Source organism: Helianthus annuus, chromosome 17 (assembly GCF_002127325.2).
Source record: "Helianthus annuus cultivar XRQ/B chromosome 17, HanXRQr2.0-SUNRISE, whole genome shotgun sequence".
NCBI lineage: Eukaryota > Viridiplantae > Streptophyta > Magnoliopsida > Asterales > Asteraceae > Helianthus > Helianthus annuus.
The window spans coordinates 150,396,214-150,468,302 of NC_035449.2; the positions used below are offsets into that span (position 1 = coordinate 150,396,214).

The window sequence follows — 72,089 nt, forward strand, 5'->3', positions numbered from 1 at the left end:
TTTCAAGTAGAGAATGTTTGTCAAATTTTACATATCTTATGATCTCCTTGCAATGGGGATCATTAATCTATGCTCGATTTTCGGTTTGGACTTGATTGGATCCTTCAATTTGAAGATTTTGATGAACTAGGGTTTGCACCCCTTATTCTTTTCTCCTGGTCGATCGACATACACACACCTAGTGTGTGTGTTATGTCAAATTTCCAACTTTAAATCTCAAGTTTCCCTTTTAACATCTTAGGTCCCTCTAGTTTTATCTTTTGTTAAACCCTTATATATTACTTACTAGTAATTAACCAATTCTCATAACTAACTTTAAATGTTCCAAGTTAACTTAGTGGGTTTGGGGTAGTTATAACCCGTTTCATTTTAAGTCCCGTTAACTCAGGCCCTTTTTATACATTTTATTTTCTCAAAGGCATTTGCTCTCCTTTTTATTTATTATTAGGCTTATTTATTTGAATCATAATAATTTCCGGGTTAATCTTTTCTACTAATGGTACCCGTTCTTTAGTATTAACGGGGTTTAATTACCAAACCCGTTTTCGGGGTGTTACAAGTCTACCCCCCTTAAAGAGGTTTCGTCCTCGAAACCTTTCTTACATAGTTTATTGAGTTTAGTCTCAATGCTTTTGATCTCGATAATCAATTGAGCATTGCTCATATTTTAACCAATTGTTAGTATTACCAGAAAAATATGGTAATATCTTTTTAGTTACGAAGCTTATACATATCTCATACGACATAATACAACTCGATCGTTATTTCTACTAATTCAGTTAATTTAGCGAAGTCCACCGCTTTCATTCTAGTGAATTCTTTATGAATCCGTTATTTTGACCCGTTTAAAGGTCTTTAGTGAAATCTTTCACTTTTAGCAACAAACTCTCTTTTGTTTTAAATTTTATCCATTCGATTCTGTTATACGAAATCCACCGCTTATAAGCAAACCAAATTTCTTGATTTGAATTGTTGACCTTAACCGTTCTCACTAACCGACTTATCAGTCCAGTTACTTCATAGCACTCGCCTTGTGATAATGCTATTTTACTTCACATTACATTTCTTGACCGTGATCATGTCACGTCATGTTTAATTTTGTATTAACCTTTCTTTTTCGAAAATATCACTTTTCGACCATATCGTCTTGCACCTAACAGTGTCAAGATTTATATCTTTTATACTTATTATTTAAATTCCTATCGAAATTCATATTTGTAAAAACGTTATTTCTTACTAAAACCGAAGTTTTAGTTTTAGGATCTTTTCTTTAACTTTTGTCAATTATTCATATCAGGATATTGACAGTCCATAATTTATTCTTTTACAGTCTTAGTTTTATGCAGGGAGTCGTAACAAGTTCTCTCATCTTACACTACTGACCCGTAGGTTCCTTCACTTAACCTTGTATACTATTTCTTTAAGCTTTCACCTCTTTAAGGCGAGGCTCTTATGATCTCTTTGCTCCGATTCATGACCCGTGGGTCGTTTTGGCCCCGTAGACCTTAACACTAATTAACATCCCCGTAGGTTGTGATGATTCCATAGATCATCTTTTATTCGAGTCTTTATTCAAATGTATATACGTTTATATACGCATATGGCGTTAAGGCACCCCTTTTTTATGTTTAGAATTACTCACTTTTACTTTTTGGATTTCGTTTGACCTTGACCGTAGTCTAAGGCTACATTGTTTTCTTTCGAATTATCTTTCCGACTTCTTGACTTCTAACGTCAATTACTCGTCGGTTTACTCTACACTTACCGTTACTCGGTTCTTACATATACTTCTTTACGTCCCATTACCCGGGTTCTTTTATTTTAATGTGTTTAACGCCTATAACTCCTTTACATAGGTTTATTAATATTTTGCACTTTTATTTATTTGATCCGTTCGACTTTAAAATAGTTGAACGTAGTTATCAAAATTTCTGTTTGCATATTCTCATCGTCTTTTAGTCATAACCCATATTCCGAGTCCTTTGACTTTCTATTTCGCGTTCCCGTCTCTTAGTTTACGCATTCGTTCACAATCCTACCCATACATCGGGTATCTTTACCGAAATCATTATCAAGTAACCATTCTCATATGGTTTTAGACGTCATTTTAATTTACTTGGTCGTCTTAGCGAAATCCATCGCTTTAGTTCGACCATGTCCTTTATTCTTTAAGTGACCACCATTGGCGGCCTTATTAATTATGAGTGACGTTTATCATCGTTATCCTAGCTTTATTACGACTAAAGTTAACAACCTTGATTATCCTTTTCGTGTGGGCAACACCTTTGTTTTTATGACCCGACGGATCATCTATACTTTGGTTTTACTTGCTCATTTTGTTTACCATGGCCCTTTCGTCCAAGGTGACTTATTTCCATGAATTTTCTTTTGATCATTCATTTGTATCATAATTTACATTAATCCTTGTCCCTTCTCTCGGGCTCATTATCCTAATGTAATACGCTTCCGTCACCCGGCTGTGAGTTTACATTATTATCAACTATTTTGTTCATTTGTTCCATTTGGGTACTTTTTAATTTGTCCCATTCACCCCGTCCCTACTACATCGAATGTAAGTATGTCTATCATAAAAAGTTCATGACATCATGTGTTCACTACTTACTTGGCCAGAGTAAGCGATCAACACATGACACACATGACCTTTTCATAATTTCCGCACTACACCCCATGTAAGTGACGCCTCTAATCTTTCTATATTCTTGACTTTCATTGGCAACCATTTATTCAGTTACCATTTAACAGTTATTTGATTTACATGTTTCATTCATGAACATATACAATGTTTTTCCTTTTATCAAACTAATATATAATCACATTTGTTAATGTGATTGCTACTTTTCTCAATAGCATTAAATTGAGAGTTTTCCACTTGGATAATTACCCCAATCCAAGTTTCCATATGAACAAATCTTGTTATTCATTTGTTATTCATCATCGTGAATAACACATTTTCTATTAAATTTCTCTTGGAAATCAGGTTTTCTAAGTTCTATCATATGTGTATGCGACCGTCATTACTTACGTGTTTGTTGCATATTACTACTTGTGCAATTAAATTTAAAAGTGTGCACCTGATAATGCTTGCCCTAACGGGCTTTCTTGCCATTACTTATTTGCGATCGTTACGCGATTTAGGTCCTTGATGAGTATGCTCTTCTTGTCATATCTCGGACCGTTCCATCATCAAATCCATAATTCGTTCAACTCTCGCCGTCTTCAAACGCGAGTGTCATTCAATTAAAACATTCACAAAAGTTAGTAATGTCAACTTCAATAATTGCCCGTATTATAATACAAGGCTTTTTCTACTATACGCGTCAACGCGCGTATTTTCGTTGATTATATCTATTCTATATTGTTTTTATTGGTATAGCGTGTATTACACGATAACCATATGTGTTGTTCTCAACACTTTAATCATACTAAACCATTGATATACGTGTACTTACCGGATTTGCGATCAAGTCTCGAACCGAACACTTTATTCTTTTAACCTTGAGCTCTGATTACCAACTTGTAACACCCTTGTTATTATTTTAAGGTTTTCGTATTTATAACGAAAATAAACATGTAATTACGATTAAGTATCCTTAGAAAATACGAGTAATTTAAAACTTTTACAACTTAAAGTTTTCAACATAATATAAATAAGTTCGTCGTCTAAAAGTTACGACGAAACGTCGCGCGGAAGCTTGTATTTTATCGTGTTCGGTTCCTCATCAAGCTTGATCTTCATCCGGGCACTCTTGGCGATCACCTATGGTCAAAACCAACTTAAAAGTTAGTTTTGATAGTCAAATATTAAGTTCAAACAAGTACAGGGGTTAAAAGGACAAAATTTAAAAATTTTCCGGAGTTAGGGGGCGTCGCGTGACGCCAAGGGCCTAGGCGTCACGCCTAGCCCTTGTTTTCACAGACTCTTGCCTTCAGTTGTTGCTGTACATTCCCAGCATGACCCGATTTCACGGAAACGAGCATAACTCTCTCGTTTTTAATCCGTTTTACCTGATTCTTTTTCCTACGCGTCCGTAATTTAATTCTCCATCATATGAAGTGAAAACAAAACATCCAACATAATAAATTTTGAGACCTCTAGGCCTTCGACTCGCTCCCTTTTTACCGAATTTTAACCCGTTTACGCATTTTATCAAACAAACATATTTGTTTGACCCCCATTTCTCATGATCCCTTTAATTCCAATATTACCTATCATATTAGGTTCCAATTACGGATTTCTACGCATTATTAACTCGCTTTTACTTAAAATCTTATTTTGACCCGTTAAGGGTATTTATGTCCTTTTAGGCATAAATCTCGCTCATTTACTTTTAGCACCAAAATTTTCACATTAGTTTTTCAAATGGTCTTCCACCACAATTATATTTGTGGTGGATTTGATGTAGTAAACTATTCATGTCACATTATACATCTCGGTTTGTCATTATACGAAAAGACCCATTCTTAGGCATTTGACCCACAAAGGTTAATGCCTACAACCTTGATGCTTACCTAAGGATTACCTGATTATAATACGTGATTCCCAAACCACCCATAAAGGTCGTTTTCCTGATTTACCCAGCAAGGGCATATTTATCAACATTAGTCCCTCATTTACGACGAAGGACTTTCACTACAAAAATGATCAACATCGCGCTCCTATAAATAATTCATTGACAATTACTTATCCAAACCAAGTTCTATTTACGAACTAGTAGATACCCAATTTCACTTGGGCATTACATCGAATACCTTATGGGCGTCTCCTATAAATAATTCATTGACAATCTCATGACTTGTCATATAACCCGAATTTTTCATCATTCAAATTATTTAACACAAATATTTGCCCTTAAAGTTCTGAAATAACTTTGCATATGTTAAATTACACTAGAACAACCCCAAATTTCCTAGTGTTTATCAAGTTCTACTTAACCCACTAGTCTCCTACAATGGTGACTATGGATTTCACTAGAATTTAGCATAATTTCAACATGTACTTGTCTAGGGTTTACTCCTATACATTTTAATGTTCCTTATTCATCTACAATTCATACATGCATAATCAGATTTCAAGTTCTCCAAATTCATGAGAATTTCAAGTAGAGAATTTTTGTCAAATTTTACATACCTTATGATCTCCTTGCAATGGGGATCATTAATCTATGCTCGATTTTCGGTTTGGACTTGATTAGATCCTTCAATTTGAAGATTTTGATGAACTAGGGTTTGCACCCCTTGTTCTCTTCTTCTGGTCGATCGACATACACACACCTAGTGTGTGTGTTATGTCAAATTTCCAACTTTAAATCTCAAGTTTCCCTTTTAACATCTTAGGTCCCTCTAGTTTTAGCTTTTGTTAAACCCTTATATCTTACTTACTTGTAATTAACCAATTCTCATAACAAACTTTAAATGTTCCAAGTTAACTTAGTGGGTTTGGGGTAGTTATAACCCGTTTCATTTTAAGTCCCGTTAACTCAGGCCCTTTTTATACATTTTATTTTCTCAAAGGCATTTGCTCTCCTTTTTATTTATTATTAGGCTTATTTATTTGAATCCTAATAATTTCCGGGTTAATCTTTTCTGCTAATGGTACCCGTTCTTTAGTATTAACGGGGTTTAATTACCAAACCCGTTTTCGGGGTGTTACACGAGCCGAGCCCGAGCTTGACCAGGCTCGAGCTCGATTAACTTATGAGAGCTCTGCTCGACTCGAGCTTTGTTTTCAGAGCTCGAGCTCGGCTCGTTGGTATTTTCTCAAGCTGTAACACCTCGTAAAATCACGACCAATGATGTATCGACACGTGTAATGAACCCTAATGAAGTCAAACATTGAAATTTAGGGACTATTTTTTCGTAAAATTGAAAACTTTGATTATGAAAGGGACTAGAAGTGTTAGCATACCTAAAATAAGTTTCTAAATCACCTCTCACGATGATTATGTTCACAAATGAGCCACTTGTCGATCGAGTGTAGCCGTTTGCGTAATTAATCAAAAGTTTGCGCGATGAAGGGTTAAAAGCGTCAACATGTTAATTCTTACCTCTGAGTGACCTTTTAACAAACCAGGAGCTTCATCATATTTGATTATACTCTCGGGAATGCCAACTATTGGCCGTCTAAGTTTTTATGCCTATAAGTAAAGTTACGCGCAACTTTGCAAGTTAGAGAGACTAAAAATGTCAATATGTTTAATTATACCTCTGAATGACCTTTCTAGCGAACCCGAAGCATTGTGATGTTTAATAATACTTTCAAGAATGCCTAATATGAAGTAGATGAGGCTTCAATGCTATTAGATGATGAGATGCGTAAGTTTGCGCAATAGAGGGACCTAAAGCGTCAAATTTTGAATCTGCGCCTTTCGGTGACCATTTAAGTGAACGGGAGCGTAGTAATATTTAAGTATATGCTTGGGAATGCCCATTATGGGCCATGCAAGGCTTGGATGTCATTAAACGACATTCCGCGCTACTTTGCGCAATTAAAGGACTAATTGCGTCAAACTGCAAAAGTATACCTATTCGTAGGGTATCGAACCTTCCGGAATATGACCATGAGTTAAACATACCCTAATTATCCTTTATATAGCTTAGATATAGGCTTAGAGGTGTTTGGTGCGCAAAAATAAACTTTTATGTCATGCAGGGACTAAAAGTGTCAAAAAGTGCACAAGTTTGCACTTTCGCGCATATCTCGCATTCTGAATATCCCCGGACACCCAAAAATTTATGTAAGCACTAAAATATTTTATTTTAGTGTTTGGCTTGACAAAATTCCATTCGTCACGTAATTTGGATCGTTTTTCGCGTCCGTTCGTGTTTCGTCGTAATTAGACGAATAACGTGACCGTACGACCAAACGAACTGACATCCGACATATTTTTGAGCATGTTTCATATCCCTCATGTTTAGGCTTCATTGTAGAGCCTCGAAAATAGCTTAACGGGCCTTAAACGTACCAAACGTGACCTTAAAAGCTAACAGGGACCAAATCTGCCATTTCTGAAACTTGGTTTGTTGATCAGACATTCAGGCGGGGCGCGTAAGCTCTCTTAGAATCTTACACGGGGCGCGTAAACCTGCCAGATCTGCAAAATGTTGTTTACACCTTGTTCCAGCTGGTTCCAGGGTTTGCAAGTGGTTTTAACAAGTCTATGGGCTTGTTTAAGGGCACCCATAGTATTCTAAATCAGGGGGTGCACTTGTATGACTCAGATCAAAGCTCGTTTATCGAGGAACGATCTTGGAAAAACTATATAAACCCATGATTTCTCATTCTCAACCTGCTCGATCTGCTCTTGCTCTCATTCTAGGAAGATCCTGACCATCTTGGGAACTTCCTTCTGTCCTTTGGACCCTTCGTAAGTGTTCCTTCGTGCTTAGTTCATTAGCTTGGCGTTTATAGCAGAAAAGTCAAACGTTTTCGATAAACGCTTTGACTTTGAAACTGTTAAGCCGTTGTTCGCAACGAACGTGGCTACGTGACCGTAATTAGGTAGGTGTTTAACCCTCAAAAGGGCACCTCCTAATTACCACGTTTACTTAGTTAAATTGTCGGGTCAAGTAAAAGTCAAACGGGTTAGTTTTAAATGAAATTCATAACTATTGATATATGAGCCATAAAATCAGTTTTCTCACTTTAATAACTTGGTAAATATTAGTTGAACATGTCTAAGCATGTTCAACCCGACAATTCTAAGTATAGGCTCGGTTTGGAACCGAAAGTCGCAAAAGTTGACTTTTGCTTTGACTTTCAGTTCTGAACCGATTTAGTTTAGTTTAGATATGCCTTAGGATTCCATTAGGACCATATTATAGGTTAGTATAACCCTCCGAGGTTATACAACTTGGTTCCATAGAAATCCTAGTTCATGCATGTTTCCGTTAAATGCCTAAATGTTGACTGTTATGCCCTCTTGACCCTAAAACGAGAATTTTGAAAATGTGAGAGTACAATGATCTTTATTACTGATTTATAAACTTGTCCCTAAAATTTGACATCAGTTTGAGGTCTAGATTAGGAGTTATGCTCAATTGCGTAAATGAAAAGTTTTTTATTAATTAAACGACATAATTAGCGTATATCCCATCTAAACCCAATTTTTGATACCAAAATTTTTACCTACTGATATAAAATAATATTTTGAGATTTTTGGACATTTTTATTTATTTTTAGGCTGAGCATAACATAGGGTTCTAAGCTTGATTCGGTAGTTGTCGGTTTTGCCCTTTTGGGCTATAAAATGAGTTTTACAAATCCTTTTGATATCAAACCTTTTTATAATGATTTAATATGATAAATAGAATATTTTAAGCCTTCTGGAATAATAAAAATATCGGCGTTCTTATAAAACCCCGAAATCGCTTAAAACCGTCTTTTTACGCGTTTTAAACGCATAGTATGAGTTAAAACTATTTTTAATATATAAGACTCGATGCCTAATGATATTTTTAGTAAATTAATATATTTTAACAGTAAAGAAAAGTTTTAAACTCAGATTCTCTAATTTTGACCTTTAGGCTTATGTGAAATTACCAAAATGCCCCTACGGCGCATAGTTTGGTTATAAATAGTAAATTTCACATATATGCTATACCCTACTATTATAACTTATTAAATTAAGTATTTTTACTGATTATATCAGACCTGAAACTCATATTAATATTTAAACTCTCTTATAACCTTTAAAATGACCAAAATACCCCTACGGGGCATAAATTGGTTTTAAATTCGTTTTGGGCATAATGGAAGGTATCCTACTGATATCGCAACATATTTAAGGCATATTAACTTAGGAAACTTGTTCATGGCTCTTTTGGTTACCTGTTACGCACTTTTCGCGTTCGGATCGGCTTATGTAACTAGTTTGCATAAATTAGCCGAAAGGGGTCAAACCTTATCATTTTTATCTCAAAATCCAGAATGTGTTTAGTTTACCCTTATTACACAAGTATACAAGCTTGTCGGGTCTAAACGACATTCTAATCCGGTTCTCGCTTAATCATGCGTTTTGAACCGTATCATTCTTTAAAACTAACCGGTCTAAGCATAGGCTTAATTAAGACCCGTTAGGAATCTAATAGGCTATTAAAAACCTTCCTTCCAGATTTAGGAGCCCAATAAAAGCTATATGTACTTGCTTGGTGGTATACGGCTGGGATAAATTGTATAAATTTGCTCAAGTAAATACTTTTAACTTATTTCCCGTATACGAGCTTGGGGTACGGTATATAAAAATACCGCTTGGTCGGGCATTGAATTTTTAATCGTATGAAAGTTAATTTATTTGATATAACCTGTTTAAATTATTTTGTTTGCTTAAAACCTTGGGGGGGTTAATGACCATGTCCCGGATATCCTTGGCATCATTCATGAAATGGCCGCGACCTAAGCACGGGGTGTAGGCGTACACCTGACAGCTGCATATGTAAAAACTGGTAATCCACTTAAAGGAATAACCTTGTGGGCATTATACCTGTGGTGTGTCTTTTAATCTTTAACCCGGTATACAGGCCGGGCAACTGAATGTATAAGAAACATGTAATTCTTTTACAAGTATTATATACAAATAATTATCCCAAGTTATAAAATGTTTTGTGCCTTGTGCATTCAAATTAATTTTCTAAACCTTTTTCAAAATAAGTCAGTTAAATTGTATTTACCAGTGTAAACTGACGTATTTTCCCAAAAAGGCTAAGTACAGGTACTAATCGGAATAGACTGGCCACTCCTAGCATCAATAAAGAGTCTCGCAAGCTTAGGTGTTAAAATCTGTTGAACAATTATCTTTTATTTGATCCGCCTGTGGATCAATTACATTCCGTTTGTAATACTTTGATATTACTTTATATCGGATTGTAATATAATTATCTTTTGCTTCCGCTGTGCATTTAAATTGTGTTGTTTGACTATGATAATATCAACTACGTCACGATACTCCCCACCGGGCCCACCGGTAATACGTGGCAATATCGGGGTGTGACACAAGCTCGGCTCGTTTATTATCTATTAATTAATATACTAAATAAAAATAATATAAATAATAGACTTTTTCGGCTTGCGAACTCGATAAGTGAAACTCGGGCTTGGGCTCGTTTACTAAATAAGCTTAGTTTTAGGTTCGAGGTCGGCTTGTAAACAAGTTTAAATAAGCTCTGCTCGACTCGGCTCGTTTACACTAAGGCTTGATAAGGCTTGACAAGGTTCGACGAGTCTAACGAGCTTCACATGTGAGGCGCGAGCTCATGCTCTATAAAAAAACGAGCTTTATTTTAGTCTCAAGCTTGGCTCGGGCTCGATAAGGCTCGGCTTGTTTCGAACTTTTCTCGAGCCGGTCTCGAGTCTCTCGCGAGCCGCTCGGCTCGTTTGCACCACTAAGTTTCAGTGTCCGAATACGTACTAAAATTCGAATATCTGAAATTTCGGATATCCGATCGGATGTCCATATATCCAATTTTTATTTAATTTTTATTTTTTAATATTCATAACCAAATATTTCGGATAGTTTCAGTTATCCGAATATACATTTTTGGATTTTTTCAGATATCTGAAAAAACAAATTTGTTATCCGGAATATCCAAAAATTTTTAAAATCATTATTCGAATTTTCGGATAGTTTAAATTTGGATATCAGATAATTCGGATTGAATATTTGGATACGGATAATTTTGAACACCCTAGCGACCAACCTCATTGATCAAGTGTATGGTCCATACCGTATTGAACAAGATCTTTTAATAAAACATCTCTTGCAAGTGGGAATCCATATACTTTCTCAAAAAATGTATCAACATTAAAATTGTATTTTCTATAGTCTATACTACCAAATCAACTGTACATTTTCTATAGTCTATACTACCAAATCAACTGTTTTAAGCATCTTCACCTGGGTAGTACAATGTTTAATAAAAATGTTTCATTGTAGATACTGTATTATGCATTTTAGGTAGTTTTTATAGTTCATGCATTTTTATAAAGACTCGGTATAAGGCTATACCGTGAAATCAAATCAAAACCAAACTGTTTGTAACTGTTCGGTTTTATTTTTTAATGTTTTGTTTTCGATAATAAAAAACCGTTTCTAACGCTTTGGCTCACGGTTTGACCCAATAACTGTAAAAACCGGACCGTGAACACCCTAGACTAGAAGACATTAGAAACCAAGGACTAAAATTGAGAAAGTTCATATAAAGAAGGGGCCTTTTGAGCATACGTTTTAATTTAGAACATATACCGGGCTCACTCAATACTTTATGGGCCTTCAACATGTACAAAACAAGCCCAATAATCATACGACACCGTTTTGCAACATCTCAGTCTACACTCAACACAGAGTCCTGAATCAACAGGCGACTGAAACCCTCAACTCGAAACCCTACAAACCCTACAATAATGGAGACCGAAGAAGAAGCATCCGGAACGATGACCGACGAGATCTACACGAACGGCGGCGACGACGAACCGTTATCACAGCAGCAGCAACGGCGGCCGATCATCAGCGGCGAACAACTCGACATCGAGGCGTACGCCGCCTTATACACCGGCCGTACGAAAATCTCGCGGTTAATGTTCATCGCCGATAAATGTGATAACGTTTCGATGCAGTTAGAGGCGCTTCGAATGGCGTATGAAGAGATTAAGAAGGGAGAGAACACACAGTTGTTTAGAGAAGTTGTTCAGAAGATTGACGGGCGGTTAGGTCCGAATTATGGTCCGGATTCGGGTTGGATGGATGCGGTGGATCGTAGAGCGGATCAGAGGAAGGAGAAGCTTGAGAATGAGCTTAATGCTTACAGAGTATGATGTTATTTACTTTTAGGTTTATGTTTTTAGGTTTAGGTGTTATGTGTTAAGATTGATTGAATACAAATAGATTTTACTTGCTAAGGATACAAATAACTAGAGTAATTATGCTAACAGCAGAGTAATTAATAATTTATTATTACTTCATTTTTAGTGTAATTACTCTAGTAATAAAAACTACTTTAGTTATTTGTACATGATCCCATTCATCAACAGTTTAATATTGGTTTAGTTTTTTTTTGAGCCTGTTTGAGAATTCTATGATATAGGAGTTATGGTATTGAAGGAAAAAGTTAGGAATAGCAGCCTAGAGATTTTGAAGTTCTTAGTTTTAAAAACTTTGTTTAGGTTTATAGGGTTTTAGTACATTGTATATTGAAAGGGGAAATTGTTGAAAGTTGTTGTTCCTGTTGATTGTAGTTGTTATGGAGCCTAAATACGGGTGAAGTTGTAATAATGTACAAGTTTTATAGGGAAATATGCTAAATAAGTGCAAGATACATGAGTCATGTCGCGGTTTTTGGTACCCGTTATTGTTTGTGTGGTTTCGAAGTTGGATGCATTTGTGTTATACCAAGAAAAAGAAGGCTATTTGCTTTAGGGGAACCCGACTTTTGATGATTGCAGAAGATAGGAGATAAACTATAACATAGCTGTCATAGGCGATCACCTAGTGTTCCTAGGCGACCAAAGAGTACTTTTTATATCCTAGGTACAAAAGCTACTATCTTGGAATTTGAAACCATAATATACCATAATTATCAAAGGTGTGAGGTGCACTCAAGGCGCTTAGGCTCCCCCTTGGGGCCTAGGTGAGAGGCGCAAAAAAACCACAAGCATGAGAAAAAAAGTGCAAATAAATAAAAACATGAAAAACAATATTATGTGTTGAAAATAACTCTTTCTTCAAATACCAAAAATATTCCAATACCATATTAAAGTACCACAATCATTTTAAATTACCAAAATATCTCAATAATAAATTGTTCATATTTGAAAAAGGATAGAAGTTCAAGAAATAGTAAAACTTTAATGTCAAAAGTTCATCAGTTATCAAAATCATCAAATCATCGGAGTCGTCATCAACATCAATTGCGTGATCTTTTACAGTTGCATCCACTTGGTCTTCCTCGGAGTCTTCATCAATTAATGTCCTTGAAGTAGAAGGCCATGAAGTAGACGGCTTTGAATATCTTGTTTGTCTACCCTCTCCTGCTTCACTTGCTGCACCTACATCCCAGGCCAAATTTCCATCATTATCAAAGACTTTGTCTTCATTTCATTCATCTTTCCTATCAACCACTCATTGCTATCATCAATTTCATTCAACTATATGGGATCATAGGCTACATCCGCATCGTGTATATCCTTAAGCATCTTGTTGTATTTAACATGCACAAGATCATGCAATTTCTTGTGTTCTAAGCATCTTGTTGTATTTAACATGCACATGATCATGCAATATCTTGTGTTCTAGACGATTCCGCTACGGGCAAGGGATGGTGAAGTTGGCAGTTGCCGCAGTTCCATCTTTTTAATAATTCCGGACACAACAATGTGATCCTTGTTATCTTCTCCTCTCAAAGCTGATGCCATTGCAGTTTTTAGCTTTTTCCATACCTTTATAGGCATAACTCAACGCGGGTTTTTCTCGTTGTTGACGAGTCTAAGCACTCGAACAAGAGGACCCGTGATTTTCAGAGTGAAAAGAACATCGTTTCAGAAACTAGGAGTGAAAACAATGTCATTCGCTCTTGCTCTTTTACGTTCTTGAGCTCACTTACTTGTTGTCCATTGTTCACGTGCAAAAATAGTTCTTAGTGTAGACTTATGTTTTGCAAGCTTTGCAATGTAAGAAATGTGATTGCAAACATTGCTACAACACCTTGTTAACTCATTATTTTTTGTAAATTCCCTCATCATGTTTAACACATCAGTACGGTTATAAATATAACCAACAAGGAAAACAACCTTTTCAATTGTTTTTTCACCTATGCAATCTTACCGATATCTTCTAACATTTTACCAAGCAATGAATGAAATCGATGATAGCACTGAGTGGTTGACAAGGAAGATGGGTGAAGACGGAGTTTTTGATGATGATGGAAGTTTGACCTGGGATGTTTTAGAGCAACAAGCGAGGCGGGGAGGGTAGACAAACAAGATCTTCATAGCCATCTACTTCAAGGCCGTCTACTTCAAGGACATTAATTGATGAAGACTCCGAGGAAGACCAAGTGGATGCAACTGTAAAAGATCACGCAATTGATGTTGATGACGACTCCGATGATTTTGATAATTGATGAACTTTTGGCTTTAATGTTTTACTATTTTGAACTTGTTTTGTTTTCAAGTATGAACAATTTGCTATTGGTATATTTTGGTAATTTAAAATGATCGTGGTACTTTATTATTATAAAGATTATGGTATTGGAATATTTTGGGTATTTGAAGAAAGTGTTACTTTCAATACATAATATTAATTTTTATGTTTTTATTTATTTGCGCTTTTTTTCCTCAGGCTCGTTTTTTTTGCGCCTCTCGCCTAGGCAGAGTCTAAGCGTCTTGAGTGCGCCTCACGCCTTTGATAACTATGAAGCATAATGAGGAAGATATATTCAATCAACACATAAGTAATAAAAGTTGTTTAAATATCATTGTCTTGACTCTAGAGCTTACAGTTATATAATCACATGCTTGTCTTTCTTTCCTTATCCCACTATGATACATGTTTGGGTCTATGTTGTCAAAGACGCAAGGCGCAGGCGAGGCGCATCGGCCTCGCCCGGAGCCTAGGCGCAAGGCGCAAAAAAAGTGTGGGCTTTTTTAAGAAAAGCGCACATAGAGAAAAAAAATATAAAAAATATGTTATGCTTTGAAAATAAATAAGATTCCACATATAAATTTAAAAAAAAACCTATCATACATGCCATTTAAGATCATGTAGCTACTAGTTAGTAGCAAAAATGAGTTTCTGAGCTTGAATTTGGTTGAACTCGTGCGGACACGAATGCAGCTCCGGAAACCCTGGCCCGCGTGAGCCAGTTTTTGCACGCACTCGGTTTCGTTTATGGTCATTTGTTCTGCTTTACCTTTTTTCCCTGCGCCTCAACCACGTTTTTTGCGCCTAGGCGCTCGCTTTTTGCGCCTCGGAATCGTTTTTTTCAAAAAAAGCCCATTTTTGCGCCTAGGCTACCACCAGGCGCTGTAGGTGCGCCTCGCTGCGCCCGGGCGCCTAGGCGCGCGCTTTTTGCGCTTTTGACAACATAGGTTTGGGTAATGAGGAAACTGTAACTCCTTAGCAGAAAAGTGGTGATCGAACAAAGGGAGAATGAGGAAGACATAATACGAGGTGACATCTTTGTAGCTTCATCACAGAAAAATTAGTCGAAGATTCTTTTGAAATGGCTTACATCTCTTATTGTTCGGTGTTACCATCTCATTTTCCCTTATTAACAAAAGCATGTTTTCTTTTCAATGCAATCTTAACTATTTGTTCGACTAGTGGTTCTTCATTCCACTGCAAGGAAGCGGGGTGATTTAGAGTTTGCTTCGCAAATATGGATGATCAAACTGGTTAGATTGCATTGAAAAGGATATGTGCTTTTGTTAAGAAACGGAAAAAGAATGAGATGGCCACAATCGCAATAAGAGAACTGAGCCATTTCAATAGAATCTTTTGACTTACTTTTTCATCATGTTTGTATGATGAAGTTACTATGATGTCACCTAGTATTATGTCTCTTCTTCTACAATCATCGGTATATGGAATTTCTTTTAAATGCTTTGTCTTCTTCCTTCTTCAATCATCGATCACCACTTGTTCAAGCAAAGACATATATAATAGGACCCATTTCTATATGACGGTTTGCATCTATGAAGTCTTGCTTGGTAGAAATTGTAACCCTTTAGCAGAGATTGTGTTAGCTTGTAGCCTGATAAAGTATCATCCTTTAAACAGAAATCACGATCCCTGAACAAATATGTATTTATGTGTAGGGCTGCAAACGAACCAAACGTTCGGCGAACAGTTAGTGAACCGTTCGGCGGGAAGTTCGTTTGTGTTTGTTCGTTTATTAAACAAACGAACACGAACATGAAATTTCGTTCGTTTAATTAAATGGACAAACATGAACAGAGCCCGTGTTCGTTTATTTATGTTCGTGAACGTTCGGTAACATGTTCGTTTGTGTTCGATAGTTCATTTGTGTTTTTAGTTTTTATATATATTTAAATACTTCAAAATTCCGACAAATTATATATCTAATAAGTGTCAGTGTATTATATATTCTGTTCATGAACGATTGTTTGTGTTCGTTTGTTTCCATTTGTGTTCATGAACATTAGTTTGTGCTCATTTGTGTTTGTTAACGTTCGTTGCCTAAAATTAACAAACACAAACGAACACGAACAAGTTCATTTCCTTAACAAACGAACACGAACATAAAATCTCGTTCGATAAGTGTTCGTGAACGGTTCGCGAACAAACAAACACGAACAAGGTCTTGTTCGTGTTCGTTCGGTTCGTTTGCAGCCCTATTTATGTGTATGATAGAAGGTGGTAGTGCTTAATAACTTCAGTGGAATTAGATATATCTAACTGTATGGTAGATTTTAGTAATCTATTGACCACTTAATCCACGATCTATGATGTTAAACATGCTTGAAGATGTCTGGGAAACCGGTATTTTCTGTAAATATGTATTTATCTATCACTGCATGCCATTGGCCAACTTTTTCCTATTGTTACAGACAAATTTGATTAAAGAGAGCATAAGAATGGGGTACAATGACTTTGGAGACTTCTACTATGCCCATGGTGCGCTTGGGGATGCGTTCAAGAATTACGTTCGAACCCGTGATTATTGCACAACTTCCAAGCACATCATACATATGTGTTTGAATGCAATTTTGGTCAGCATTGAGATGGGCCAATTTGCGCATGTTACAAGCTACGTCAGTAAAGCCGAGCAAAACAAAACGGATCTTGATGCCATCACGGTTGCTAAACTACAGTGTGCTGCTGGACTTGCTCACCTGGAGGCTAAGAAGTACAAGCTTGCTGCCCGCAAGGTTTCTCTTATCTATTACATTTGATTATTAATCTTACCAATTTGTCGCACAATCTCATCGGTGTTTTGACAGTTCTTGGAAACAGCTCCAGAATTGGGAAACAACTACTCAGAAGTTATTGCAGCTCAAGATGTTGCAACATATGGTGGACTTTGCGCTCTTGCAAGTTTTGACCGTGCAGAGCTGAAGGCAAGTCTTTTATAGTTCATTAATTTACCATCTGACCGTTTGATAATATTATATGCTTGATGTATATACATAGGTGTGTGTTTAAATGAGAATTAATAGGAAGCATTTTTTCACCGACTGTTTGTTGAATCATTTTACTTGTAGTGTATTCGCTGGCGAACAAAATGTTTTCCGACGGTTCTCAAATATTTAGTGCTTCTTATTTGAGCCCAACAATATATGTATAGAGGGTTGTTCAATACATGGTCGTTTTTAAGTAGAGAACTGTGAGAATCGCGTAAGGCATATAATCGAACACATTTTTTTGTTCATGATCGTTTATTAAGAAAATGGGTATGTTTGTGTTTGTTTATGTTCGTTCGTTTAAAACCTAAATGAACAGTTCACGAACATGAACAAACAAACTTAAACGAACATAATTTAACAAACAATAAACAACACAAATGAACATAATTGAAGAAAACAAACTTAAACGGACATAATTTAACAAACAATAAACAACACAAATGAACATAATTGAAGAAACATAAATGAACACAATTTACTAAACATAAACAAACATAAAGTATTTTTTTTTTATGTAACTTAGTGATTAATTACGATAAATTCCATTGAAAAAACCCATTTTTATTACTAGAAAGCCCAATTACCAATTAGTTATATTTATATAGGTAGATAGAAAGTTCCTTTTATGTATTATATTTATATAAATATAGCTACTTATGTATTTAAAATGAAACGAACATAAACGAGCGGACATAAACAAATGTAAATAAACAAACATGAACGGATGTTCCCGAACATAAATGAGCGAACAAAACGTGTGTTCATGTTCGTTCGTTTAATTAAATGAACAAAAAGTTGCGTTCATGTTCGTTCGTTTTTTAAATAAACGAACATAAACGAACTTCTTGCCGAACAATTTCATGAACAGTTCGTGAACGTTCGGTTTGTTTACAGGCCTATTCTTTCCTTCTTCCACTATACCTGACAAGCAGTACCTGCCACCTGCAAGTGTTTATACGGTTCCCTACTAAAAATCTGTTCTTGTAGTGGTCGTGCCTGTATACAAACACACATACATATATAGGTCTAATTTAATACTCTCATTTGGCAGGCAAAAGTAATAGACAATATTAACTTTCGTAACTTCCTAGAGTTGGTGCCCGAAGTGAGGGAGCTTATCCATGACTTCTATTCAAGGTATGTTTACATACCGCTCTATAACGTATAACCGCTGTCTATTTTACACATTAAGGTATCATATACCCACATTGCTGCAGCCACTATGCCTCGTGTTTAGACTACCTCGGGAACCTTAAAGCAAACCTGCTGCTGGACATCCATTTGCATGACCATGTTGAGATGCTTTATACTCAAATCCGTAACAAAGCCTTAATTCAGTATACTCATCCGTTTGTATCGGTTGATCTGAACATGATGGCCGATGCTTTCAAAACGACTGTAGCGGGGCTACAAAAAGAACTCGAGGCTTTAATTACCGACAATCAAATTCAGGTAAGCATTTTAAATCTTGCTTATTCACATAAAAAAAGTACATGCTAATTTATTGAAACTGTGTTACAGGCAAGAATCGACTCGCACAACAAAATTCTGTATGCTCGTCATGCAGATCAAAGGAAAGCAACTTTCCAACGAGTTTTACAGACAGGGGTTGAGTTTGATCGAGATGTTAGGGCCATGTTGCTAAGGGCAAATCTCATCAAACATGATTATAACCTCAAGGCATCAAGGAAGATTTGAAACCCTTATATTGCATACGTTCAAAGTGTTTTATCGTTTTAGAAAAAATCTTGAAATGAAATGCAATCACATGGTGTCGGTTCTTTTAGGGATCTTGTTTTGATCATGTTTATGTTGTAAAAACCCAAGAGAGGTGTTTGGGGTTCTTGGATAAGACTTGTATGTTGCATGATCTCAGGTTAAGATTGGTGTTTATAAGTTCAGAATTGGATTGGATTTGCAGCGTTATGAAGTTTATTATACTGTTGATGAATGCTTGTTGTTTGTGTCGATCAAACTTTGTAATTTTGTATCTGGTACATTCAACTCATGTGCTCAAAGTCCCAAAATATGTTCAAGCAACGAATGCATCTGACTCATCTCTTCAACCTGTTTATGAAATTTGTAACTTGCCAAGAAGCTATTAGGTATGATCATGTTGGTAGTGGTGGACCTAGGAATTTTTTCCTGCGGAAAATTTTTAAAGATTTTAGGCTCCTAGCTATATATATATTTTTTTTGCTTCATTGCGGGTTGGATCGGGTCGTATTGGCGAAGCTTGGGGGTCGATTTTTCCCAATTCGGGGGGGGGGGGGGGGCGAAAACGTAGGAATAGGAATTTTAATTTCATAGGAATAGGAATTTAGGTCGTATTTTAATAAAAATCAGAGTTTACTTAATTTTATTTTATTTTTTTTTTTGTAAATTCATAAGATTTTTTACTAAGGGGTGTGGTCGAAAATTTCCAAGGGGTGCAGTCGGGATTTTTGCCGGAAATTAACACTGTTTTTTTTTTATCAAGGGGTGCGTCCGCCCACCTTGGCCAAGGGGTGGGTCCGCCCCTGGTTCATTGGCAAGTCAAGAGTGTTCGGCAGATAAGAGTTTTACAAAGTTATAAACGTGATGGACTGAACACGCAAGTTATATTTTCTATAAAGTTATAAAAAGATGGTTTGAACGCACAAGTTATGTTTTTTTCTTTCTAAATTCTATGATAAAAAAGTTGACTCGTTTAATTACCTATAACTAGGGGTGTGCAAAAAACAAAATTAACCGACCCTTAACCAAATTAACCGAAAAAACCGAACCAAATCAAAAACTGATGGGTCGGTTAATGTTTTTTCTAAAAACCGAAAGTAGCGAGTCGGTTATGGTTATCAAGATTTCTATACCCAGCATAACCGAACCAAACCGACATGTAGTTAAATCTTAGTTAGATTTAGGACTTTTCACTATTTTTTCAATATTTGATATTTTTGTTGAACATATTTAGTATTAGAGGTTATTTCATATTGTATTGGTTGATGTTTATTTGAATTTAGATGAAGATATCATATTACTTTGTTTGAATATTCGATATCAATATTATAGATTATATGTATTTTTAATACTATTCAATATACTAATGCATAGTAATATGTAATAAAAATTAATTCCATGTTAAAAAAATTAAGCTATTTAGGTAGGCCTAAATTCATGGTTAATCACCTATAACCGACCCGCTATGACCTTCAAAACTGATTAACCATAACCAATCGGTTATGGTTGTTGTTATTAGTTAACTACACATAACCAACCCGCTATGACCTTCAAAACTGATTAACCACAACCATCATAACCAATCGGTTATGGTTATTGTTATCCGTTATTGTTATGGTTATGAGCGAAAACTGACCCAAACTGATCCACGCACACCCCTAACTATAACTACAAAACCAACGTGGGGGAATAGTGTTAGGCTGCTGCCTGACACTTCCCATTGGTCCGGGTATATTACTATTTTACCCTGAGTTTAAAATTGCGAATTTGCACCATGTTCAAAGTTACGATTTTGCCCCTTGTTAAAAATTACAGTATTATCATCGATTTAGCTTTTGGCAAATTACGATTTTACCTCAATTCAGAATTACAATTTTGCCCGTATTGCCATCGTTGTAGTTTTTTTAGAAGGTGTAGGAGAATAGTGCCAGACTGCTGCATGGCACTCCCCCATTGGCCCGGGTATGTTACGATTTTACCCCCAGTTCAAAATTACGAATTTGCCCCTGTTCAAATTTACGATTTTGCCCTGGTTCAAAATTACAGTATTTTCATCGCTTTAGCTTTTAGAAAATTACGATTTTTCCCCATTTGCCAAGAAAACTCACTAACACATCTTTCTTTAGATGTAATATTTTTATGTTATTTATCGGAAAGTTCTTGTATGCATCAATGCATAGGCTTTCATGTTTCTATTTATATCGTTTATGTTGAAGCAATAGTTATGTTAGTTAGAGTGAGAAGGAAATGTACGAAAGGGATGATGATATAAACAGTAAACTTAGTGTACTCGTGGTCGCACATTGACTGACTACATATACAAATGTAAGATGGGGGAATAGTGCCAGGCAGCTGCCTGACACTCCCCCATTGGACCAAACTTTTTTTAACTTTATTTTATTCACAGTTTAAAATTACGCTTTCGTCCTTCCTTTAAAAATACGGTTTTGCCCCCAGCTCAAAATAAAATCATAATTTCGCCCCTAGCTCAAAATTACGCTTTCGCCCTCGGCTAAAAAACTCATTTTTAGTTTTGCTCCCAGTTTAAAATTACGGTTTTATAATTTCGCTGTCAGTTCAAAATTACGTTTTTTCCCCAGTTCAAAATAAAATTATGCTTTTGCCCCCAACTCAAAATTACGATTTTGCCCTCGATTCAAAATAAAATTGTGGTTTTTTCTCTAGCTTAAAATTACGATTGTGCCCTTAGTTTAAATTTATATTACGCTGTTACCCCAAGTTCAAATTTACAAATTTGCCCCTGTGAAAATTTACAATTTCGCCCCTGATTCAAATTTACTACCATCACTTTAACTTTTGGCAAATTACGATTTTACCCCAGTAAAAAGAATACAACTTTCCCGCAGTTAAAAATTACAATATTGTCATTGTTTTAGTTTTTTTTAATCAAAACTATAAAAATGTTTTGTTTTAATTGGTTGACTCGATTTAATTGTTTTTTCATGTCAATGAGCTGCCTAACACTCACTCATTATTCGGCCATCGCCCCGCAACGCGGGCGGTGCATCTACTAGTTGTATATATTTATAAGTTTCAGTTCTTGGATTTGCTTATAATAATATATTATTTGTAAGACGAACAAGATAGTTCAGCAAGAAATAAGCAGAAATTTGTCCATATTGTTTGAATTATATGTAGTTTTTTGTTTTAATATGTGAGTGCAGGGATATAAGTCTTGTGGGCCCATACAGGGCTGACATTTGGGTTGTCAACTTGCCATGTTCAATTGCTTAGGGTGAGAGGGCACTCTCCTAAGAGGGGAGTCCCCTCTCTTACACACCACCAATCAGCTAGTGCCACGTTAACTCTCCTCTTAAACTCCTCTAACACCCCAATTTGATGGCGGCACTCCCCTCTTAGGGGGCTTGGGTTTTTTTTTATTTGTTGTAAAATTATGCATGTTTATAAATTAAAAAAATATTAATAAAAATAAAAATTAAATAAAAGACATTTCATTAAATTAAAAAAAACAAACTAGAAAAATAAAAATTACATTCAAAGTAGAAAAATAAAAATTACATTCAAACTAGAAAAACATAAAAACAAACTACTCGTCGTCGGAACTCACTTGAAGGTGAGGTAGATCTAAACTTCCGAGATGCTCAACGAGATCGTGTTTTAGTCTCCAATGCGTGTCTTCGTCAATGAGCTCGCTATAAGCTGTATCATCGAAGACGGGTTGACGGGTTCGACTGGAGGATCTTGAATATGTACCGGTGCTATCGCCATTCCGTCGTCTTTTATAATCATGTTATGTAAAATAAGGCACATATACACGATGGACCTTATCTTTTTCACCGTTTTCGAATGCGTTGGACGATTTAGTATTCCCCACTTCGCCTTTAACACACCAAACGCCTGTTCCACATCTTTTCTTGCGGCCTCGTGTTGCCTCTTAAACTTTTTCTCATTCGGGATGTGAGGATATGGAAAAGACTTCACAAACACGGACCAGCTAGGGTAGATCCCATCAGTAAGATAATACCCGCGTTTGTATAAGTGGTCGTTCACCTGAAATGGACAATTTGGCGCCGTTCCGTTTCGTTGAGTAAGAAATAATGGAGATTGTTGCAGCACGCTGATGTCGTTTTGTGAACCCGCCGGGCCACAAAAAGCATGCCAAATCCACAAATCTTGAGACGCCACCGCTTCTAACATAACCGTCTGGTATTGATGATCACCCCTCATGTATTGTCCACGCAATTCTGTGGGGCACATTCTCCAGACGAAATGTGTACAATCCAGACTACCCAACATACCAGGTAGGTGATGCCTCTCCTCATGAGCCTGATACAATAGCGCAACGTCGTGGCTCGTTGGTCTACGTAAGAATTCTCCGGCATACATTTTACAGACCGTCTCGCAGAAATATTCAAGGCACTCACGAGAGGTCCTTTCAGACATATTTAAATACTTGTCGTTTTCGTCTGGTGGGTTACCGGTTGCAAGTTGTTTAATCGCCGAAGTAACCTTTTGCAACGGCGTGAAACTTTTCTTCATTCTCCCGTCTAAGCCCTCTTGAAACCACTCGTCATACGCTTTCACGTCACTAACAATTTTTAGGAACAAAGACTTGGACATACGAAATCTCTGACGAAAAGTATCGGCATTAAATTTTAGATTTTCAACAAAATAATCGGCCATGAGTGTCTCATGCCCTCCCTCACGATCTCGACAGACTATTTTTTTACTAAACGATGCCGTGTCTAGTAGCTCCGCTTGTTGGAAGAGATTTTGGAAGAAAATTAAGCTACCATCGCTTGACGATGCATCTTCATCATCGGGAAAGTCGGGTAGGGGAGAAAAAAACGGAAACTTGGAATCCATTTTGTGTTGTATTTGATAGATTTGTGAGTTTGAGAGTGGTGGGTGTGGTCAAAAATTTGATTAAGTTGGTTATATTTATATTGTTAAAAAATTGATTTTTTTTTAAATATGACCGTTGCCCAACGGTCCTCCATCGAATCTCGTGCCTTCAACGCGGTGACCCCCCCCTCCCCCCGATTACCCTCACCGATTCGGGTCCCCGCATGGATGGCGGCGGTGTTCCCAATCGGTGGATGTGGTCACCGAACCACTCCCCGCATTGTGCCCCGTTCACCCTTATTATGCAGGCTGTGTTCAGACATTGGGCTGATTTATTAAATCGATTTAAAAGACATATTTTCATGTGTGACTACTATCTCTAAAATCCTTGCTAATCGCTTAAAATGAGTTATAGGTTTGGTTATCTCCGACACCCAATCAACATTTCTAAAAAATAGAAATATTCTTGACAGACCTCTAATTGTGAACAAGATGATTTCAAGGATCAAAAAGTCCAAGAAAAAAGCTTTCATCAAAGTTGACTTTGATAAAGCTTATGACAATGTTCATTGGAAGTTCGTGTGAGACATTTTGGATCAAATGAATTTTCCTCTAAGGTGGATTAAATGGATCTTTGGGGTGTTGGAGTCGGCTAGATCCTTAGTTCTAGTTAACGGGGCGCCTACGTTCAATTTCCAATGCTTCAAAGGAATGAGACAAAGTGATCCTCTATCACCTTTCTTGTTCCTTGTTGTTATGGAGACTCTTGTGTGTATGATGAAGAAAGCTTGCTCTTTGGGAGCTTTTGATGGTTTTCGGATGCCAAATAATGGTCCTTTGATATAGCACCTACTCTACGCGGACGATGCCATCTTATAGGTGATTTTTCGCTTTTTAATATTAAGAATGTGGCTCGGTTGCTTAGATGTTCCCATGCATGCTCGGGGCTAAAAATCAATATGTTAAAGTCAAGGTGTGGAGGATTCCAAGATTGATTATATGGCCTCGGTCTTGGGATGTCAAACCAGTAAAATTCCATTTGTATTATTCCGGCCTTTTGGTTGGAGCGAATATGAACCGGGTAACAAATTGGAGATCCGTATATGACGTCGAAAATCGGCTATCGAAATGGAATGCATGCACTTTGTCTATAGGTGGAAGGGTTAGTTTAATCAAGTTGGTTTTGGAAGCTTACCAGCATACTATTTCTCTTTATACAAGCCCCGGTTGCGGCGACGAAGAGATTGGAAGCTATCATAAAGAAATTTCTTTGGGGTGGACATCATTGGGTTTCTTGGGATCGGGTGGCGAGTCCTATAGATAAAGGCGGGATAGGCTTACAAAAACTCAAAGCTTGTGGAAGTTGATGATTGAGACGATACAAATGAATAAAAAAAACTGGAATATGTTAGCATGCAATTGTGCAAATGGAAAGCAAAAGGGTACTAGGAGGATTAAAAATGCAAAACTACATGAAAGGTGCCATAGGCAATGGTAAAAACATAAGGTTTTGGGTGGATGGGAGCTTACCTCTCAAGGATTCCATGCCAAATTTGTTTTAGGTTGGAAGAAGATAAACTATGCCTTGTTGCTGATAGATTGTTAGAATATTAATTGGATTTGGAAGTGGAAAAATGACCTAGATACAGTAGCCGTATGGGTTTTCTCGAACAAGGATTCTAAAGTTGAAGATATAAAAATAGCATCAAAGCATATGGTTTTCTTTGGTTTAAAAATAATAAAAATAAAAATAGGTTCAGTGCATCTCATGGACGAATAAGATTTCTTGTAGTCGATGTAATTGGTTGTTTTGCAGCCTAGGCCCGTTGGCTAGGTGATGTTTACGAATGCAATTGATCTTTCAAAAAAAAAAAAAAAAAAAAAAACTCATGTATGACTAATTTAAGTCAGATATTATAACCTGACAATCTGCCAACTTGTTTGAATCTTTTTAATAAATGGATTGTTAGGGCAGTGTTTGCATTACACAATATGATATAAGTGTGTCCTTAAAGCTAACGACTTTAACACAAATAAATATATGGATTGTGTTCGGGTTCATAAGTTTAACCTGATAACATGATTTGTGTGTTTGTCACCCTCCGCCTATTAGTTACAAAATGCCTCATTGTATTTATTCTTCTGATTTATGGGTTGTGCATTCTCTCCCTTGATAGATGACATGATACAACAACTGCTCTATGATTCCCTTTTCTCCTCTAATAATTTTCTTTTCCAAATGTAACAAAACATGCGCAAGTTATTGCACCATGAATATGCATAATGGCTGTTCCATGGTCCAAATGTGAACATGGGTTTGCTTTCAAAATCACATCTGGTTACATGTCATGTTTTAACAGGTTATGCTTAGTCGGACATGAACGTAAATTAAAAAAAATATCGGAACTGAACCGTATAGTAAAGTATCAGTGCAATACAATTTAGTACAAAACCGTATTTATAATTTGCTTTGTTGACATGGATACGCAGGGTGTTCAGAATTCGATTCGGATTCGAAAAATTCGAAATTCAACTCGAATCGAATTAATTCGATTAATAAGGTAGGGTCTGAGGAGGGTAAAAAATACATCATCATCATCATGTTCAGTAAATCCCACCAATAGTAAAGCTAAGGTAGGGTCTGAGTAGGGTAAAATGTAGACAACATTGGACATAAGGCACATAAAACTTAGCAATTGAGACAAAAGATAGATCAGTGCATATACCCTCTTGTCTTTCGGCTATCAACGCCGCTACATGATGCATGATTAACCATCCTCCTCTTTTAACGTTATTTTCACGAAATTGGTAAAATAACGTTAAAATTTGTGCACTTTCACTTTTGCCCTCCAAGCGCCCACATATATATAAATTATTTGCGTATATCGCAAGCGGGGCGAAACATGTAAAAAAACGTTGAATTAAAATGAAACACATTAAACGCGTCAAAATTAGGCGACTGAAATAAAACAAGTCAAAAATGTTGAAACATACATGAAGAAGATATTTACAAAAGAATTTGTCATTTGATGGGTAGTTGTACAAACAATGCACTAAAATATATAGGTACATAAACTTTCTTTATAGAGAACCAGATTCTAATATAACTTCACATTTTTCTTATATATCCAAAAGATTTAAAACAAATGAAAAGTTACTAAAGAGCAAACTAGAACCGTTTCAAATTTAGTAAAATGGCAAATTACAACTAACTTGTTTAATATGTTTATGAAAACTCGAAACTAATTTCATGTGTGCTTTATTGAAATCTTTTCCCAGATGTAATTATGTAAAATCGTTAATAAATTTGAGAATCATATGTAAAGTACTTGTTAATCCTCATTAATAGCGATTTAGAAGAAAAGTAACAAAACTGCACTTAATGGATTGACTCATGCCACACCTTGAAGACACTAAACATATAGATAAAATTTCTAGGCAATTTGCTATTGTTTAACATCATACCTAAGCTTCACAATTCACCAAAATACATTTAAATGGGGAGGATGTGATCGTTTCTTTCATTGTAAACTACTTGATATATGTCAGTTACAACAAAGTTAGGTGTATAACATTTTAGTGTTTATTATTATTGCTATGGTTATATGAACTGAACTCATACATATGGGGATGGAATATAAACTATAATATGAGGCCAATAATTAGGACACTCCAACTTAAAAGATGATGATGTTACCATGGTTAAGTTAAGTAGAAAGATAAGAAGAACCCGGCCCCAACATTGAAAGAGAAGGTTAAAATCAAGTAATGGTGACATGATGGGGTAAATCATTTGGGGAGATTTGCCTAATAAAAACTTTTTAAAATATAAATTCTAAAATCCATACACTTCATATAAGCTAAAAAACTAATGTCAAAAAACAATAAAAACTGTAAACGATGATTTACAAAAAAATGTGGACAACTATGAAAATGTAACACAAATCTTTCTTCTCTCCACTGTCACGAAAAGTGTGTCGGTGTCAGTGTCAGAAAATGTTGCAGCTGTTAGTATAATTGTTGCAGTGAAAAAGTGTAACATGTGGGATGATGTCCATCCATTTAGTTTTCAGAGTACTCACATGAGATTTCTCCCTATATATATATATAGGGAGGGGCTCATGCGAGAACCACCCTTATTGTGAGAACCGCGAGAACCAATGTGAACACAACCTAAAATAGCTAAAAAAACCTACCCCCCCCCCCAAAAAAAAAAAAAAAAAAAAACCTAAACCCCCCACCCCCCAAGCTAAATGCTAAAAACTAAAACCTAAAAAAACCTAACCCCCCACCCCCAAGCTAAAATGCTAAAAACTAAACTCCCAAAAAACCTAAAAAAATCTAAAAAAATAAAAAAAAAATCTAATTTTTTTTTAATGTTTTTTATGCTCAAATCGCTACTTTTAGTGGCCAAATTTTTTTTTTAAATTTTTTTTGGCTTCGAAAAGTAGCGATTTTTATATAAAAAATATTAAATTTTTTTGTGTGATTTTTAGCTATTTTTAGGCATTTTTGGTGTGTTCACATTGGTTCTCGCGGTTCTCACAATAAGAGGTGGTTCTCGCATGATCTTCTCCCTATATATGTATGTATATTACATATGACCAATTGTTCATTTTATACGTGTAAGATGAACAATTACATACATGTTTATTACATATGTGTGATAACATATGCTCATTCTTTTTATAATATAACAAGACTATACTTTAATTAAAGATAAAATGGTCATTTTTGTGGTGTATTTTTTTATAAAAAATAATAATGTATAAAAAAGTTACGAAACTACAAAACATAAGAGAAATTAATTTAAAGAACTTAATTATAAAAAAAGATAATTTTACCATCTTGCAAAAGTTAAAAGATTAGACATACAACATTTTTTAAGGGAGTTAATATTCACACACTCCTTATATAGAGAGAGATAGAGTGAAAAGAAATGTGAAAATAAGATTTTGGGGTGTGAGAATAGTGAAAGCCTTTTTTTTAATGGCAAGAAGAGATTCTCATTCAACCAATAAAACCGACCCTTAGCAAGTTGCTAAGACGGCACAGATTACAGCAAACAAAATATGAAGAGAAAACTTAACATTTTACTATCCGTTTACATGTTATACGTAAAGCTACACCAATCGCTCCAAGATATTGTTGTGAACTTTGTTCTTTGCCTCATCTGGTTATATGAAGTTTCCTTTATCTCAACCACTATCTTTCGCATAGCTCCATTCCTGTTGCTAAATGTTTTGCCACTTTGAGTTAACCATAGATTCCATATCGTGATTAGGCATACCGCATGAGCCATTTTCTTCCTGTCTAGCCTCCATGTTAAAGCATTCACCTGATGCAACATTTCCTTTATTGATCCAGTGCTCCTTTCAAATGACACATATAACCAGTTGTATATTCTCCTCCATACCATATCGACAAAATTGCGACTACCATATCGACAAAATTGCGACATTTCCCTATTGATATAGACTAGGGGTGGCAAAAATGGATGGGTTGGGCAGGTTTGGGTAATGGGTTAGGATGGTTTGAGTTAGGATGTGTTTATTAAAAAATGGATTAGAATAGGTTTAGGTCAAGATGGGTTTTTGTTAAGATGGATTTGGGCATGATAGGCTAAAAATATAAATAAATAAAAAAATAAAAAATATAAAAAATATAAAAAATGTAAAAATAAAAAAAAAATTAAAAAAAACTTAAAAAAATAAAAAAGATTTAAAAAAATCAAAAATAAAAAATCAAAAAATAAAAAAACATAAAAAAAGGTTCAGTGCTTTTGAGGATTGTACGTCACGATGAACTTCATTTGGTACCGGGTACCGGTACCATCAAATCAGCCGGTCCAGCATAACTGTAACCCTTAGTTGTGAAAAAGGACATAATAGCCTTAACTGGGTGGGTCAAGCTCGACTGACTGGGCTTTATGCAGCTATAAATGCCAAGTCTTTCGACTATTTTCCCATTAAATTACCATAAATTGACAAATTGTTACAAAAAAAAAAAAACATGAGGGGTTGTATCGCGCTTACATTGTTGGGAAGGCTAACAACCGTGCCGCCAACCATCAGATTGTGCGCGAGTGGCGCACAGTGTGTAGAGAGCGAGCTGATTGGGAGAAGTACCGGGAGCGTTTGTTGAAACAAGTCCAAGACTTTGAACAGATGAAAAACACCTTTGCTGAGGAAAAGGCCGCCTTTGAGGCGGAGAAGAAGTCGGAAGAATGGGGGCGCGAAGGTCTGAAAAGCAAGCTCCAAGCTGCTGAGGAGCTGTTGTCTAAGGAGCGCTGAATGGAAGAAGGTATGTGAAAAAGACAACCAACGCATGTATGCTGCGCGTTCCAAAATTACCGACCTTGAGGCTCAAATGCCACTCTGAAAGGGAAGGTTGAGGAAGTTCAAGCAGACAAAGGGCGTGTTGAGGTCCAACAGATTTAACTCCTTTTTCGTCTTATGTTGTTTTTTACTTGTCAAGATATTGCTAACTCTTTGTTTCAACACTTGCAGGCTGAGTTGAATGTGCGTGTTGAGAGCAAGGATAAGGATTTGGCTGCAAAAGATGTGGAGATTGCAGAGTTGAAACGCCGATTGTTTGAGGCCCATGATAAGAACAAATCGTTAGAGATAGATCTTGAGGCCGAAAGGGTGAAGGTTGAGACCGCTGAAGAAGCGAAGAAGAAAGCCGAAGAGGCGCGCGATATCAGCACTTCTGCCCTGAATGTGGCTCAGAATAACTATGCCGAGGCCCAAACAATCGTTGACACGCTTGTTTCAGAATCCGAGTGGATGCGCAGTAGAGGAGTAGTTGTGGTGAGTTTCTCCTCTTTTGCCTTAGGTTTTGTTTATTGTTGTTTTGTTCTCATGATGTCCCTCCTTTTGTATAGATTGCCAACTCCATTCTGAATGCTACTGAGTTGGATGAGGCTGTTGCCGCGCTGATAGATGCCTCATGCGCCGTTGGGCATCGTGGTGGCTACCTAGAGTGCGCTCAGCATGTGGAAGCAGAGTTTGGCCAACAGTTTGATACTCATCACTGCTCAGTGGCTGATCAGGCTGATTCTATGCTTTCTCAAGTCGAAGAGGTTTACGAACATCTTTCATTACCTGTTACAGAGTTGGTCACTGATGTGTTAAAGCATGATGACTGGAGTACGCGGCTGAAGTCCATCATCGATCCTCCAGAGACTGTGGAGTTAACAGATGAAGAGGAGGCAGCTGGCGGTGATGGTGACGGTGGTAATGAAGCCGGCGGTGATGGTGGTGGTAATGAATAGACAGTACTTATAGGCTTTTGCCTTGTAATGTTTATCCTTTTTATCCTATGTAACATTGCGCGGTTACGGTTTTCTTAATAGAATCTAAGTTTACTTTTTATTGTTAAGTTACAATTATTGCATTGTTGTTAGAAACTTTGGTTAAATTAGCTCGAATAAATGTAAGTGTGGCTCGTGTATGACTGTTATTGCCCGGTCTCGCACTATGTTCACGGAGGACCATGGAGGCTTAACTCAAGAGCTCGTAATTTACTGAAGTGTTTTCGTGCTAATCAAAAGTTTAACATGCAATTGTAACGTAGAAGACATAGGATGATAATCATAAGGCACAGCCAACATTTGTATTAAGTAGCTAGAAACAGGCGCAAGGCCATCGTACGTAGTTGAAAAAGGAAAAGGCGCGTGGCCAACATAGATAATTAAAAGGCGCGCGGCCAACATAACTAGTAGAAAAGGCGCGTGGCCATACAAATACGGTAATCACATGTAGCACTTGCGTATTTGTTGCGCGTTCCAAGTGCGTGGGATTATGTGGCCATCTAAAGTGCGCAGTTTGAACGCCCATTTTCCTAGTGTCACACCCCTTTCTAAGGCGGAAGCACGAGGTGTGATCCTGAAAGGTTCTCATTGCATACGAATGGTAAACATACTACATGCTCGTAAAATAACTCCAAAATGCCATTGACATTACATATTCAAAACATAACATAAGTTTAGTGTTTACATCACAAGATAAAATATTGTCTGAAAAGTTTTACAACTTATTTCAAAGACCAACATCAAGGTTTTGATTCTTATATCACCACACATGATGGAATATAATAACCAAATCCCACAAAATAGGCATAGGAGTCTTGACACATCATAGCTAAAAACACAAACGACATCCAGGAGCAAGTGTAAGACCGCATGTACATCCACTTTAGTTACCTGAAATACATGTAAGTTTTGGAAAATCGTCAACATAATGTTGGTGTGAATTCATGCAGTTTTGTGTAAACATTTAAGCATTCGTTGTAGAAAACATGGTATGTAATTGTACTGAAATAAGTACTTCTGTAAATGTAAGGAAATCGAGATCGCTAACGGTTTGCAAGGCCATTAACATGTGTAACGACATAGGAAGCATCCAAACCATAGGCATTTTTACTTGTCGATTCACGACTAGAAACACAAAAGCACTTCTTGGTAAAAGCGTGGCCAAGAGTGTGGTTGTCTGAAACCCATTAGATCTAACCTTTTGTTCCGCGGTCTAGGTATGTAATTGATTAATGGTGCTTATGGCACCCTATTCGTGACATGATCTATAGTATCATTCCTTAATTTTTGTATTCAACATACCATAGCACATGTATTTTCCCCAAGTTTGAAAACAAGTAAAAGTTTAAAAGTGGGGACATGAACTCACAACTTTGCGTATCCCGTGTCGTAAACTTCACCAGTTGGTTTAGTAGCATCGTGACCTATACGTGTTCTATTAATGTTAGTCACTAGACTTGTATCACACAAGTACAAGTCACCATCTTTTGTTTATGTATATGTTCTTTGTATGTTCATTCATTGTGAGGGTCGTGCCCTTGTTCGTCAGGTCTTGTCCGTTTGTCGTGTATTACACTACAAATATGTATGTTTATTTGTAAATATATATTTTATCTCTCAAATATATTTTTGTTTATGTAGACTTTTCGAGGTAATAAGTTGTTAAAAATAATTTATATTTTTAACTTTTCATGTGAGTTACTTATATTATTTTCCCCAAAAATGAATATAAGTATTTTGTGAAATAATATTCTCAATATTATTTTTGTACAAGTATACTTAGGAAAGTATAATTGTATTTTACGTGAATTCTTGTAAATTTTTGTATTATTCATCAAAAATCAATACTTTGATTTTTTATTACTTTCCGGAATTATTTTTCTTAAAAATAATATATTTTTAAGTCTTGTAGGAAATATATATATTTTGTCATGTCATAAAATATATACAATCATTCTCGTTATTCACCCGATTTTGTATAAATTCTATTACTTGGTAATGATTATATATATTTGTTCAAAAATATATATTTTAGTCCGTAGTGTCCATAATTTGTCCAAATTCAATAATACGTTAAGGAATATATTTTTGTAAATATATTTTCTTGTATTTGTCCATGTACTTCCTTGTGAGAAATTTTTGTATACTTGTATACTTATGTATTCCCATGTATTTGTATGTGTATTTTTGTATTCATACTTCTTGGGAGTATTTAGTGTATTTTCAAGTTCCTAATACACTACTACATATAATACACATAATATACACTTAGCACAAAATTTGGTGATCACTATATATATATATATTTTCCCTAAAAATATACATACTTAATATCAATTTTAACTTGAATAAATCATTTCTTAACTTGAAATTTTACCCAAAAATTAGGGAAACCTTGGTAAAGATTTTTAGGTGAATTTTTGGGGAATAAGTTTCACCACAACTTATATTTTTCTAAGTGTCAAAATTTTATAAAAATTTTGACATAGTTTCCCCTAAGAATAGAGGTTTCCCATGTTTTCAAAACATGCGTTTATTTTCTTTTGAACACCAAAACAATTTTTCAACAATAATCACCAACAACATGTACTAATTTCTTCATATGAAACATCATGTGAACTTGATTATTGTTAAAAATGTGTAGTCTTTTAGATCTACACTTTACATAAGATGATCTTTCAAAAATTAAGTGTTCTTGAGTATTTTAAACAAACTTTTATGAAACTTTATTTTACTAACCAACTCATCCATGAGTTTAATGGTTTCGAAGTTTGTAAATCATGTTTCTAAAACCACTTTTATGTTTATTAGAAAGATCATTATGTTTAACATCATGTTTCACCATGGATCTTTCAAGATCCATGCTTAATATCTTTAGATCATTCATAAACAAGCTTTATGTTAAACTTTTAACAAACTTTTCATAGATTTTTAGTTTCAAATATTAGTTTAACACACACTTTATTACTTCAAGATTACAAGTTTATGCATAAAAATTCATATTTCAAGTTCACATAGTGCTTCACATGTTCATCTTCAAGTTTAACCATGGATCCTTCAAGATCCATGCTTAAACTTATTAGATCTAAGCTTTTAACAAGCTTAACATACTTGATAAACATAAACACAAGATATAACATCAACAACTTCACTACATACACCAAAAAATTATATAATCACTTGTTTTCTTCATGAATATGTTAGATCTTCTCATTGTTAACTTTAAAAGTTAAGTTGTTTAGATGGTGAAACTTGTACATAACATAAACATGAACTAATATAGTGATCAAGAAGCTTACTACTAGCTCTAATGGCTAGGGAAGTGGCACAAGAATAATGAAGATGATTATGGAAGAAAATAAGAGGTTAAAAGCTCCAAAGTGAGGTCCTTCAAGTTCTAGCACTTCAAGCTTCCTTAGATAGCCTCCATACACCTTCTAGTACCCTTGGATTGTGAGTTTGGAGCTTGAAAATGGTGGCGGTAGTGTGGTGTGTTTGAGCCGGGACCAAAGAAGGAAGAAGGGAAGAAGATGAAGGTTTTTGTGATAATGGACAATGTGTTCTCCTTATGGTCTTTTATAAAAGAAATCCAATACAAAATATTTTTTAAGATTCTATGCACTTAATCAAGGGGACAAAGGATAATAAAATAATCAAAGGTGAAGTGGGTCCCTCTTGGGGCCGGTTATGGTGAGGGGGGGGGGTAAAATGTAAATTTTTGGAAGTTGAGGGTTTAAAGTGCAAACGGGAAGGTTTAAGTTAGTTTAAGTATGATTTTCAAGGTGTTCTAGCACCAATACTAGTTTAATATCATAAAAAGATTACTTCTAGTCAAATTTTGATGTTCTGGGTAGTGTCCGGTTATTTGTTTCGTTACGGTTCGTTAAAGTGTTAAATTGCGCAGTTTCACTAAGTATGAAGCCCCTTTTGTGGCAGTTTCAATTCCTGACACTTTGTAAGTTATTTTGCGCAATAAAACATAAATTCTGCATGATATTATAGTGTTAAAAAGCTGATTATAGCTGAATTATTGCTGAATTCAGCATTTTAGGTGCGTTTCGGGTGTCTTTTAGTGCATAGTTTATCTTCCGGAAAGTTTATATGTTAACCTTTGTATCCATACTTGGGTTTTAATGTATTTTAGATGTTGGACCTATTCCTAGGCCCTAATTCTATTGTCTGACTGCTTTCTGCAGAATTGCTGACACAATGTGTCTTACCGGTGAGTTTACTAGTCTTTCTGACGCAACGCTTAAAGTAATGCATAAAGCAATTTTTGAAGTATAAAACATGCATGAATTCACATGTATAGCATATAATCAGACAATGTAGACATTTATTCACATAATTGCAATTAATAAATAATATTAAAATTGTACGGAAATTACCGGTTTTGCGCCAGTTATCACAGTCTCCCCCCGTTAAAAGAATTTCGTCCCAAAATTCAGGCTGAGTTATCTCCCGCAGGAGCCTTCTCGAACAGGTAGGGATACTTGGCTTTAAACTGGTCTTCGCGTTCCTGTGTGTATTCAAGTCCGTGTTTAGAGTTCCAATGTACTTTGACAAGTTTAATGCGACTCCTCCTTGTTTTATGGATCTTCCAATCCGTTACCTCAACAGGTTGTTCTGTAAATCGGAGCATGTCGTCGATATGCACCTTATCCGCAGGGATGTGTAGATCCCCTATAACCCCGTATGGATCTTAACAAGACTGCTAATTTATCAAGGGTGCGGAATCCCCTTGATAAACCTTTGAACCAGAAACAAGAAACACGAACACAATTCAATCAATCTGGTCTTCAATTTATTATCCAACACAAATGTTTACAATCAATTCATGACCACTCAAAATATCCTAGCCACTCTCTATAGATTTCGAACTCCTCTCAAACTTTTCTCTGAGTGTCTATTAAATGTCTAACCTAAACCCTAATGCATAATGTTGTTTATATAGGACAACCATGTTTGCATACTGGGCTTTGGTTTGGGCTAGGCCATTCTCCAAGCTCATTACAATAATTAACTCCCTAACCAATATGCTAAGCCCATTACAAAATATCCAAAGACTAATTAATCAAACTATTAAGCTGTTGTCACAGAACATGCACTAACAAACTCCCCCTTGACAATAGCTTCATAGTATAACTTTGTCTTCAAACATCTTGCAGTCTTTTGGTCTTTGGATGGCGTCAGCTACACAGTTTCTGACATCAACAGACTCCCCTTTAGCCGATGCTTCCAATCTCCAAAACTTTCATTCAATGTAGATCAGTGAACTAGCAATCTTTGGTTAAGCAAGTAAACTTCAACTCTTTCATATCTCTTTCTCTCTGCAGTGTAGTAGAAGGATCCTACCATGCATCTTCACACATTCTTCACTTCACTCTCAATCTGCACTTTACTTGTATTGTCACAAAACATGCACTAACAGGATGATAAATGTTTCTTGAGTTGGACTCTTTTTGAGGTTGGACACATGGAACGTATCGTGTACTCCGTTATGTTCTTCCGGTAACTCCAATTTGTACGCCACGGTACCAATCTTTTCCAAGATCTTGAATGGTCCAATGTATCGTGGATTCAGCTTTCCACGTTTTCCGAATCTTGCTACACCTTTCCAAGGTGAGACCTTCAACAAAACTTTGTCTCCCACCTCGAAGTCTAAAGGTTTACGTCTTCGATCAGCGTAGCTCTTTTGTCGATCACGAGCCGCCTTAATGCGCTCTCGGATCTGCATGATCTTGTCTGTTGTCTCTTGAACAAGTTCAGGGCCAATTAACTGTTTGTCTCCAGCGTCTGCCCAACACAACGGTGAGCGGCACTTGCGGCCATATAGAGCTTCGAACGGCGCAACTTTTTTGCTCGTATGGTAGCTGTTATTATAGGAAAACTCAACTAAAGGTAGATGAGTATCCCAGTTGCCGCCAAGATCCATAACACATGCTCGAAGCATATCTTCCAGTGTTTGTATGGTCCGTTCGCTCTGACCGTCTGTTTGCGGATGGAAGGCCGTGCTTAGATCTAGTTGAGAACCAAAGGCCTCCTGGAAGGATTGCCAGATCCTTGATACGGAACGTTCATCTCTGTCTGAAATAATCGATATAGGCACTCCATGACGTGCCACTATCTCTTTAAGGTACAGTTCAGCAAGCTTTCCGGTGCTATCCTTCTCTCGGATTGGTAGGAAATGTGCGGACTTCGTCAATCGATCAACTATCACCCATATCATATCATGCCCTCTAGGGGTCCTGGGTAATTTCGTTATAAAATCCATTGATATTTGCTCCCACTTCCGCATGGGCACTCAGGTTGTTGCAGTAGACCAGACGGTTTCTGATATTCGGCCTTAACCTTAGCACAGGTTAGGCATTTTCCAACATAAACAACAACATCACTTTTAAGCTTCGGCCACCAATAATACTCTTTCAAGTCTTGATGCATCTTGTCCGATCCTGGGTGGATCGAGTATCTCGACTTATGAGCTTCATCAAAGATGACTTCTCGAATACCTACATAGAGCGGAACCCAAATGCGTCCCATAAAGTATAAGGTTCCCTCTTTGTTTGGCACCAGTTTCTTCTCCATACCTCGGAGATATTCAGCTCTAAGATTCTCCTTCTTAAGGGCTTCTTGTTGGGCGTCATGAATGCATGCATTGAGATTTGTTCGAATAGTCATTTCCAATGCTCGAACCCTTAGGGTCTTAACCCTTCCCTTTCGACTTAATGCGTCTGCTACTACGTTTGCTTTTCCAGGATGGTACTTAATCTCACAGTTATAATCGTTTAGCAACTCAACCCATCGTCGCTGGCGCATATTTAATTCCTTCTGATCAAATATGTGCTGTAGGCTTTTGTGATCTATGAAGATTGTACATCAAGTACCATATAAATAGTGTCGCCAGATCTTCAAGGCGAATACCACCGCGCCTAGCTCCAGGTCGTGAGTGGTGTAATTCTTCTCGTGAATTTTCAACTGTCTTGATGCATAAGCGATGACCTTTTGGCATTGCATGAGCACGCAACCCAATCCTTTACGCGAAGCATTGCAGTATACCACGAAGTCCTCAGTGCCTTCGGGTAAAGATAGTATTGGTGCATCGCATAGCTTGCTTTTGAGAAGTTGGAAGGCTTCTTCCTGTTTATCACCCTAGTTGTACTTCTTGTCCTTCTGCGTAAGGGAAGTTAGCGATTGAGCTATCTTGGAAAAATTCTCGATAAATCGGCGGTAATAGCCCATCAATCCCAGAAATTGTCAAACTTCGGTTGGTGTCTTGGGGGCTTCCCAAATTTTTATTGCCTCAATCTTTGCGGGGTCTACATGAATACCCTTCTCGTTCACAACATGTCCAAGGAACTGTACTTCGCGAATCCAAAATTTGCACTTTGAGAACTTTGCATAAAGCTTCTCTTTCTTCAGTAGTTCCAAAATGGTCCTGAGGTGTTGCTCGTGCTCTTCTTTCGATCATGAATAAATCGGAATATCATCGATAAATACAATCACGAATTTATCGAGATATGGTTTGCAAACACGATTCATTAGATCCATAAATACTGCTGGCGCGTTCGTCAATCCGAATGGCATCACTAGGAACTCATAATGCCCATAACGTGTCCTGAATGCAGTCTTCGGTATGCTTTCTTCTTGGATCCTTAACTGATGGTAGCCAGACCGAAGGTCGATCTTGGAGTAGTAACTCGATCTTTGCAACTGATCGAATAAGTCATCAGTCCTCGGTAGCGGATAACGATTCTTGACAGTGAGCTTATTCAATTCTCTATAATCGATACATATCCGTAGTGTTCCATCCTTCTTCTTTAAGAACAAAACTGGAGCTCCCCAAGGCGAGCAGCTTGGCCTTATGAATCCTTTATCCAACAACTCTTGGAGTTGTGTAGATAATTCTTGCATCTCGGATGGCGCAAGTTGATAGGGTGCCTTGGCTACAGGAGCTGCGCCTGGAACCAAGTCTATATGGAATTCGACTTGTCTTTGCGGAGGTAGTCCTGGCAAATCTTCGGGAAAAACGTCAGGAAATTCCTTCACCACAGGAATGTCTTGGAGTTTCGGCTCCTCGGCCTTTTTATCTACTACGTGCGCCAGGAATGCAACACATCCTTTCTGTAGGCATTTCTGCGCCTTCATACAGTTGATGATTCGTAGAGGCGTGTCTTTTTTCTCTCCATGCACGATGAGTGTTTCATCATTCGCAAGAGGGATGCGAATGATTTTCTCGTGACAAACAACTTCTGCCTTATTCTTGGACAACCAGCCCATCCCGACCACCACATCTAAGCTACCCAATTGAACAGGTAAGAGGTCAATACTAAATCTTCGCTCACCAAGTTCTAATGTACAACCCCTAACAACTTCGCCCGATTCAAAAAGTTTACCATCGACTAGTTCTATGGAATAAGGAATGTCTAATCTACAAGATTCTATTCCAAGCATACGTTTAAATTCCACAGACATGAAACTATTATCGACACCAGTGTCAAATAGTATGGATGCAAAGTGATTGTTAACGAGAAACGTACCGGTGACCACATTAGGGTCCTCGCGTGTGTTCCTTGCTCCAATCACAAATGCTCAAGTTTGAGCGTTGTTTTCCCTTGGGCAATCTTTCTTCAAATGCTCTTTGCTACCACATCCAAAGCATCCTTGGTTCTGCCCAGTTCCATTACCATTCCTGTTACCATTACCATTACCGTTCCCATTACCAACACAGTTTCGGTTTCCATTCCCGTTTCTGTTACCACCTCTATTTCCTTTTCCCCAACAGTTCTTGGTGCGGTGACCCAGTTTTTCCACACTTGTCACATTTTGGAATGCGACAAACTCCTTCATGGTGATGCTTGCACTGATTGCATTTGGGCAGAGTGCCCTGGTAACCTCTGGTAGTAGCGTCATTCACAGCTGCAAGTGTTTTCGCCTCCTTAGGCGGGTTGGGGTCACGTTTCTTATTGCTGGAACCCTTGTTGTTGTTGCGGGTCACTTGGCTCAGATTCGAATGCTTCCTCTTCTTGTCACCAGACGACTCAGCATGCATCTCGGTTTTCTCAGTAGGTTTCAGTGATAACTTCTTCATACGGACAACATCCTCAGTAAGGCTGACAGCCAGAGTTACAGCTTGAGTGATCATTGTGGGTTTCACCGCAGTCACCATGCTACGAAATTCCGGAGCCGATCCCCAGATGTAGCGCTCAATGCGCTTAAATTTGGGAGTCACCAGATATGGGATCACTCTTGACAGATCATGGAACCTTCGAGTATAACCAACAATGTCCGCACCTTCCATGGACATGTTCCAAAACTCAGTCTCCAACCTTTGGAGTTCAGCACGAGAGCAATACTTCTCCCTCATTCTTTCCTTCAACTTATCCCAAGTCATACCATACGCAGCATCATCACTCAGAGTTTGGACTTGCAAATTCCACCAAGTCAAAGCTTCATCAACAAACAACCCAGTAACAAAAGTGACTTGCTGGTCCGCGGTGCACTTGCTCATGCGGATTGTGGAATCAGTTTTCTTCATCCAGCGCACGAAAGCCACTGCACCTCCTGTGCCGTCGTAATTCAGTGGCTTGCAGTCGAGAAACTGCTTGAAGGTGCAGCCTGGAATTCATCTAACCAATTCACAAATGAGCAATCAATGAAACCATGAAACAAAGACCGTTCATAAGTTTCATCATGTTTTAGCAAATCAGCTTAAGGTTACCTTGAGTTGTGTTTCCTCCAGATGAATCTCCATGTCCATTACGTCTAGTACCGCATGATCCTCCACTGTGTTCAGTGCGGTTCGCCTCGTACTGGCCGATAGCTTCGGAGATCCTTTCTTCTAGCAGGGAGTTCAGTTCCTCAGCAGTCCTCGGCATCGGGGGAGGATGGGTTGATCAGAATCATGAGCGTTCACAGCTTTCCTGGGTGCCATGTTCTTTCAAAACACAACACAACAGAGTTAGACATTTTTTTGATACTATCATATAAGATAGTGGTATATACATTTATAAACATGTATACACATAAGCAACATCAAACAATTCACCATACGTATAAATCAATTCATACACCAACAAACATGCATAAACAGATAAATACTGATGTGTCATAAGATATTCACCGAGTTTTTGTACATATCAGGACAACTTGTTACATCATTATTTGCGAAGAAACAAAATGCATAAGGGTTACATCACCCCATAGTACAAGTTTAATACATATAAAAGACAAAATATCTTTCTTCACATTGGCGGTTCTTGTCTTCAAGTTGTACCCAAGCTCGGTTGCAGTCTTCATACCCCAAAATACACTACTCCATTAAGGTACCTGCAAGGAAAACCTAATGGGTTGGTGGAGAGGGTGGGGGTGTAGGGAAGATCAAACTATGAAGATGGGTCACTTCATCCTCGAGCTCACGAATTCGACGGATGAGGGAGCTGATCTGAGTAGGAGTGCGGGGAGGTGTAGAGACATGAACATGAGAAGATGGTGCAACAGACATAGCGTCATCATCACCACCAGTTGGGTAAACCCTCCGCCCAGCAGCAAAAAGGGCCGAAGATATCACTGAATCGAAGGAATCGGCATCTGACTCAAGGTCAGAATCGGAAGGAATATCGATAACGAACACAACAGGAGTCACCACATCATTATCCAGATCATCAACGAAAGGCCAGTCCTCTTCAAGGATGGTGGCAAAAGGAATAGCATGAATTGGAAAAGGCTCAATGAGGTGCTCCCCATCGGGATGTTCGATGATCAGCTGGCCATGGAGGGATAAAGGCAAAGCTAAGACATCGTCGAGATCATCATTATCGGTTATCATCTCAGGGTCGGTCTCGAAGTCAGACGTGAAAATCTCCGGATGTGAAGCAATCTCGTCGTCAGAGACAGTCGTCATCGGGTCACTTTCTTCAGATAGGCCGCTGCTTTTAGACGAAGACATGTGTACCTGTAATATTTTATTCATTGTATACGTATATATTAATTATTATTACTTAATTAATATACAAATAATTATTCACATTGTTGCAAGTAATTCCTAGTTTTTAAAGATAGGTGCCACCCCTGTGCACCCTAAGTCTCGTAGTGTCCTTACTTGACCTTTTTTTTGAAAACAGTTTCAGATAGTGGATCTTGCAGAAAGTTTTATGCAATGAAAACTTTTGAAAAATTGTTTTCGTGAGAGGATCCTAAAGATTGTAGTCTAGACTCGAGAAGGAATCCTGGTTCACTACAATCGCAACTCTGATACCAATCTGTCACACCCCTTTCTAAGGCGGAAGCACGAGGTGTGATCCTGAAAGGTTCTCATTGCATACGAATGGTAAACATACTACATGCTCGTAAAATAACTCCAAAATTCCATTGACATTACATATTCAAAACATAACATAAGTTTAGTGTTTACATCACAAGATAAAATGTTGTCTGAAAAGTTTTACAACTTATTTCAAAGACCAACATCAAGGTTTTGATTCTTATATCACCACACATGATGGAATATAATAATCAAATCCCACAAAATAGGCATAGGAGTCTTGACACATCATAGCTAAAAACACAAACGACATCCAGGAGCAAGAGTAAGACCGCACGTACATCCACTTTAGTTACCTGAAATACATGTAAGTTTTGGAAAATCGTCAACATAATGTTGGTGTGAATTCATGCAGTTTTGTGTAAACATTTAAGCATTCGTTGTAGAAAACATGGTATGTAATTGTACTGAAATAAGTACTTCTGTAAATGTAAGGAAATCGAGTTCGCTAACGGTTTGCAAGGCCATTAACATGTGTAACGACATAGGAAGCATCCAAACCATAGGCATTTTTACTTGTCGATTCACGACTAGAAACACAAAAGCACTTCTTGGTAAAAGCGTGGCCAAGAGTGTGGTTGTCTGAAACCCATTAGATCTAACCTTTTGTTCCGCGGTCTAGGTATGTAATTGATTAATGGTGCTTATGGCACCCTATTCGTGACATGATCTATAATATCATTCCTTAATTTTTGTATTCAACATACCATAGCACATGTATTTTCCCCAAGTTTAAAAACAAGTAAAAGTTTAAAAGTGGGGACATGAACTCACAACTTTGCGTATCCCGCGTCGTAAATTTCACCGGTTGGTTTTGTAGCGTCGTGACCTATACATGTTCTATTAATGTTAGTCACTAGACTTGTATCACACAAGTACAAGTCACCATCTTTTGTTTATGTATATGTTCTTTGTATGTTCATTCTTTATGAGGGTCGTGCCTTGTTCGTCGGGTCTTGTCCGTTTGTGGTGTATTACACTTCGAATATGTATGTTTATTTGTAAATATATATATTTTATCTCTCAAATAAATATTTGTTTATGTAGACTTTTCGAGGTAATAAGTTGTTAAAAATAATTTATATTTTTTACTTTTCATGTGAGTTACTTATATTATTTTCCCCAAAAATGAATATAAGTATTTTGTGAAATAATATTCTCAATATTATTTTTGTACAAGTATACTTAGGAAAGTATAATTGTATTTTATGTAAATTCTTGTAAATTTTTGTATTATTCATCAAAAATCAATATTTTGATTTTTTATCACTTTCCGTAATTATATTTCTTAAAAATAATGTATTTTTAAGTCTTGTAGGAAATATATATATATATTTGTCATGTCATAAAATATATATAATCATTCTCGTTATTCACCCGATTTTGTATAAATTCTATTCCTTGGTAATGGTTATATATATTTGTTCAAAAATATATATTTTAGTCCATAGTGTCCATAATTTGTCCAAATTCAATAATACGTTAAGGAATATATTTTTGTAAATATATTTTCTTGTATTTGTCCATGTACTTCCTTGTGAGGAATTTTTGTATACTTGTATACTTATGTATTCCCATGTATTTGTATGTGTATTTTTGTATTCATACTCCTTGGGAGTATTTAGTGTATTTTCAAGTTCCTAATACACTACTACATATAATCACATAATATACACTTAGCACAAAATTTGGTGATCACTAAATATATATATTTTTCCCTAAAAGTATACATACTTAATATCAATTTTAACTTGAAGAAATCATCATTTCTTACCTTGAAATTTTACCCAAAAATTAGGGAAACGTTGGTAAATATTTTTAGGTGAATTTTTGGGGAATAAGTTTCACCACAACTTATATTTTTCTAAGTGTCAAAATTTTATAAAATTTTTGACATAGTTTCCCCTAAGAATGGAGGTTTCCCATGTTTTCAAAATTTGTGTTTATTTTCTTTTCAACACCAAAACAATTTTTCAACAATAATCACCAACAACATGTACTAATTTCTTCATATGAAACATCATGGTGAACTTGATTATTGTTAAAAATGTGTAGTCTTTTAGATCTAGACTTTACATAAGATGATCTTTCAAAAAATAAGTGTTTTCGAGTATTTTAAACAAACTTTTATGAAACTTTATTTTACTAACCAACTCATCCACGAGTTTAATGGTTTCAAAGTTTGTAAATCATGTTTCTAAAACCACTTATATATTTATTAGAAAGATCATTATGTTTAACATCATGTTTCACCATGGATCTTTCAAGATCCATGCTTAATGTCTTTAGATCTTTCATAAACAAGCTTTATGTTAAGCTTTTAACAAACTTTTCATAGATTTTTAGTTCCAAATATTAGTTTAACACACACTTTATTACTTCAAGATTACAAGTTTATGCATAAAAATTCATATTTCAAGTTCACATAATGCTTCACATGTTCATCTTCAAGTTTAACCATGGATCCTTCAAGATCCACGCTTAAACTTGTTAGATCTAAGCTTTTAACAAGCTTAACATACTTGATAAACATAAACACAAGATATAACATCAACAACTTCACTACATACACCAAAAAATTATATAATCACTTGTTTTCTTCATGAATATGTTAGATCTTCTCATTGTTAACTCTAAAAGTTAAGTTGTTTAGATGGTGAAACTTGTACATAACATAAACATGAACTAATATAGTGATCAAGAAGCTTACTACTAGCTCTAATGGCTAGGGAAGTGACACAAGAATGATGAAGATGATTATGGAAGAAAATAAGAGGTTAGAAGCTCCAAAGTGAGGTCCTTCAAGTTCTAGCACTTCAAGCTTCCTTAGATAGCCTCCATACACCTTCTAGTACCCTTTGATTGTGAGTTTGGAGCTTGAAAATGGTGCTGGTAGTGTGGTGTGTTTGAGCCGAGACCAAAGAAGGAAGAAGGGAAGAAGATGAAGGTTTTTGTGATAATGGACAATGTGTTCTCCTTATGGTCTTTTATAAAAGAAATCCAACACAAAATATTTTTTAGGATTCTATGCACTTAATCAAGGGGACAAAGGATAATAAAATAATCAAAGGTGAAGTGGGTCCCTCTTGGGGCCGGTTATGGTGAAGGGGGGGGGGGGTAAATGTAAATTTTTGGAAGTTGAGGGTTTAAAGTGCAAACGGGAAGGTTTAAGTTAGTTTAAGTGTGTTTAGGTGTTTTTATGATTTTCAAGGTGTTTTAGCATCAATACTAGTTTAATATCATAAAAACATTACTTCTAGTCAAATTTTGATGTTCCGGGTAGTGTCCGGTTATTTGTTTTGTTACGGTTCGTTAAAGTGCTAAATTGCGCAGTTTCACTAAGTATGAAGCCCCTTTTGTGGCAGTTTCAATTCCCGACACTTAGTAAGTTAACATAAATTTTGCATGATATTATAGTGTTAAAAAGCTGATTATAGCTGAATTATTGCTGAATTATGCAGAATTCAGCATTTTAGGTGCGTTTCGGGTGTCTTTTAGTGCATATTTTATCTTCCGGAAAGTTTATATGTTAACCCTTGTATCCATACTTGGGTTTTAATGTATTTTAGATGTTGGACCTATTACTAGGCCCTAATTCTATTGTCTGACTACTTTCTGCAGAATTGCTGACACAATGTGTCTTACCGGTGAGTTTACTAGTCTTTGTGACGCAACACTTAAAGTAATGCATAAAGCAATTTTTGAAGTATAAAACATGCATGAATTCACATGTGTAGCATATAATCAGACAATGTTGACATTTAAGCACATAATTGCAATTAATAAATAATACTAAAATAGTACGGAAATTACCAGTTTTGTGCCAGTTGTCACACCTAGCACCTCATGAACCAAATATGGGCCTTCCGTTTTTGTTGCTAGTTTTCGAGGGCGCTCGGCATTAGAGGCTTCGTTGTCCCTTAACACATATTCTCCTGGGGTATATGTACAGATGCGTACCCTGGCATTGTAGTATCGCTCCTGTTGGGTCTTGTACTTGGCCTCTTTGATTCACGCGATCTCGCGTCTCTCTTCGAGCAGGTCCAAGTCTAAATGGTGCTCCGCCTCGTTATCAATCTTGTTGACTGCTGATAAGTGCGGCGAGGGGAGGCCTATTTCTGCTGGATAACCATCTCTGAGCCGTAGACAAGGCTAAAAGGGGTTTCGCCATTGCTTGTTTTTGGCATGGTTTGATGAGCCCACAAAATGCTATGGAGCTCATCTACCCAGCCTCTTCTTTTAGTGCCCAGGCGGGCCTTTATCCCTTCAACAATGCTTTTGTTGACACATTCTACTTGGCCGTTTCCTTGAGCGTGCGCAATGGAAGAGAAAGTGTGCTCAATTGTTAGCTCCTTCATCCATTTCTGAAGATCATCGGACGCAAAGTTGGTGCCATTATCAGTCACGATCTTGAGTGGGAGGCCAAATCTGCAAATGATGTGCTCCCATATGAATTTTCGCACCATCATTGCGGAGGTTTAAGTAAGGGCCTTTGCCTCTACCCACTTAGTGAAGTAATCGACAGCAACAATTATAAACTTCACTGCGCCGGGAGCATCAAGGAATGGACCCACCATGTCGATCCCCCACTGTTGGAAGGGCCAAGCTGTTGATACAGGGATCAGATCATTTTTTAGGCGCAGGGTCTTTGGCGCGTGCCTCTGACAGGCATCACATTTGCGCAACTCTCTCAAAGCGTCGACGTGCATCCCTGGCCAGTAGTAGCCTGCATTCATTATCTTTGCTACGACCATGCGCGGGCCTGCATGAATGCCGCAGATGCCTTCATGTATTTCCCTGATCAAATAACTTGCATCTTCGGGCTCTACGCATCGTAGTAGTGGTCCTAAGAAAGATCTCCTGTAAAGAATGCCCCCGTTCATCTCATAAAACATCGCTTTGTTTTGTATTTTCCTGGCTTCCGCCTTATTCTCCAGGAGAATTCCCTCTTGCAGATACTGGATGATAGGGATCATCCACGAAGGTGGCCCTATCTCAATGACGTTGACTTGGCGCAACAATATTGATGGGTTTTTCAAGACTTCAATTCTTACATCCTTGGCGAGGTGCTGAAATGCTGTGGAAGCGAGCTTGCTTAGCGTGTCAGCTAGCTTGTTCTCTGACCGGTTGATATGAACAACCTTGTATGATTTGAACTTCTAGAGTAGTTCTTTTGCCTGTTCCAAGTATAAAGCCATGACCTCGCCTTTCGCATCGTACACCCCATTGATCTGACTCGCGATAAGGAGAGAGTCAACATGTGCTTGTAAGTTCTGCGCTCCCATCTTAATGGCCAGGCGCAAGACTACCAAGAATGCTTCATACTCTGCCTCATTGTTTGTATTTTTGAAATCCAACTTGATGGCATAGGTGAACTCATGCTTTTCTGGGCTAACAAGGCGCAAACCAGCTCCTGCAACAACCATAATTCATCCGATGTGTCTTTAATGGGAGTGTCTACTGCTTCACATTCCTTGATCTTGTCTTCAGGGACTTCAGTGATGAAGTCTGCTAATACTTGGCCTTTGATAGCTGGGCGCGGCCTATACAGGATGTTATGCCCTCCAGTTCAATTGCCCATTTCACCAATCGGCCTGATGTCTCTGGTTTTTGCAAGATGGTGCCAATATGGAAGTTAGTGAGTACAGTGATTACATGCCCAGTGAAGTACCTACGTAGCCTTCTTGAGGCGTGTAGCATGGTTGAATATCGTGTTTCCGGATCTGTGAGCGCCCTACTAACATAGTAGTTTGGAGTTTGAACTCCGTCTCTTTCCACTAACAATACCGACCCAATTGCCTTGTCTGAAGATGACAAGTACAAAATGAGTGGTTCGTTCTCGAATGGCGCGGTTAAGGTAGGGAGCTTGATCAAACACTCTTTCATCTGTTGGAAGGCTGCTTCCGCTTCTGGTGTCCATTTAAACTCTTGTTTTTTCACGCAGTTGTGCAACGTAATGATGAAAGGATAAGATTTCGCTATGTGATTTGACAGAAAACGATTGAGCGCGGCTAAGCGACAGGTTAATCTTTGCATTTCTTTGATCGCGCGCGGTGATGGCATTCGCTCAATGGCTTGAACCTTTTCAGGGTTAACTTTGAAACCGCCGTTTGTAACCACAAAGCCTAGGAACTTGCCTTCTTCCATTCCAAAGAACATTTTGCTGGGTTCAGCTTCATGTTCACGCTTCTTAGAGAGTTGAATGTCTTCTCTATATCTTTCAGCATTTGGTCTTCCTTAGGACTCTTGATCACAAGATCATCAATGTATACTTCGATATGTTTCCCAATGTCATCACCAAATATCTTGCCCATTAACCGCTGGTAGGTTGCGCCAGCATTCTTGAGCCCGAAGGGCATTTTTGTGTAGCAGAAGATTCTGATGTCAGTGCGGAAGGCTGTTTTATCTTCGTCTTCCAGCTTCATCTGGACTTGGTGATACCCCTTGTAACAACCCAAAAAACATTTCCACCTGAATGGTGCGAGAGAGTCTATCTTCTTATCGATCTCAGGCAATGAATAGCAATCTTTGGGACACGCCTTATTGAGATCTGTGTAGTCAACACACATTCGCCATCCTCCTGTAGACTTCTCGACCATTACAGGGTTTGCAACCCAGCTTTGGTAACTCACCTCCCTCAGTATACCTACCTTCAGCAGTACACAAACTTGTTCATTCAAGGCTTTGGTCTTATCTGATCCTAGGCTGCGCTTTCTTTGGACCTTCGGCTCGACGGATGGATAAGTGTTCAAACAATGTTCAGTGACGTCGCGCGGGATGCCTGTCATGTCAGACGGGGTCCAAGCGAAGATGTCCATGTTTCTGAACAGTAATTGCTTGAGGTGCGTCCTGATACTTGGTGAGATTGCGTGGCCAATCGTCACCGTCTGTTCTGGGTACTTGCGGTTCATGTCCCATTTTTCTGGTTCGGTTGGTGAAATCTTGGTTTCTTTGACTGGGCGCGCATCTTCTGCTGCCATCACCTCTTTCTTTGAGTAGATAATCACCACCCCCGTTTCAGTTGGAAAGCCAATGGCTGAATGGGGCGTGGAGGTTACCATGTTCATTTCTCCCTGAGTTTCTCTCCCAATTAAAACATCATGCCTTGATTTGACTGGCATCACCATAAAGTTGACATTTGTAGTTCTTGAATACTTCCCATCGGATAGCGTGACGGGGAAGCTGATTTGGCCCATTGGGAAGGCTGTCTCATTGCAAAATCCGGATAGAGGGTAATCCACAGGCTCGAGGCGCGCTTTGTCTTTTTCATCAAACTGGTTGAAACATTGTTCATAAATGATGTCAGCTGTGCTTCCTGGATCGATGAAGACATACTCTGTTTCATAGAGGCCTATGATGCCGGTAATAACAACGGGGCGCGTGGCGCTTGGTCCCCCACGCACTAGCGGAAAGATGACTTGTTGTTCTTGCCATGCTGGTTCAAATGGGCGCTTGCCCTTGTTCCTTGCACTGTGTCTTGGTCCATTGACCATGTGAGTTTCTAGGCGCCTAACCTTCTTCTGGTTTCCATCATCATTCCTTTGAATCTGGCGCGTCTCCTTGCGCACATTCTTGACTAGATGACTTAACTTGCCGCTTTTCAACGCCTTCTCGATCTCTCGCCTTAGACTGATACAGTTATCGGTTAGATGACCTGTATCCTTGTGAAAATCGCAGTACAAGTTCGGGTCTTGCCCCTTCTTGTTTGTCATGGGCTTTGGTGCCTTAAAATCGTGGTTCTCCGTCATGAGCACTGTAACAACCCGCACTTTCGTGCGTTGTTACTACTCGTTATACTCGTTACGCCTAGCACCAGAGATTCGGATCATAATGTACTCTCATCAGTTACATCGCTATATCGTAATATTTTCGCATATTCTATGACTATCACATCACGTCACACTTGCTGACAACCACGAAGATGTCAAGTGAGGACCAATTCTACCCTCCTTGATAGCCGTGATGTGTCGCAGTGTAACTCATTACTTAAAATACATCTAACGTTCACGATGGCATTGAGTGAGGACCTATTCTACCCTCCTCGATGACCGTGAAGCGTCGCAAAGAAATCGAATACTCGAAACGAAACTCAGTTAACATATCGCAACTTGGAAATATAGATATGTAAATACGACCCAACGTAGCAAATTATAATAAATATATGAAATATGGATGATAATGTGTAACCAAACTATCGCAACGCTTAACGATCGAAACGGAACACCTAAACGCAGCTCGCCGAAGGACATCCGAACGGACGGATGGGCTGACTGAACGGCTAGGCCAGCCGATCGGACGGCCATCCGATCCAAAACACCAATTCACCTCCTTTCTCCTCTTTGCCTATAAATACCCCTCAGTCACATCAAGGACACTTGATGTGACTGCTGCTGTTCGACCAGACGCTCCAACCCCTTCATCTCTCAATTTCTCGCGATTCTTGTAAGTTTTCAACCCAAAACTTGTACTTCTTTGATCTATACGCACTCCTCCACCTTTCTATCTTTCGAATCTCAACTTTTAACCGTGAAATCAATGAATTTGGGGTGTTCTAGGGTGATGTCATCATGAAGTTCTTATGAACTTCAAGTGTTGGCCTCATTCCACCAAGAATAACTCAGATTCGAAGGATTTCCACAAGAATAAACAACATTTTCACATCTAATCTACACATAATCATGAATAAAAGGATTGAAATATGATTTTCCAACTTTCTTACAACTCTTTTACACTCGAAGCACTCAAGACCGGTAGAATCGGAGCTTATACCGACCTTCTACTCATTTCTAGTGTCGTGTTGGTCCAAGATCTGATTTCTAGCGAGGAGACGACCAATTTCGGGTTAAACATGGAAAAACCGTCAAAAACGGCCAGAACTGACGGAATGGGGTGGTTCCCGGCCGTTGGAACAAGTCGGACTTGATGGAATTTCAGTTGTTTAGCACGTCACAGCAACGTCTCGAACAAAACCACCAAAAAAAACCTTCAAACCTTGTCGAATAACAGCTGGACTGGCCAACCGATTGGACAGGCAGCCGATCGGACAGCCCAGCCGATCGGACAAGCTAGCCGATCGGATAGGCTAGCCGATCGGATAGGCTAGCCGATCGAACAGGCTAGCCGATCGGACAGGCTAGCCGATCGGGCAGCCCATCCGAACGGGCCAGCATTCGATCGGATCATCATTCGTTTCTTGTTTATCCCGCTATCATCTAACGCGCTATCAAACGCTCACGCAACCAGTCTGTAATCAGGGTATTCTCAAACATTATTTGTTAGTATGGGATAACGAATGTAATAAATATTATCGCAATATAGTTGTTATGGATTCTCTTGAGCAATCTGATTCGCCTAGTGCCACGCCCCGATGATTCCGCCATCGGTTGGGGTGTGACATATTGGTATCAAAGCCATAACTATAGGGAATTAGGCGAGACTCGACCTAGTCCGGGTCGATGTCTTAGAAATGACCTAGTCTATAGTCTAAGTACCAACAGGCCGACTCGTACAAACCCAGTAGGGTTCGTATTGGGCCTACGTGATACTCTCAATCAGAATTACTAAAAAACTACAACTTTGTGTGAACACCGCGTATTACAGCTTCACACGAAGAAGCCTTTCTTAAGGCTGGAATACGACTTACCCTTTCCTAAGGCTGACATAATACACATGATTTCGAAAATACTCGCATATTGCAACCGAGTAATCCAGTCGAGACCAGGTGTGAGAACCAATAACTCTCGATAGGATTGCTCACTCAGCGCATTTCTCTAGCATGAGGACCTTTCGTTGAGTTAGGGGTGACATCCATATCTCAACAAAGACCTCCATTTCGAAATTCTAGTGGAACTCTCGGATTATTTCGATGAGCACAACCACAATTAGGAACGAAGCTGTTAAGACAGGGGTGAAACCCGTACCTTAATAAGTCGTTCCACTCTCTAAAATGGTTTTCGAAAAGCTCTCACCAAGGACTCGACCATAGCAATAGCTCGGGACATGCGATGACTAGGAAGACGAATGCCATGAGCTGCATCCCAGTGGAAGCATAACTCTTCTAGGCCAACGCGCGTGCACGAACTTGTTGGGTATAGTAGGGTTATCCTGGGTAGTCAACGCCTAAACACCCGAGGCACTCCGGTTACTTTACCAAGCCTACGACTCGCCGGTTTTACGCTTTGCTGAACATAGTTACGCTTATGGTGTTTATTTTACGATTTATCAATTTTCGCTCTCTGTTTTACAAAACGCACAACTCGCACAACCATCACAATCTAAAAACAAAGACCGAATGTTCGCAACAAAACTAATGTCTAATTGCCCGCTTTCTCTCGCATCCTCTCTCTCACGCATCGCGTCCTCGCGTATTCTACATTGGTATGTGTGTGTAAGTGTAAACTACAACTATCTATATCTAAATACAAACAAATCATTATGTGAGAACCTAGGAATCTCGTGTCTCCTATGTGGCTCCTATGTGGAATCTAATATATTATATACGTTACAAGTTTTGATCGCGCTCAATCGCATCGCAAACTCAAAATCATTATGATCGAATCTCATTCCAAATCTCTCTCTGTCTAGATGCCTTCCAACGACTCTACCTCGAGACGAACATCTAGGAGAAGAGCCAAACGAAGCGCAAATAAGAGGATTGCCTCGCTTGTGACCAAGGAAGTGGTCAAGCTCATTCCTCAAATTGTCGCTCAAGTGCACTCTCTCAGCAACTCTCGAGCCTCGGAAGACTCTAAGACGGAAGCGCCGCAATCTGCTTTCCTCTACAAACACTTCAAAGCCTGTGATCCAATGAAATTCACGGGTGAAGGAGGTGTGACCCAACTACTCCAGTGGTTCGATTCTATCGAAGTTACCCTTCGTCGAAGTGGGTGTCCCGATAGTTTCCGTACTACTTGCGCTATCGGAGTATTTCAATCGCGAGCACTCGAATGGTGGACGGCCGAACGCAACAAACGTGGGATCTCCGCAGCTTATGCTCTCTCTTGGTAGGAGCTCAAAGAGCTCATGAAGAAAGAGTACTGCCCTCCCCACGAAATTCAGAAGCTAGAAGACGAATTTTGGAATATCAAGCAAGTCGAGGGTGACAATGCTGGCTACACTGCAAGGTTCAAACAGCCTAGCATAATCTGCCCAAGTCAAGTCAACACTTCAGAAAAAGCCATTCCAAAGTACATCCGCGGCTTGCCTGAGTGTGTGGGCGATTTTGTCGAAGCTGCAAGACCTACTACCATCGAAGAAACCTACCGTTTGGCCGCAGAGATCAATGATAAACGAGTTTTGGATGGATTCTCCTCCAAGAAGCCTGTCAAACAAGCTCATCAAGCAATCATCATCAACGCTTCTGACGATTCTTCCAGCGAATCTACCGATGATCGTTCAGAAGATTCCTCGGACGACGTCTCCAGCAAATCATCAGACGAATCCGCCAACGACACTGCAACATCGCAGGAAGCTCAGCCCAGTCGCAAACGAAAGACCATGAGCCCAGACTCTTCAACAACTGGGTTGGCGCAACCAGAATCTCTCCGAGCAGCTCCAGTTCAAGTGAATCGCGCCTACAACAGAGCTCATCCCTTGTGTTTCACGTGTACGTATCATCACCCGCCAGAAGAAAATTGTCGCTATTGCACAAATTGCAACTGGTATGGTCATCATACACAGTACTGCCGCGCAGGACCGCAACCTTGAGGAATTTCAGCAGCAACCGCAGTCTCCGCAGAAGTCCCCTACAACAACGTTATTTTGTTTCTAATGTTGCTGTAATAATACGACTTACCGCCGTCAATTTCTTTTATGTGTGGAACTTATTCTATCTTTCGACGCATGTGCACGCTATTTTTCTCTTATACTCGCACACAATCTGTATGCTAGCACTATGTACTATATAATGCATTTTATCCCTATTATGCGTTTTTGAGATAAGGTACGATGTACGTGCAAGAATCGACTAATCACGGGTGCACACGGGATTACCTTGGTTAGTGCACGGAGATCGTAGTGAATTTCAACGATGCCTCAAACATTCAGGGCATGGTTAAGCGTGGTGGATACCGTCACACCCCGAAATATCAGAGCTGGCGTGACTGGACCGGTATCTTCATTGCACAACGGAAGCAAATAAGCTAAGACTTTTAAACAGTGAACGCCTGCTAGGTACTTGAATTCCCATGGGTTCTCCTATTCCAACCGTTCCATAGTTTTGAAAATGCAACCTGAGAAAGAACATGCGAAAAGTCAACATAAAGTTGAGCGAGTTCATAGTTTGTTTTGAAAAGATTTAAAATAAATCTTTTTGATAACCGGTTTCAAAGTTGTTGAGAAAATATAGTAAAATTATTTTCTTGGCATGATATATGAAAAACTGTGAGTCTAGCCCACAATAGTCTTTGTGCATTGCACGAGAGAGAATGGGCCAAGCCCAAACGAACCTTTATAAGCAGGATCAGCGCGTCCTCTTACTTAGGTATAATTTGAAAAACGTTACCAAAGTTTGTAAATCCATGTATTTGTGAGTTTACGTCAAATGAATCTTAAAAACATTTGAAAGTTCAGTTTATAAGTAGGTATGTAATGCGTCTATGAACATGTTGATCATTAATGTGTAGCTAAGACATTAATATGTGTGCCGACATAGGAAGCACTCAACCCGGTAGACGATTTAAGTGTCGATTCACTTCGACAGGGACACAAAAGCACTCTAAGTGGCCGCACAAGGACCGTGAGTGGGGCTCGCCCGTACCCGATAGATCTACCCCCTGTTCCGTGGTCCTTAAAAGGATTAATGGTGCCTAAGTTAGCGCCTATTCGCACATGATCCAAGAGTTCATTCCATAGCTTAATCATACCCTAGTTAATATGTATTTCAAAAGAAAAAGGGGGACATAAACCCATTGGGTTGTCTCATTGTTCGTACGCAGAACAACCCAGTCCCGTTGTAGTAACTAGGACATTCCTGTCACTAGTCATGAAAATCATGCACGTTTGTGAAAATACGCGTTTGTTTTGTAAGACCGGTATGTTTAGTATAATCCGTTCGTAAACCGTTTGAGTTCCTTGAAATCCATTCGCAATATGGTTTAGAAATATGAGTTTTCGTTCAACGAAAAGTTGTTTATTTTTGGCAAAACTTGCATGTCTTTCCACCCCCGAAAACGTTTATAAAAATGTAAAACAGTAAAAAGTGGGGGTTATGAACTCACCTTAACATTCCTGTGCAAAGCTAGCTTAACGTGATTCCGTGATGTCATTCCAAGAATGTGAACTCGCTAGCGTGCATCTATAGTATTCCTAACAGGGAATAACTTATCAGTTTCTAAATAAATCGACGTAGCTAAACTACGTGTCCGAGCTCTACCGAATCGCTAACTAAACGATTCTATTAAGGTGTTATCGTGATTTAGAATAACCATTCTATGGTTAATTGATCCCGTTTATAAATGGGATAAAACTGAGTCACGAAATCGACCTATTTTTCTAGTATTATAAGATATATATATATATATATTTATATGTTTAAATATAAATATACGTACGGCATCATGTTAGTCATCGCGAATAAAAGGCGTAGATGAAATAGTAATACGACTCTTTGTAGTTTTCGTAAGACGTAATTAAAACACGTTTGTTATAATCTTACGGTAAAATATTACGGTAAAATATTACGGTAAAATATTATATGCCGTTTAGGGTTCGAAGATAAATATAAATAATATATTTATTTTATCAAATTATTCGAAGTCTATCGGCGTTTGAGATAAATGTAAACACTTACATTTATTTTATAAAAGTAATCGAAAGCATTCGAATTATCGACGTCTAAAAAAAAATATAAATAATTATAGTTGTTTTGTAACTTTCGAGTCGTAAATCAAAATAAATACTCTTATATTTATTTGATAAAAATACCTCAATCTCGCTAGATGCCGTGTTTGTGTTATGAATACGTTTCGTATTACGAATTTTACGAAAAACGGACAGAGTTTCCTCTGTTTTTCGAATAACCCCGACAACACAAGTTGTCGTTATTTTGTTAAAAATTCAACAATTGTCAACAAACGATATATATATAATTTTCATCATTCGCCAAAACGTAAATAATCACTACTATATAAACGTTATCTAATCGCTAACGGTTCGAGCTCGGTTCGCGTTAAGTGTAATGTATATAAACAACGAAACTAAAATGTGTTTCGTTTAAAGTTTACCGGGCCTTGTGTTGACTGCGTTTGACCGTCCGTTGACCCGAGTTGACTGAGTTGACTCGGTTTGACCGAGTCAAACCGAGTCAAACCAACCCGTGACCCGAACCGTTCACTGCTTTGGACCTGTACCCGCTGACTTGTTGACTTGGTTTGACCAGTCAACCCAACGTGTTGACTAGGTTTGACCGAACCCGAACCACATCAGGCCTGCATCACTAACTGACTCGAACCATACCGCATCAAAGCATAAACTAAATCCGCATTTGAACTGAACCAACATCCGAACCGCTGCTGACCCGGAACCCGATATCCGACCCGAGACTGAACTAGAACCCTGTTGAAAAGCTGAGACCTGAACCGAACTACCCGAGTTAGAACAGTAGCACCACCACCGCCTGTTCTCGTCGCCGCCACTGCCGTGGCTCCGACGGTGCCGCCGTCGGTGGTTCTGTTTTTCTGTAGTCACCATCACAACCACCTAACACAACGAAACCAGTCGGAGATAGATGGATCTTGAAGAAGAAAAAAGAAAGGTTAAGGAAAAGAGGTGGCCTACCGGACTGAAATTCGAACCGCGCAGCCGTTGATGATGCTTCAGTCGCCGTCGTCGCTCGAAACTGGTCCCCGATTCCGTCACCGCCGCCACAGCGGCGTCGTCGCTGCACCGCCGCCCCTCTCTCTCTCTATTCTCTCTCTCTGCTTTGATTCGCCGCCAAAACGAATTGTCGGCCAGGATAGCAGTGGAAGTCGGCTGGTAACACAACTCCGGTCACCGGAAACAAGAATCCAGTGATCGGATTCACCTAGGGAGAGATCGAGAGGGAAGGATGTAGCAGAGGTGGGTGTTCTGGTGTGCGTGTTTGTAAGAATGAGATATTAGGGTTTGATTTGTTTATAATTGGGTATTTATATGTAGGGTAAAATAAGTTTGTGGGTTGGGCCTGAGGCCCGTTAGTCCGTAACTTGGGTTTTTGTTCGGCCCAATAACATCTTTGAAGCCCGTTTCTGCACCCAAATGTCGTAAGATGACGTAAATTACAATTTTAGGGTCGAACGCACTTAAAATTATGTCGTAAGTTGTTTATTAGAGGCGTTTGTCCGTCAGTCACGTTAAATGCGTGGTTTGTCGTTTCTAACCCGTTTTTCGATCCGTTTTCAACTACGGATAATAAAATTCAAATACAAAGCCAAAATATCATATTATATTAATATCGAGACATAATTCACGTCTGATGTTTCCGTTTCGTTGTTGATTGTCGGTGCGTTATCGTTTCCGCGTTTTTCATTCACGTTTGCGTTTTGTGTCATCGAAAGTGTGATAAATTTCAAAGACGAAATCAATAAGTATAAGTTATATGTATAAACTTCATATTTATCTGCGTTGTCAGTATTTTGTACGGTGTCGGTTCGTTGTCGCTTAATATCCAGCAGATTTCCCATAAATCACCATACGCGTACTGTAAGGTTAGATAGGCGTTCCTAGGCATTTCAAGAGTCTAATTAAGCTGATTCGTGTCTTAAACACTATTTGTTATCGTCCTAATGTTTGTTAATCGCGTAATTAGGAGCCGTTAATTACCGGTTGTCACATTCTCCCCCTGTTACAGAAATTTCGTCCTCGAAATTTAGATTATGTTATCTCCTTAGTGTTGTGTCGTTCCTAGGTAAGTCCGAACAACACAAAAGTGAATGACCGCGTAAACGAATCAAAACTTATTCAAATTATATGAATGTAAAGACATTTTGCATCAATAAGAACCAACGGTTTAACTGAGTTTGTTCTAGAAATCGGTGTCAAGTGAACGAGATGTTGTGATACTATCACCAATGTGACTAGGTTTACTGGATTCAACAAAAGATGAATTTTGACCAGTAGGATTTCAAATGAACGTTCACAATATGCAAATCAATTTTTGAAACAATAGAAATTACTATCAACGGATACTTGCATTGGTTGTTGTATGATTGAAACTTGAATCAACAAGCTCAAATGGATAGTATCATGAAATGATTTGTCAACTATTGAACCAATAAGTGAATAAGATAAAATCAGTGTGTTGGCATTGTTGAGTTGCAAGGATACACCGAAATGAAATGAAATACAACCGAACCTGGTGTATCATCGTCTTAATACATAGTTGCATTAAGACTATTTAAATGATGTGTCAAACGAAAAACATATATAGTTTCGCATCAACGGATGATCATGATTAGCACAAGCTACAAGTTTATACCGACGCCACAAGGTGTCGTAGCGTATGAAAAAATTCAACAATAGCGGTGATCGAACAAATATCACCTATGTTTTGCATGAAACGCTCGATTATGATTAGCCCAAGCTACTAGTTTATACCGACACCACAAGGTGCCGTAGTGATCGAAATAATTCAATTATAGTGGTGACCGAACAAGTATCACCGTGTCTTGAAATCAGATGCAAGGTTCAACGAAGAAGAAAAAAAACTCATAGGATTTTCAATTGATATTGAAACAAATAAATAATGTATTTCGATCGAAAATAAAAGAGCAATAGATATCACAAAATGTTCGATCAATGCTGAAAGAATCGTTAAGAGGTACACTGAAATATGACATAAATTTGTGTACCATTATCTTAACACACGATTGTGTTAAGATTGCTTTAATATGATAAACCAACAAAGCGGATTTAATATCAATAAACAAATAAATAATTAAATCCGTACATGATGTGAGCAACAAGATTAGCGCAAGCTTCAAACTTGTGAAAGACGCCACCAGAAGGTGATCGTGATCAAAGAAACGATTTAATGAAGTCGAAGACCAAACAAGCATGTTATGGTTCAAAGAAAATGAAGTGCTTGTTGGGATTATTTTGAATATGATGGCCTCTACCCATCATATGGACTCTTGAATCGAATATATATTACGAGCAAGTTCTATCAATTAAACTTGGATGAAACATAATCCAACTATGATTACATGTATCAGCAAGAAAGTTTTGCCATGGTTACAACGAAAAACCATGTATGTAGCTTGAAAAGAAAGGAGTTTCAACGAGTTTCGTTGACTCGATATCAAAGAGTCAACACTTCGCAACAATGCGGGTCATCTAGATCCAATGCAAAGGTATAGCGAAATAACATATGAGATGTTAACAAAACAACCATTTGAAGTGAAACCACATGCGTAACAAACAATGCATGTGTAGCGTACGAATTTGTCAAGAAATAAGCAAATGAGTGTTCACTATCATGAAAGAAAATCTTTGTGATGTAATGATCATTAGGGGGAGTAGAAATGCAAAAATCTACTCACTATATGCAAGAAGTCGAAATTTCAACAAAAGAAATTTAAGGACTTTACCTGGAAGTTCACGTGATGATTGGTTGTTATGTGACATTACCATAGAATGTTGTACGTAGCATAATCGCCATGAATGAAGTAGGGGGGAATGCGAAGACATGTGACTTCTTTTGCAGCGCCAGTAGTTGCGAGTCTCATTAGAGTAAGTATCGATTGTTGTGAAATCCCAGTTAGACGTACCTCAGCGTGATTCGTGTCATTTGCAGGATCACGTGGCAAAGTGCTGCATTGCAGTCGGTAGTTCTCCTGCTGCCAGGATTAGCATTGTTGCTATCGTGCCCAATCATGTTTTCCCAAAGCCTTGTCTCGAAAGTCGTGTGTGATATACTTCGACGTCCATTGACGTATAGTTTAAGTTTCATGTATACTTGCACACAAGCGTTTCGTTCTGCGTAGAATGTGATGTACTCCGACATCTGTTGACGTATAATTTGAGTTTCATGTATACTCGTTCACTAGTGTTTCGTTATGCGCAGGTTACCTGCTCAGGTAAGTAAGATAGCATAGACGACATAATATAATGGCTTTTGCCCGAGTTAATAATCGCAGTTCCTATGTGAGGACCTTTAATGAGTTTCGACATAAGTTTCTAAAGGTCCTAAATGCATGTTATCCAAAACTCTCAAAGTTTTGCTTAATGTATGAATTTGTTTCGTGAACCGTGTATCAACACAACACTCGTGTTTGTTTAAAACCAAAATAGTTGACTCATTGTTTTCGGCAACGGTTGGAACCCATATTCGAGTCCTAGGCGTTATGTACGTGTTTAATTCTTGATATCTAAGTCCCCAGATGAGAGTGAGGTTAAAGCCTAGGTATCTCTACAGAAACCTAATTCGCTGAAACCTATAGCTCTGATACCAATCTGTCACACCCCGAAATATCAGAGCTGGCGTGACTGGACCGGTATCTTCATTGCACAGCGGAAGCAAATAAGCTAAGACTTTTAAACAGTGAACGCCTACTAGGTACTTGAATTCCCATGGGTTCTCCTATTCCAACCGTTCCATAGTTTTGAAAATGCAACCTGAGAAAGAACATGCGAAAAGTCAACATAAAGTTGAGCGAGTTCATAGTTTGTTTTGAAAAGATTTAAAATAAATCTTTTTGATAACCGGTTTCAAAGTTGTTGAGAAAATATAGTAAAATTATTTTCTTGGCATGATATATGAAAAACTGTGAGTCTAGCCCACAATAGTCTTTGTGCATTGCACGAGAGAGAATGGGCCAAGCCCAAACGAACCTTTATAAGCAGGATCAGCGCGTCCTCTTACTTAGGTATAATTTGAAAAACGTTACCAAAGTTTGTAAATCCATGTATTTGTGAGTTTACATCAAATGAATCTTAAAAACATTTGAAAGTTCAGTTTATAAGTAGGTATGTAATGCGTCTATGAACATGTTGATCATTAATGTGTAGCTAAGACATTAATATGTGTGCCGACATAGGAAGCACTCAACCCGGTAGACGATTTAAGTGTCGATTCACTTCGACAGGGACACAAAAGCACTCTAAGTGGCCGCACAAGGACCGTGAGTGGGGCTCGCCCGTACCCGATAGATCTACCCCCTGTTCCGTGGTCCTTAAAAGGATTAATGGTGCCTAAGTTAGCGCCTATTCGCACATGATCCAAGAGTTCATTCCATAGCTTAATCATACCCTAGTTAATATGTATTTCAAAAGAAAAAGGGGGACATAAACCCATTGGGTTGTCTCATTGTTCGTACGCAGAACAACCCAGTCCCGTTGTAGTAACTAGGACATTCCTGTCACTAGTCATGAAAATCATGCACGTTTGTGAAAATACGCGTTTGTTTTGTAAGACCGGTATGTTTAGTATAATCCGTTCGTAAACCATTTGAGTTCCTTGAAATCCATTCGCAATATGGTTTAGAAATATGAGTTTTCGTTCAACGAAAAGTTGTTTATTTTTGGCAAAACTTGCATGTCTTTCCACCCCCGAAAACGTTTATAAAAATGTAAAACAGTAAAAAGTGAGGGTTATGAACTCACCTTAACATTCCTGTGCAAAGCTAGCTTAACGTGATTCCGTGATGTCATTCCAAGAATGTGAACTCGCTAGCGTGCATCTATAGTATTCCTAACAGGGAATAACTTATCAGTTTCTAAATAAATCGACGTAGCTAAACTACGTGTCCGAGCTCTACCGAATCGCTAACTAAACGATTCTATTAAGGTGTTATCGTGATTTAGAATAACCATTCTATGGTTAATTGATCCCGTTTATAAATGGGATAAAACTGAGTCACGAAATCGACCTATTTTTCTAGTATTATAAGATATATATATATATATATATATATTTATATGTTTAAATATAAATATACGTACGGCATCATGTTAGTCATCGCGAATAAAAGGCGTAGATGAAATAGTAATACGACTCTTTGTAGTTTTCGTAAGACGTAATTAAAACACGTTTGTTATAATCTTACGGTAAAATATTACGGTAAAATATTATATGCCGTTTAGGGTTCGAAGATAAATATAAATAATATATTTATTTTATCAAATTATTCGAAGTCTATCGGCGTTTGAGATAAATGTAAACACTTACATTTATTTTATAAAAGTAATCGAAAGCATTCGAATTATCGACGTCTAAAAAAAAATATAAATAATTATAGTTGTTTTGTAACTTTCGAGTCGTAAATCAAAATAAAAACTCTTATATTTATTTGATAAAAATACCTCAATCTCGCTTGATGCCGTGTTTGTGTTATGAATACGTTTTGTATTACGAATTTTACGAAAAACGGACAGAGTTTCCTCTGTTTTTCGAATAACCCCGACAACACAAGTTGTCGTTATTTTGTTAAAAATTCAACAATTGTCAACAAACGATATATATATAATTTTCATCATTCGCCAAAACGTAAATAATCACTACTATATAAACGTTATCTAATCGCTAACGGTTCGAGCTCGGTTCGCGTTAAGTGTAATGTATATAAACAACGAAACTAAAATGTGTTTCGTTTAAAGTTTACCGGGACTTGTGTTGACCGTGTTTGACCGTCCGTTGACCCGAGTTGACTTAGTTGACTCGGTTTGACCGAGTCAAACCGAGTTGAACCAACCCGTGACCCGAACCGTTCACTGCTTTGGACCTGTACCCGCTGACTTGTTGACTTGGTTTGACCAGTCAACCCAACGTGTTGACTAGGTTTGACCGAACCCGAACCACATCAGGCCCGCATCACTAACTGACTCGAACCATACCGCATCAAAGCATAAACTAAATCCGCATTTGAACTGAACCAACATCCGAACCGCTGCTGACCCGGAACCCGATATCCGACCCGAGACTGAACTAGAACCCTGTTGAAAAGCTGAGACCTGAACCGAACTACCCGAGTTAGAACAGTAGCACCACCACCGCCTGTTCTCGTCGCCGCCACTGCCGTGGCTCCGACGGTGCCGCCGTCGGTGGTTCTGTTTTTCTGTAGTCACCATCACCACCACCTAACACAACGAAACCAGTCGGAGATAGATGGATCTTGAAGAAAAAAAAAGAAAGGTTAAGGAAAAGAGGTGGCCTACCGGACTGAAATTCGAACCGCGCAGCCGTTGATGATGCTTCAGTCGCCGTCGTCGCTCGAAACTGGTCCCCGATTCCGTCACCGCCGCCACAGCGGCGTCGTCGCTGCACCGCCGCCCCTCTCTCTCTCTGTACTCTCTCTCTGCTATGATTCGCCGCCAAAACGAGAAAGGGGGGGGGGGTTATTGTCGGCCAGGATAGCAGTGGAAGTCGGCTGGTAACACAACTCCGGTCACCGGAAACAAGAATCCAGTGATCGGATTCACCTAGGGAGAGATCGAGAGGGAAGGATGTAGCAGAGGTGGGTGTTCTGGTGTGCGTGTTTGTAAGAATGAGATATTAGGGTTTGATTTGTTTATAATTGGGTATTTATATGTAGGGTAAAATAAGTTTGTGGGTTGGGCCTGAGGCCCGTTAGTCCGTAACTTGGGTTTTTGTTCGGCCCAATAACATCTTTGAAGCCCGTTTCTGCACCGAAATGTCGTAAGATGACGTAAATTACAATTTTAGGGTCGAACGCACTTAAAATTATGTCGTAAGTTGTTTATTAGAGGCGTTTGTCCGTCAGTCACGTTAAATGCGTGGTTTGTCGTTTCTAACCCGTTTTTCGATCCGTTTTCAACTACGGATAATAAAATTCAAACACAAAGCCAAAATATCATATTATATTAATATCGAGACATAATTCACGTCTGATGTTTCCGTTTCGTTGTTGATTGTCGGTGCGTTATCGTTTCCGCGTTTTTCATTCACGTTTGCGTTTTGTGTCATCGAAAGTGTGATAAATTTCAAAGACGAAATCAATAAGTATAAGTTATATGTATAAACTTCATATTTATCTGCGTTGTCAGTATTTTGTACGGTGTCGGTTCGTTGTCGCTTAATATCCAGCAGATTTCCCATAAATCACCATACGCGTACTGTAAGGTTAGATAGGCGTTCCTAGGCATTTCAAGAGTCTAATTAAGCTGATTCGTGTCTTAAACACTATTTATTATCGTCCTAATGTTTGTTAATCACGTAATTAGGAGCCGTTAATTACCGGTTGTCACAGATACGCCGCTGGTACTTCCTATATATAAGCGTCTTGACCATGTCTGACAAAGTGTGGCACCTATTCGCGGAACAGAGGCGTATGGTTGAAACATGACAGTGTTTTCACTATGCTAACCAAAGTTTTGTGAAGAAAGTGCCATGCGGAGTTGGAACGTAGACCTATTATATTATTATACTTATTTTCGACACACTACACTCAATCACAAGGCGTAACAAACTAAAACGCATCATTGCGAGAGACTTTCGTAAGTCTGCAAACACAACGCAATCGCCTCATCGAAGGACTTTGGTAAGTCTACCCCGCGAGGCTATTGCAGCGACACAAGACTGGTCGTAAGTCGACAATGCAACTCAAACGCAGTTTTGCTGAAATCTATCTCGCAATCAAAATCGCTCATTATGTGGCTCGAAATCGCAATCACATCTTGTGCGTATCTCGCAATCTCTACCACTGGCTATTGATTTTGTGTGAATCTAAATCGCTTATTATATGGATCGCTAGACGAGTATCGCTAATCACTCGCTGCTATGCATTTCGCGCCTATCTCATCGCTCCAATACTCTTACCGATGTTTGTGTTGTCTGTGTTATGTTAACACACACGACCTCGCTTCACGAGACAAAGCTAATAGGGCTAAAACACAGTGATGTTTCAACCGTATTAGCAGACTTTCATGGAAAAAGGCCATGTGGGTTAATGGTAGTAAATGGTTATGGTGTGTTCAACTCAATCAAATCGCATATCTTCATCGCTCGCAACGCATCAATCGTCACTTAACGCCCGTTATGTGTCAAATTGCTGATCGCTACTCAAATCATCGCTCATCGGTTGGGAGTTATCGCAGTCTGTGTGGTATTAGTACACGTGACATCGCTTCACGGGACAAAACTAATGTGGACAAACGTGGTGTTTGCCGTAATAGAGAACTCTCGTGAAAACATGCCATGTGGGTTTCATGTGGGAACTAATCGAAAACGCATTATTCGCCATCGCTTATCGTTTGTTGCCTATCCAAAACACGCCCTATCAATGTTTCGTGTCATCAAACTACTCGCACACGCCATCGACGCTTTGTTCGCAATCCGACTCGCTTCTATCTTCGACTCGGTCTAGCATCCTAACGCTTGGACCAAGGGAAACGAAATCCTATCTATGTCTTATCGGCACACATGACACCGCCTCACGAAACAGAAGTAATATGAGCAAAACATGGTGGATACACCGCTAGTACTTTCTATATATAAGTGTTTTAATCATATTAACAAACTTTCGTGGGAAAGTGCCAAGTGGGGCTCGATGTAAATTATTTTTCCATACTATTAAAGAAAACCAATTTTTATAAAATTTTATTAAAACCATTGGACAAGTGAAGTTTCCTTACAACGTGGAGAAAACATCGAATCAGTGTAGCTCCATGACCAATGGAAGTTTCATAAGCCCAGTTTTCTTTAAAACTTTTGCAACATCAGAACGAAATCTTTCCGAAAACGATGGTTCGACATTGAGTTCCAGCTCGAACCCACGTTATAGGAGAGTTTTTCTTAAATTAATATTACCATCGAATTCTTTTAAAATATGTAAACTTAAAATCTTTTATTAAACTAACAAAAACCTTTCCCATAGCGCTGGTGTGGACATCGATACAGTTAACGCCACACCATGAGAAGATTTTCTTAAACAAGCTTCTCCGAATATTAATCGACTATTTGTAAATTTAAAAACGCTTTGGAATCGCTTTTGTGAGTGTTATCACTTTTGGTTGTTCAACTAGTATTTATCCGTCGCTCTCGCTGGTCTCTGCAAAGCTCTCGCATGGTAACTCTCTATCGACCGCTCGCTTATTTTGACGCTTGTAATCGCTATTCTCATTCGCATTAACTCTCGCGACCCTTCTTGTGGATTAATTTCGGGACGAAATTTCCTAAAGCAGGGGAGACTGTAACAACCCGCACTTTCGTGCGTTGTTACTACTCGTTATACTCGTTATGCCTAGCACCAGAGATTCGGATCATAATGTACTCTCATCAGTTACATCGCTATATCGCAATATTTTCACATATTCTATGACTATCACATCATGTTACACTTGCTGACAACCACGAAGATGTCAAGTGAGGACCAATTCTACCCTCCTTGATAGCCGTGATGTGTCGCAGTGCAACTCATTACTTAAAATACATCTAACGTTCATGATGGCATTGAGTGAGGACCTATTCTACCCTCCTCGATGACCGTTAAGCGTCGCAAAGAAATCGAATACTCGAAACGAAACTCAGTTAACGTATCGCAACTTGGAAATATAGATATGTTAATACGACCCAACGTAGCAAATTATAATAAATATATGAAATATGGATAATAATGTGTAACCAAACTATCGCAACGCTTAACAATCGAAACGGAACACCTAAACGCAGCTCGCCGAAGGACATCCGAACGGACGGATGGGCCGACCGAACGGCTAGGCCAGCCGACTGGATGAGCCAGCCGATCGGACGGCCATCCGATCCAAAACACCAATTCACCTCCCTTCTTCTCTTTGCCTAGAAATACCCCTCAGTCACATCAAGAACACTTGATGTGACTGCTGCTGTTCGACCAGACGCTCCAACCCCTTCATCTCTCGATTTCTCGCGATTCTTGTAAGTTTTCAACCCAAAACTTGTACTTCTTTGATCTATACGCACTCCTCCACCTTTCTATCTTTCGAATCTCAACTTTTAACCATGAAATCAATGAATTTGGGGTGTTCTAGGGTGATATCATCATGAAGTTCTTATGAACTTCAAGTGTTGGCCTCATTCCACCAAGAATAACTCAGATTCGAAGGATTTCCACAAGAATAAACAACATTTTCACAACATATCTACACATAATCATGAATAAAAGGATTGAAAGATTATTTTCCAACTTTCTTTCAACTCTTTTACACTCGAAGCACTCAAGACCGATAGAATCGGAGCTTATACTGACCTTATGCTCATTTCTAGTGTCGTGTTGGTCCAAGATCTGATTTCTAACAAGGAGACGAACAATTTCGGGTTAAACATGGAAAAACCATTAAAAACGACCAGAACTGACAGAACGGGGTGGTTCCCGGCCGTTGGAACAAGTCGGACTTGATGGAATTTCAGTTGTTTAGTACGTCACAGCAACGTCTCGACGAAAACTACCAAAAAAACCTTCAAACCTTGTCGAATAATAGCTGGACGGGCCAGCCGATTGGACAGGCAGCCGATCGGACAAGCCAGCCGATCGGACAAGCCAGCCGATCGGACAGGCCAGCCGATCGGACAAGCCGATCGGACAGGCTAGCCGATCGGACAGCCCATCCGAACGGGCCGGCATTCGATCGGATCATCATTCGTTTCTTGTTTATCCCGCTATCATCTAACACGCTATCAAAGGCTCATGCAATCAGTCTGTAATCAGGGTATTCTCAAACATTTTTCTGCCAAATCCAACCAAGCCGTGTTAGCTTGCCGAATACGCACTGTGAGTATACTTGAACCCTTTTTGCTTATCACACTTTTGGGTGTAACATACGTTCTATCAAAAATCACATCAAATGCTAAAACTATTTATCACTTGCGAATGACATACGTGCATAGTTATACGTGATGCTAGATGCATATGTGCTAGGACTTATACTCGCGATGTCCCACCACGACTAGTATAGTACTATTTCGCCTGACAGGGTCTAGTTATGCCATCGAAGGATCGAGCATCGAGGACTTAGCTGGTAGTATCAGTTTTGTGAGTATATATGTCGTGTATCCCGTTTATGTATGTAGGAAATTCGCAACTCTTTAATCTATAATGCTATTATATATCAAACCTGTATACTCGCCAATACTTTTGTATTGACATTATTTTAACATATGTTGCAGGTTAGATCGCAGGCTATCTCAAATCAAGCTAGGAAGTATAGAAACTCACCCAAAAATCTAGGTTGTCGGATTTGTATTGTTCAAGAGGACAAGAAATCTGTTATAACATATGTGATTGTATTATTTGTTAGTATGGGATAACGAATCTAATAAATATTATCGCAATATAGTTATTATGGATTCTCTTGAGCAATCTGATTCGCCTAGTGCCGCGCCCCAATGATTCCGCCATCGGTTGGGGTGTGACAAGCACCTCTTTCGGTGTCTTAGTGAGCGGAGTCCAATGTTTCTCTCGGTTTGCATTCTTGACGGCTTTGTGATAGCCGATGCGGTCAATTGTATCTCGCGCGTCATCTTTGAAGCGAGGTCTCTCTTCATTACCGCTGAATTGGCCTGCCTTCTAGCCAGGGTTCGCCTGCTATTGTCGCGTGAGCTTGATTTTGAAAAACAAAGAGCTTTTGGTTCCAGCAAATGATTCTTCGGTCTGCGCCACAATCTTTGCAGCTGCCATGAGTTTGTCCCATTCTTTGGGCATACCGTCCTTTCCTGTGATAGTCCTGATTAGACTATCGCAACAGATAGCCTTTTTGAAGTGAGTGCACATCAATTGTTCATTTACATCTCCAATCTCTAAACACTCCATGTTAAAGGGAGTGATAAAATCTTCTAACCCCTCATTGTCTCCACGCCAGATGTCTATTACTTCAGACGTATCGCGCTGATAACGTCTCTGCTGGCTAAAATGGGTTACAAATTGGTCTCTGAAGTCGACCTATGACTTGATTTTTCCAGATGGGAGGCTGTCGAACCAAGCGCGAACAGCCCCTGTGAGAGTCTGAATGAACAGATGGCACCACATTGGCATGGTCCATCCTCCTAAACACCAACGCTTGTAAATACTCGAACATGATCATCAGGGTCAGTGAGACCGTTGAACTTTCCAACTGTTGGTGGTAGCTTTGGCTTCTCTAGCGGGGCTAGAGCGATACTTTGGATGAACTTCGAGTGCTCAGCAGCTTCGGCTGGTCTGTAAACAAGACTGAAATCACGCTTTGCTTCTTCGTTGTAGGCGACGTGCGGCCATCGTCTGTAAGACTCGTGATTTTTCTGCAGACGGTTGAAAACTGAGGAACCTTCATCATCTTGCCAAGTAGGATCATCCGGATCCGTGTCGTCCCATTCGTTGTTCATGTTGCGCGGCCCTAGCCGGCTATGAACTAGGCGCTTTTGTTGCACGTTAGATGAATGGTCATAGTAACTGCCTGTCTCCCATATGTGTCGCACGTGTCATGCACGCTTGGTCTTCTTTGGGGAGGAGGTCTGTTTAATTTCCCTTGTATGTTTTGCTGAGGGGGTGTCTGGCGCGCCCCTAGAGTTGGACCCGGAGGAGTAACCAAGGATGGTTCTGCTCGCAGAATCGCTTGTTGTGCGCTCAAAGATTAATACGCGGCATTTATAGTAGTGATGTGTGTGAGGTGTTATATATATTAGGTGTATATTTTAAGCCCTTTTTACACTTTTTAGCCAAGTTTTAAATTTATAAAACACGATATTTACTAACACAAACCACACATATGGGCAAGTGCACCCATCGTGGACGTAGTATAGTGTTGGTAAGATACCGAGGTCGTCCAAGGACACAAGAGCTTTTAGTACCGGTTTATCCTCAACGTCTAATCAAATCAAAAGGTTAGAAAAAAGGTTTTTAAACTAGAAAAATAAAACTAACTAAAATGCTGAAAATAAAATAAAATAAAAACAGATAGACAAGATGAATCACTTGGATCTGACTCGTGTGTAGTGTAACCTTTGATTATTTTCGCACTTTTGCACATTTTAAGAGATTATCTTAGTTATTGTAGTAGGCCCCTCTTTTGAAGGCGACGTTACCCTCAACCTAGTAGTTTGAGTCAGCAAGGATACAATCCTAAAGGGTCGGATTATTGAAAGATAATTAATTAAATTATTAATGCATAATGTGGTAGGCCCCTCTTTTGAAGGTGACGTTACCCTCGGCTAAGTAGTCTGAGTCAGCAGGGATACAGTCCTAAGTAGCCGGGTTAAAGTTTTAATAGTAGTTTAACTTATGAGGGGGTCAAAGAGTTTGGACCCCCGCCATCCAATACCGGTGGGTATTGAAGGAGGTCCTACTAAATTTGACCCAGGTCCTTTGCAGGATCTATACACTGAACAATGGCAAGACTCTTGCCAAACCGTTCCCTTAACCCCCGACCAGGTAGCCAACATATCTCCATATAGACTGTGGAGATATGAATGGTGAAAATCTTTTATTTTATATAGACAGTAAAATATTGCCAAGACACCACGGACAAACGATAAGGAAGAATCACCTTCAACATAAGAAACTAGTTATTAAAGTCATTAATACATAATCAAATAAAAAGTGCGAAAAGATTAAAAATAAAAAGTATTACACTAAACACTTGTCTTCACCAAGTGATGTAAGAGACTTAGGCAAACATGGCCTTTGATTGTCAAGAACTCTTACGATCAATCTTGGATCCCGAGATGACTCACACACTCTATGATGGACAATGGATGATGGTGGTGGATGATGGTGTTGTGATGGTGGTGGGTGGTGGGTGAAGTGTGAGAGAGTTGGTGTGCCAAGGGATGAGTTGCAAGTGAACCAAGCGCTCCTATTTATAGGCTGAACAGAAGCTCGGGCACGGCCCCGTGTCCATCCTCCTCTCTTTCTTCATTAAATGCAGTTTTTCTGCATTAGTTGACCACGCCCCCGTGTCCGCTGAGCACGACCCCGTGTGCAGAAGCATATCTGTACTATCAAGATTTGCCTGGATTCCGCGAATCTTATAGTTGACCACGGCCCCGTGTCCGCTGAGCACGGCCCCGTGGTGGGCGATGGAAGCTTCTACAACTTTCTCTTTTCTGCTGACACTTGGGCACGCCCCCGTGCTCACTGAGCACGGGGCGTGTTCAGCCTTCTGTTCTCTTGTTTTGCTTGGGAAGATGCTGTCGGGGGGTCGGGCGTGCCACGTTTGTTCCTTTTCTTGTATTTGTGTTAGATTTAGCTGCCTTTTTGCTCCTTTTGTTTATTTGAGCTCATTTAATCCTGAAAATACAAAAGGAAGACAAAAACATACTTTTTCCAACATTAGTACTAAAAAAGGGTTAGTTTTATGCCACAATTGATGTAATTTATATGTTGCATTTTGTGCACATCAGTAGCAATCTGCTTGGCATACCAGGAAGCTAAGGTTTCGCCTTCTGGTAGCCCAAGTAACGCCGAAATATTCAGGTTTGGAGCTGAGTTTGATGGACCAGCGACATTGCTTGTTGGGGTACCCGTTTGAGTGATGCGAGTGATACTCACGCGGGGTCCCCTAGTGTTTGTTGCCTCGCCTTCGATTAACTCATCAGCAGGTTGGAGTTGGACATGCGGGTTGTCCTCCCCCGTTCCTACGTTAGAGTGTGTTCCGAAACCGAAATCGGGCACTCCCTGACCAGCCATGATCGAGAGAGTAGAAAAAGCTCAGAAAAAAAAATGAAGTGATTGTAAAAAATCGGTGGGAGCCAATGAAGAAACTCGGAACTAATTTTAGGGTGATTAGTTGGGTTTATGTTTCAAACATGAGGGTTAATCTTCTTAAATCTTTCCTGAGCTCGAGATTGGTAATCCTTCCTGCAAAACAGCAACACC

General features: G+C 38.6%; 1 protein-coding gene across 2 annotated transcripts; it reads left to right on the plus strand.

Annotated features, from left to right (window-relative positions):
• The first annotated feature begins 11,302 nt into the window (after nt 1-11,302).
• LOC110925207 (COP9 signalosome complex subunit 1) lies at nt 11,303-19,106 on the plus strand. 2 transcript variants are annotated; one of them, XM_035987164.1, is made up of 6 exons: nt 11,303-11,821; nt 16,580-16,900; nt 16,973-17,093; nt 18,211-18,292; nt 18,373-18,607; nt 18,677-19,106. In XM_035987164.1, the coding sequence occupies exons 1-6, from the start codon at nt 11,417-11,419 to the stop codon at nt 18,851-18,853; spliced, it is 1,341 nt and encodes a 446-aa protein (XP_035843057.1). In that variant the 5' UTR covers nt 11,303-11,416; the 3' UTR covers nt 18,854-19,106. The 2 variants fall into 2 exon arrangements, with proteins under 2 accessions (XP_035843057.1, XP_022024866.1); XM_022169174.1 differs by having other exon boundaries at nt 16,973-17,089; nt 18,207-18,292.
• The last annotated feature ends 52,983 nt before the right edge of the window (nt 19,107-72,089 follow it).

Bases quoted from the DNA above. Each gene is read 5' to 3' on its own strand.
- LOC110925207 (XM_035987164.1), top strand. From the start codon at position 11,417: ATGGAGACCGAAGAAGAAGCATCCGGAACGATGACCGACGAGATCTAC. The intron at 11,822-16,579 runs GTATGATGTTAT...CTATTGTTACAG, and splicing joins ATGAGCTTAATGCTTACAGA to ACAAATTTGATTAAAGAGAG. The intron at 18,293-18,372 runs GTATGTTTACAT...ACATTGCTGCAG, and splicing joins ATCCATGACTTCTATTCAAG to CCACTATGCCTCGTGTTTAG.